This window comes from Mesocricetus auratus, unplaced genomic scaffold, assembly GCF_017639785.1.
Source record: "Mesocricetus auratus isolate SY011 unplaced genomic scaffold, BCM_Maur_2.0 Super-Scaffold_100010, whole genome shotgun sequence".
NCBI lineage: Eukaryota > Metazoa > Chordata > Mammalia > Rodentia > Cricetidae > Mesocricetus > Mesocricetus auratus.
The window spans coordinates 58,862,484-58,934,572 of NW_024429194.1; the positions used below are offsets into that span (position 1 = coordinate 58,862,484).

The 72,089-nt window shown below is 43.1% G+C and overlaps 1 protein-coding gene across 4 annotated transcripts; it reads right to left on the reverse strand.

Moving 5' to 3' along the window:
* Positions 1–6,984: 6,984 nt before the first annotated feature.
* On the reverse strand, positions 6,985–50,824 carry Nab1 (NGFI-A binding protein 1). Of its 4 annotated transcripts, none has more exons than XM_040752669.1 (8): positions 50,662–50,824; positions 40,747–41,581; positions 29,212–29,345; positions 27,843–27,894; positions 18,133–18,222; positions 16,143–16,299; positions 13,538–13,654; positions 6,985–10,225 (listed from the first exon to the last, which is right to left on the reverse strand). In XM_040752669.1, the coding sequence occupies exons 2-8, from the start codon at positions 41,560–41,562 to the stop codon at positions 10,137–10,139; spliced, it is 1,455 nt and encodes a 484-aa protein (XP_040608603.1). In that variant the 5' UTR covers positions 41,563–41,581; positions 50,662–50,824; the 3' UTR covers positions 6,985–10,136.
* Between the last annotated feature and the right edge of the window lie 21,265 nt (positions 50,825–72,089).

The window sequence follows — 72,089 nt, forward strand, 5'->3', positions numbered from 1 at the left end:
AGATGTGTGCTACTGCATACAGCTTTTCATTGAGGTTCCAGGGTCTGTGTGGGTATCAGGCTTGTGTGGCTAGAGCTCTTATCCAATGGGGCATCTCCCTACCTTGAAGAGAATTTTAAAAGCCATTTTTGTTAAGTTAAAATGCTTCTTTAATTCAGAATTACTTATCAAAGTGCTTTGGCTCATGAATAATAAGTTGTAGGTTTGTATAGTCTTAGAGGTCTTGTGTTTCCAGGCTCTCTTCTTCCCTGGCTTGTGGTTGAACACACTTCATCTAGGTTGGTCATGTGCACACTTGTTCTTGGACACTCTCAGTCTAGGCTGGTCAGTCATGTGCACACTTGTGCTTGGACACACTCAGTCTAGGCTGGTCATGGGCACACTGCTCTTTAGTAACAGAAGCTACAGGTAGAGGCTGCAAGTTTACTTTCATGGAATTAAATTAATCAAAATTAATCAAATTAATCATTCTTAAAGATCAGGATGAATATTTTGGTTGGCTTTAAATTCAACACATAGTAGAGGTCAGCCTTGAACTCTGATCCCCCTGTCTCCACCTTCCAAATGCTGGGATTGTAAACATTGTACCCACTGATCTACTCAGCTACGGCTTAGTTTTGAAATTATAACAACACAGATAAGCAATAGTAGAAGTTTCAAATAAAAGAAACAAGGTTCTTAGGAACATCCAAATGTTTACAAGGGTAGCCTGGGACTTGGGTCAAGAATCATTAGTATTTTGCAGTTTAAAAGTCATTCTACTGAAGGCAGAAAAAACAGAAATGCAAAACATGTTTTCTATTACATGAATCTGCTCAACTATAAAGTTTAGGGGTTGCCCAATCTGTCATTCTGTGGGTTTCCTTCTACCTTTTGAGATACAGGTTGTGATAGGGCCTGGAATGAGGGGGAATTAAGGGTTCTAGGTGCCCTGAATTCTGACGTGTATAAAGTATTCATATTTGACAGATAGTTCTAAGTGACTTTCTAGCCTGCGAATGAAGTCAGGATGAGGTGTACAATGGCTAGTCTTATGTTTTATTTTATGTATGTTTTACCTGCATGTGTAAATGTGTGTCACATGCTTGCCTGGTGCCCCTGGAAGTTGGGAAAGGGCTGTCAGGTCTTCTATATGGGATTGGAGTTACAGATGGTTGTTGAGCCTTCTGCAAAGGCAGATGAAACATCTCTCCAGCTCCAATGGTTAGTTTTAAAATAATATCAACTTCACAGCTTAGAATCAACTGGGGCGAGCCTGAGTTGAGTAATTGTCTATCATGTTGGCAGGTGGGCATGTTTGTGGCACAATTGCCTTGATTGTCAATTGATACACTGAGGCTCCAAAGGACGCTGTAACGATAAGCGACACACTTACTGAAAGTAAAACTAAGTATTTATTGTAGAAATTACTCACAAGATACCGAACAAGTAACCCAGATGAGCCAAGTAGTTTTCCACTGCCAAACCGGAAGCCGAACTCCGGGGAAAAAAGAGACGGAGACTTCCTGTATGCTGTCTTTTATGCCTTCCCCCGTAACGCCCCCTAGCCATGCCTGGCTAGTGATGTAGTTCACCGCCTACATACGTATACGTCTTTACGTCCGGCTGTATACGTCTTTAGTCATGCCTAAAGTGGGTGTGGTTAGCAGTGTGGTAAACTGCCCTTTTATTACCTCATCTGTATGCGCCTCTAGTAAGTCACATGGTTAATGGCGGCATACAGACTTCCTCCTACAATACATGAACACCCAGCCCACTGTGGGTAACACCATTCCCTGGGCAGGGGGTCCTGAATTACTTAAGACCTGAGAAAGGGAGATGAGAGCCAGATATAGCAAGCAGGTGGCATGGTGCATTTGATTTCTCTCTGCTCTTGACTACAGGTGTGATGTGACTAACTGCTTGAGTCCTCACCGACTTCCCCTCAAACACAAACTGTAACCTGCAACTTAAACAAATCCTTTCTTGCCTAAGTTGCTTTTTGTCAGGGTGCTTTATCACAGATTTGAAGCCAGGCAGGATATTATCAGAGAATCAATAACTCTCAGATATGAAAAGATACCTTATATGGAGCCCATCACCAAGGTTTATAGTTTACTTTTTATCAAAGTTGTAATTTTTACTTGAGTATATTACATTAAGCAATTCCAATATTTATTCTTCCCAATTATTCTGATAGGTACCACTCTCCAGATTTTTATATAGACCTCCTTAAGTCAATTCATCCTACTTGACTCATATTACTGATGGCCTTCATTCTGTGGCTTCTTCCTGCACGGCTCCCAGAATGCCCCGCTCCTTAGTTGTCCTCTCACCTGGCTTCTTCGTTCTCTGATGCCTATTGTCATTCTACCCCCATATGAGCTAGGATTTCCAAGTTTTATCCATACCCACCTTCTTCATTGCCCGTATTCTCATTAGATGCCATGGCTTCAAATGCTCTTCTAAAACACAGATGGCTCACAACAAGGATAAGAATTGTTTGATCTGAGCACCAGGCTTTTGTTTCTAAACAATCCTAACTAGCTCTAAGATGACTGGTCATTCAGTATGTTCCAAACAGAGCTTAGTTCCACTGCTCTGGAAGATGGCCAAGATGACCTCCAGTGTTTCCCATTTTCCATGAATCAAGTCAAAGAACATGCCTGTGCACTGGGTATAGTTTGTAATTCTTGCTTATTCCCAGGATTTTTCATGATGCTTTCTGTATTCGATTATAAAAATTTCTGGTCCTAGAGTCACTCCTTTTCTTGTTCTTATTGGGTGTTCCTGAAAAGCTTAGACAATGGTTTCTTGTACTTGAGGAGCCTTTGAGGTTTTTATTTTTGTTGTTGTTTTTCAAGACAGGGTCTCGCTGTCTAACTCTGGTTGTCCTGGAACTATTTAGACCAGGCTAGCATTGATCTCATAGAGATTCGTCTGCCTCTGCCTCCCAAGCACTGGGATTAAAGGTGTGGGCCACTATACCTGGCCTGAATTTGAATTTAAAAACATATATATTAATTTTTCATCTTAAAGACCCTCAATGAGTGTAACCAATAAGAAATGATATTTCCATTTGGGCTTGAAGTTATCTCAAGTTACCTACTGCTTCTTCTCAGCTCTGCAAATGAAGGACACAGGTGCACTCACACTGGCCAGCAGGTAGGAGGAGGGGCTGGAGGAGCAACCTACATGGTTAAGCAGTCTGTGTTTCCCTCATTACAGAAAGTAACCAGGACAGGAGCAACACACGGCATGAAAATTAATTCCTTCTCTCAGTATCAGTGAGTTCTGGAATTGGTAGTTTTTCCTCTTCTAACATGAGGATGCCAGTACCAGATTGCAAACTGGATTATTTAGGCCACAACTGTATGATGTTAACCTTGTAAGCTTTATGTAAACGCTTTTTTTGTAAAAACTTCTCACTGGGGGCAGGAAAGGAGAACAGAGTTCAGGGCAGTAAAATTAACTCTTCCCCGTTGTAATTTACAGATGCAAACGAGGTTACAATGAACCAAAGTCTGAAATAGAGCTAACTCACTGCCTCTTTTGAACCTGGCTTCCCTCACATTCCATATAGAACACACACAAAACACACCTCAACCACTAATCACAGGGTTCTCTGAGCATGCACACGTGCACGTGTGTGTGTGTGTGTGTGTGTGTGTGTGTGTGTGTGTGTGGACTGGAAGGCAACATCCTGTGTTGTTATTCCTACACGTTACTTTTTTTCTTTTTTCTTTCTTTTTTTTTTTTTTTGAGATAGGGTCTCTCACTAGCCACCAAGTGGGCTACAAGCATGAGCCACCATGTCTGGCTTTTTACATACGTTTTAGGGTCAAACTCAGATCAAGTCCTTAACTCTAGGTTAGAACTTACACTGACTTTGTCTTTTCTTTTCCAATCTCCTATCACCAATGCTAGAAATTGGATCTAGGGCCTCACCTATGCTAAGCGAACACTCCTATTTCCAGCCTATTCCATTATTTGATGCCTTCAGGGTAGCTCTTCTCACATATACCGACAACTCCAGAACAATCCCAAAATACTGAGTAACAAACTCTCCTTCATAAATTTCCCTTTGGCAAGCCTCTCTGTTTCCAAGGGTCACAAGCTAGACATTTTTTTTGTTTGTTTTTTTACGAGACAAGGTTTCTCTGTATTGTTTTTGCGATACATAGAGATTCGCCTGCCTTTGCCTCCCGAGTGCTGGGATTAAAGGCATGCGCCACCACCGCCCAGCACAAGCTAGACATTTAAGTCACTCCTCCTAGATGGAGGTGTCCCTGAAGGCGTCTTTACTTCCTAACCTAGTGTGTGCCTAGATGTCTTTAGGCAAATGTCTTAACAAATGTTTGCTGAACGAATTGTCAACTGGCCGCACGTCCTTTACTCCTTACTCGGTACATTCAGTTTGAGCTGTGGTTGTACAACTCCAACAGCACCCTGATACTTCTTGCCTGAGCCAGAGGCCCAGTCAAACCCTGTGGAGCTTCTTGGTACACTCAGGCATCGAGTTTGTATTATTTTGGGATATTTCCTTTTTTTTTTGTACTGTTTCGCTTCTTTTCTTAAAATGCTCTGATTGCTTCTCAAATAAATCCATGTGCAGTTTTTAGGGGTTGGATTCAGGCGGCACTGACCTTGATGTTTCATCTCCAATCTGAGACTCTCCACCTCGTCCCTGTGAGTACGTGCCTGTGCCTGTTTCACACCCCACCTTGGTGGTTCAGTTCCAACACAGTTGGTGCATTTTGCTTCTGGCTTTCAGCCTTGGCAATTCAGTGTGTCGGTTTCCTTCAGGGAGCCTCTGCTGCAATCTTGGCACTTCGTTCCCTTGTTCACACCGTTATCAACATGATCATCCTATCCATGGCTGGTGTTTCTTCATACGTGAGTACTAATGTGTTTACTAAGCAGTGTTCATGCTCCTGGGCTTAAGGATATCTGCTATGGTGTGGACAGGTGTGTAGCAACCATTACTACATCTTAGGGGTGTGGCCTCTCATCTGCATAGTTAGGGTGGCAACACTTGCCTACAGAGATTGCAGATTAAATGTAAAGCTCTTGGCCCTGTGCCGGGAAACTGTGGACTTGTGACACCCCAGGGTTGCAATTAGGACTAGTCTAAGAAGATTAACATGTTCTAGTTCATCTGCCTCATTAAGCAGGACTAGTCTTGTCTTTTAATATGGGACCTAAGGAAAAAATGACTTTTTTCCCTTGTAAACTATCACACACACATTAATCTCATAGAAGGAAACCCCTTTCCCATTTAAAACATTGCAGTATAAGGATTTATTTGAAAAAATGAGGTGATCTCTATTTACTTCACCTTTAGTGTTAAATGGAAACTGCCATAGACTACCCTAAGAATTGGAATTAAGGGCTTAGCTGTTGCTATGAAAGCCCAGTGTCACCATACACACTACCTTGTATTTTATCAGTCAAATCAAAGAACCTGAGTTAGCTGATGAACCCATATGCACACACACATACAGACACAAGCTGAACCAGTACAATGAATACACAGATGTGTCTGGCAACAGAAAGACTGGCTGGAAGGGCAAGGATGGCTTTATCAGCATCACGCTGCATGAGTCAGGAGCCGAGAGAAGGCACAGACGTTGGAGGGAAATAAAAACCAAGATGGTGAGATGCAGCAGACCTTTGTGTAAGGGCATCTTCACAAAGAAGCCCCTTTGTCTGGGGAGGACAAGGGCGAGTCCAGTGCTAGACCACAGATAACAGGTGACGACAGCAGTCAGCCTAGAAAATCACCAACTGCCTCTGCTGAGCTGGTTCCTGGCAGGACTCCGCCCACACAGGCACTACTTAGCATCTTCCTACACACTGAAGCCTCAGTGACCGGCAAGATAATGCCTAAGACAGTTACAAGAGCATGGCCCATGATGCTGTGTGGGTGCTAAACACGGCCCTTTAGACATAAATTTATGAGGTGAAAACTCTTAATACAAAGATGACTCATAAGGTTTCAGAATGTGTAAATATGAAGCACCGTCTAATTTATAATGTCATGGGTTCTCACCCACAGCAAGCCCTGTGGGTTGAGTACAAAATTGTTTGGACTACCAGCAAACTTCAAAATTTGACACTCTGAAGTTGATGGAGAAGAAAGCCTCTCAGGTCCTTTTTAGCCTCGTAGCATTTCCATCTTGAGCCGACGTTACATACTTGCCTGCAGTTTGAAGCATTAGGCGCAGCCTGCCAGTGTCATCATGAAGCCCTGACCACAGCATCAGGCCCTGGCAGCAGCATCCACTAAGAACACTTCTGTGGGGTTCTGAAGAAGCAAGCTGATTCTTTGGAGCTAGCATGAGAAACTTAAATAGATGGCAATTATAAAGATTAGAAAATGGACTAAGACATAGCTTGGTGACAGTGCTGACCTTGGATGCAAGAGGCTCTAGGTTCAACTCTAGGACCACAAAAAAAAAAAAATGGATTAAAGTTCTGGGGTCTAAAATTATATGTCTTTCTCAATTTCTATCAATGTAAAATTGTTTTGTGCTGCAATGTTGAATGAACAGTTCAAAAACACCCTAGTAAAAGTTTAGCAAAGGCAAGGAAACTGCCTGAAAGTGGTGACAGTCACACACACAATCAGGGGCACTTTCCCACTGAGGTGTCTTGATTTGTCTGTGGTAATCAGCATGTACTGTATACAGAAATTAAATGAGCAGGGCTGTTGAGGTGGCTCATAGTAAAGGTGTCACACAAGCCTAGCCACCTGGGTTCAATCCCGTGCCAAGAGGAAAGCCAGCTCCACCAAGCTGTCCTGTGCCCCACATGCACACGGCACCTATGTCACAGACACATAGACACACACACACACACAATTCCCCACGTGTACACGGCACCTATGTCACTCCCACACACACACACAATTCCCCACGTGTACATGTGCCATGGCACCTATGTCACTCACATCATATGCACACACAAGAGGCACATTTTCAAAAAAATTAGATGATCATTCTGTACACTTGAATATATACAATTTTTATTTACTAATTAATGTTTTTCCTTTTGAGACAGTCTTCCTGTGTATGCCAATCTCAAACTCACAGTGATCCCCCCTCAACCTGCAGGGACTGACTGAAGGCTGGCATTACACTGGCCCAATCAAATATTTTAAAATTAAAAAAGGAAAAATAATAGTAGCCAATATTTTACATGAATGCTGAGAAAAACCCTAAGATTAGTGTTTTGTGGATTATTTCAAATGTTTCTTTTTTGAAGGTCATACTGCATTACTACTAATACATTAAAACATTTTCTTTGGCAGAAACTGGGCCCTTATTGTCTTTATGGTGACACTTGGACATAGGTGGAGCTATCAGAAGCACAATCAGAGAATCAGACTTGCAGGGGGCCAGAATTCAAAAGGACACTATTGCAGTGGCCAAGGATTATGTGGCCTAACAAATTTACAATAAAGCCAGCTCCTATTTGTCATTCTTTTAAAAACCATGGTAAAAATTTGCTAAACAGACAGCAGAGCATCTGTAAACAGAATGTAAAACTTAAAAAAAATTAAGAATTTAAACCTCTGATGCACGTTTTCTGCCTAAGAAACAGTGATTGCTTTTCTTCATTTTCAAAAGTCAGTAGAACCAGAAACCATGGAAGTTTTGAAGATTTGGCCATCACACATTCAGAAACAAAAATGCTACCACCAGTGTTGGCTTTTGATCACTTAGGTATCACAAAAGTTTGTTTTCCAGGGTCACTATGGAAATAGCTATCATCACGGTTTTGAGATTAATCTGTGTTTTCAATAGCAATGCCAGGACACTTTGTTAACTTGAAGTCCACTGGAGAACCTCACTTGTGAGGATGGCCACAGTTAACAGCAAGTAAGCAGGCTTGTATCTCCTGGAGCAACACTTGGACACTGCCGCATCAGAAATGGGTTTTAATGAAATATTTGCTACCGTATTTCCTCACGTCCTACAAGAGACCAATACCGGCTCCTGCTCACTGTGGTGACAACCTGTTTGGCTTTCTTTTCAAGATTCAGAGCAGCAACAAACTCACAAACAAAATGGTGCTGTGCCAACAGCACTTGGCCATTTGAGGTGTGTAATGTGTGGATCACACACTAGCAAAGGCCCCCAAGGAGACCGCAACCTCTCTGGTCCAGAGTGAATTCAAGGTCAGCTCGGGCAAGACAATAACCCTGTCTCAGAATAAAAATGTAAAAGGAGTGCTGGGGCTGTCACTCAGTAGTAGAGCCCTGATCCATGGCGAGGCCGCTGTGTTCAGCCCTCATGTCACCCTGTCCCCTGACACGCTGTGAGGGAGGCGAGTGGGCAAGCGTCACAGCTGTGGGAATGCTCTAAGCATTGATCCACGAGGCACAGGAACTCTTTATTGCCACAGGAAGCAAGTGCACTCATCTCCTCAACAGTACTAAGAATCACAAGAATGTAGAAGCCACACAATAAAGAATAACACAGACGTGGGGAGAAATGGCCCCTTGGATTATATTGGCTGTAACACTGAGGTAACCAATTGACCTTGTTCAGTGAAAATATCTTAAACAAAATGAAAGAAAATTTACTAGTTATAACATCCAATTTATATACACCATCCAAATAAAAATATATATTATTTGCTTTAATGTATAGCAAGTTTTAATACATTAGTGTTTACAAAATAAAAACTGTATTCTACTGACTTTTTTTGTGCTTCTTTATCTCTAAGCTTGAAAGTCAGAATAGTATGCTACTTAAGGAAACTTACTTCTAGATTTAAAGATGCAGGTTCTAGGTCCGGGAGGGACAGACAAACACCAGGGGCAAGATTACTGCATCTTTTAGAACTTGCATGTTAAAATCTACAAACTTGAATTGTAAGACACAGTTTTTAAAAAAAGGACCACACAATTTTCTCAAAATAGATTACAGAATACAGGAAACAGTTGGTGAAAGTAGGGGGACACTAACCAGTGCTGTGGCCAATCCAAAACTGAATGTTCTATGCAAATGGCGCCACACTAGCTCTATACACAGTGGACTGTGAAACCACAATAGTCAGCATCAAGATCTGCAGAGGCCAAGGTCCATGAGACACTTCTCCAGTGGGCAGACGCCATTCAGGAAGGGGAAAACGCCTTTCAGTGGTAGAAAAGCTTATTGGTGTTTCTACTGTAGCGCTCTTCTCCTCGTCAGAAGGAAAAGTGACCACAGAGCAGTGATTAGAGACCGAGGGGCGGACATCTCACAGAACAGACTAGGAACCGATATTTATTACAGCCATGATTCAAAGCAGGACTAAAAACAAAACACAGCCTCCATGTCAATTCTCCCACGGCATCTTTATCTTAAACATTCAGGGTTAATTTACTCTGCCTTAATTTACTTGACATCCTCTGAAATACCAATGTTTAAGTCAAGGCTCTTACACGTTAGCCTGCTTACTTCAAGTCTTCTGTCTCACATCTTGAGCAGCTGTCATAAATGTAGCCTACCTCATCTCGGAAATATTATTCCAATTTTTAATTCGTGCATGGATTAAACCAATGAAAGCGGCATTATTTAGTGACGGCTACACATTTCCTATTAACCAAAATCAATTTTAATCAAGTATTAAGTACACAGTCTTTTCCTTGGTGTAAACTGAGTATTTGCCTTCCATTTCTCTCCAGCCACTGTCACCTTGCCAATAACTACATTGCTAAGCTTTCTTTTTACGACTCAAAAGTCCTAAATGTTGATGAGTAACATTTACCGTAAATACACTTAAAGTAGACAACAAAATTTCAAGTAAAAAGAATGGTCTCCACATCTATTAGACCAAAAGGTCTTAACACCTAGATTTGCTTCTATAAATTACACAGACACATTGTACATTCTTAAATAGTGAATGCCTACAATATTGAGCCTTTCCATACAAACAACTTACACAGGAAGGTAATGGTCAGTGTTTGTTACATTGCAGCACTCTCTCGATTTCTTCTTCTGTGGCTGTTGCTTTGTCCTGGTTTCCACAGACTACTGTGAGTTCTTATGCTTTGGCTATGGTCTGTTTGAGCAGAATGAGGCAACACTGGTTATTAAGGCTTATTCTATGATGGAGCATTATCCTTGAATCTGGTGCCATTTTCAGAGACAGTGGGAGAATCTAGGCTATCTTGAGTCTTCAGGCTCTGTTTTAATAACTTTCTTTTCCAAGGTAAAAGCAGAGTGAGGGTAGTCTTTTAAAATCCCGAGGTTCTCTGCATAAGACAAAACCAGAAAGAGTTTGGTATTTGAAATCAGTGGACTACAAACTCAAGTTACTAAGCCCCCAACTTCACAGCAAATATTATTAACTATTCATAATTGTGAAACTCCATGTGAAATTTTATTTACAGACTTGTGGCTAAAAGCATGGATTTTGGCTGAACATGGCAGTGATGTATTCCAAGGACTCAGGAGGCTGAGATACGAAGATTGCTTCAAGTTCCAGGTCAGCCTGGGGTACGTGGAGAGTACCTAGCTATCCAGGACCACACAGCAAGACCCTGACTCATGAAACAAACAAACAAAAACAAAAACAAGCCACAGCTACATTTCAATCTCAACTACATTAATTGCTAACTATAAATTAATGTGAGCTGACTGGGCAGTGGTGGCGCACGCCTTTAATCCCAGCACTCGGGAGGCAGAGGCAGGCAGATCTCTGTGAGTTTGAGGCTGGGCTGGATGGACAGCCTCCAAAACAATACAGAGAAACCCTGTCTCGTAAAAACCAAAAAAAAAAAAAAAATTAATGTGAGCTAAACCACCTATAAATGAGGAAAATATCTACAGAGTAGGATGAGGGGTAAACATGAAATGTACATGAATAAACAGACCTTTTTAAAAAGGCTTGGTGCACTGTAGTACGTACTGAGAATCAAACATGCCATTCACATACAAATGTTAACAGCTGCCGGGCGGTGGTGGCGCACGCCTTTAATCCCAGCACTCGGGAGGCTGAGGCAGGCGGATCTCTGTGAGTTCGAGGCTGGGCTGGACCGACAGCCTCCAAAACAATACAGAGAAACCCTGTCTCATAAAAAACCAAAAAAAAAAAAAAAAAACAAATGTTAACAGCTAAAATACTATAAAATTGTGATTGAAATGCATCTTCAATTTTAAATATGAAACTATGTCTAAAAGTTCCATGGCATTCTAAACTGATGTAAGTGGGAATAAAGAATGAAAAGTTTACTTTCATAAGTAAAGGTTCCATGGAGTTTTATTAATAGTTATTTCAACAATGTAGACTACTAAATGTAAAATGTAATCCTTACATAATGTACTAATACTTGGAGATATGTACACAGATATACATTACATACATGCAAATATGTGGGCTAATGCACACACATACATAAAACACACACACACATCCCTACCTTGAAAGGGAATCAACATGTCTATCTACTTATCTGAACATAGGTAGACAGCTCACTGTATGTAGGCAACCTCTCTATACAGAAAGGAATTCAAATTGAACTTAGGAGTAAGAAAAACAGTCACAATACTTTCATTTTTTCCAGCTGTACAGCTCACACTCTCTTGTCTATGGCTTATAATGAATGGCCCTGTGGAGTATCTACTTTACAGATGAATTCATGAGAAGCAGAAAGAACAAACCCCAGGTCACCTGGTCTTACTGCATCGAGTCTGTGCCATCTCTATGCATTTCTTTAAAGAAAATATTCTCCAATGGATTAACAATGGTCCATACCAATCACACAGGAATCAGACTCCAAGGGGTTTTTGTTCTGTGAGTGTGTGGGGGTGGAGGTGGGCTTTCGTTTTGTTTTTTCTTTTTGAACATGAAATTGGGTGAGTAGTGAGGCAGGCAGGATCTGAGAGAAACTGTGGGAGGGGAAGGAATGATCAAAATATATTGTATGAAATTCTCAAAAAACTAAAGAAGTTTAAATGCTAAAATTGAATCTAAAAAAAAGAAACAAAAACTCTTCCTTAGGTATTCCTTTGTTCTGTTCCATGTAAAATCCCAGTTTAACTAAATCTCCATGTTGCAGAGATACCAAGTGTGTCTCCACGGGAGACAAATATGGTCACTGTAACTTCAGTGTTTTTTATGTAGGGTCTTCAAAGCAATATGAGTTGTAGAAAGCATGTTAGTTTGTTAAGAGCTTGAAGGAAGAGCTTGTTTTTTTATATCGATGAAAATAGGAGACCAAATTGGTGTCATTTTAGGATAGTTTCATTTGTCAACCTCTGTGACAGTCCATGTGAAACAGTGGACTAAAGGCCACAAGCACAGGACATTATTTCCCACATCAGTATTTTAGCATCTGCTCCTGGAAACATGAACAGAAAGACACACACTCTCTTGACAAAACTTCCTAGTTAATCCTCAATCCACGGTCAGCTGCAAAGTCATGTTCCTACTGACATAACAAACAAATACAGTAAACTGTCCAATTTGGTCTCCGCTTCCCCATCTCTAAAATCTGTGACTGTCATCAAATGATTCCTAAAATTTCTTTTATTCAAAGACTGAATGATACCAGACTCTCCCGAGTGGTGCTGGCATTTACTAACCAATGCTGTGTGATTCATTTCATTTGAGTTAATACCAGAAAACTTCACCAAAAGACAAACATGAACCTTCATCCAGTGACTGATGGAAGCAGAGGCAAACACCCACAGTTAAACACTGAACTAAACCCATGGAACCCAGTGACAGAGAGAGAGGAGCGATGAGCAAATTGGCAAAGAATGGACTGGCGAAACCAACAGAGACAGCCCATCTGAACAAGGAGGAGCTCTTGGACCCCAGACTGATAGCTGGGAGGCCAGCATGGGACTGATCCAGATTCCCTGAGTGTGAGAGTCAGTGAGGAGGCCTGGGCAACCTATGGGGTCCTGAGCAGTAGATCAGTGTTTATCCCTGGCATACAAATGAACTTCGTGTGTCCATAACACAAAGAGGAATCCTCTCTCAGCCTGGACTCTTAGGGGAGTGCCTGGAGCCTGCCCTAAGTGAAATGACAGACTCTAGATATCCGCTATGTGGAAAGAAATGGGGATAGGGTGGGAGGCTGGGGGGATGGTGGGAGGGGTGCGGGAGGAGGGGAGGGAGAGGGAACAGGGATTGACATGTGAAGCAAGCTATTTAAAATTAAAGTAATTAAAAAAAAACTTCACCCTAAAATGCGTCTGCATGAAAAGTCAGGTTGAGGTGCACAAGGCTTCCTCAGCACGAGAAGAGATGCAGAGCACACCTGCATCATACCACAGTAGTGTCAGCAAAGGAATGCCCGCCCAACTCATCAGAGCCATTTATTACTCAGCTTGAGCTATATACAAGCGGCCATCCATGCAATGGCTAGTCCAAGCATCTTAACCTCCATTACTCTTCCTTGTCATTCTCAAACAGGCTAGCTGATATTTTGGTAATCTGTAATTTCCAAGGGGAACTGACAAGTGACACTGTTCAGTGGGGACAGGAAGGGAAGAGCAGAACTCAGAGCTGAGGGAATGTTACCCGGGTTTTCTCTGATCACAGACTGCATTCTCACCTGATGAGTGGGACTTCGCCTCACTGGAGTAAAGTCTGCTTAGCTCCCCATCGGCCACAAAATGATGGGGCTGTCTGTTCTGTACATTAGGCATTCGGAGATTCAAAGGTCTTTCTCCTTTGAAAGAAAAACAAAACACAAAGTAACATTTAAAACATTCCCAGTGTTTTTTGTTATTTGTTTATGTTTGATTTTGTAGATAAATGTTCACAAATTGCCGGAACACACCTTCTGAGAATGGGAAGGGTCAAGAAGCAGTGACGCATGTATAATAACTGAGAAAAGACATTTAAGATAACAACTTAGAAGGGAAGTCTCTAACACTAGCACCTCGAGTGTACAAACTGCTGGGGTCTGTACAGCTAAGAGGAACCAAACAAGAGACAAACATTTCTAGATGCACTGAATTAACACAGATCCTCTGTACAACGTCTTCCTTAGCATTGCAACTATGCAGTAAGTGCGCCCTTACCTAGTCACACGCTTGAGAGCAGAGGCAGCGATGGCTTCAGACCAATTATAGTTTTGTTTTTAAGCACAATCCATGAAAATATTAGTACAGATATAGCAAAATGCTTTATACATGATGCTATATTATCCATTACATTAGCCATCCCGCAGTAAGTTACACTAGTGTCATAAGTTAAGCTCCATTAAACCTTAACATAATTGTGTTTGCTTAACTGTTCATTCTTAGTTACTAAGAAAGGTCAGAGAAGTTAAAGACCTCAACTGAAATGTTTTTGTCATGTTTTAGAAAGAAAACCTTCCTTTTACTCTTGTGTCATGGTCTCAGGCAATATTTCATTCCACTGCTAGAGAATGCTTGCTAACATGCTATTCTTATTTGGGCGGGGGAAAAAAATCTTTGGCAATACACACCATACAAGGGGTTAAGATCCAGGACATATAAAGGAGTGCAGAAGTTAATCACCAAAACCTCTAACCTTGCAAGTAGCTGCACTAATGAAAAAAAAGGGGGGGAATATACATGCTCTCCAAATATTTGAAAATCTGCTCAACAGATTCTGCCTCACCCTTGTTAGAATGGCTACCATTGAGAAAACAGACGCCAGAGAGGATGCAGGGCAAGAAGACCCCTATTCAGTGCTGATGAGAGCATGCATTGGTGCTGCCAAACTACGGGAAATCAGCGTGGAGGGGCCTCAAGAAGCTAAAGACAGAACTGCCATATAAGCCAGCTCGACCACTTCTGTGTGCATGCCTGCAGGATGCCAGAAAGCATCCCACTGAGATATGCACACACTTGCTTATTGCTGCACGGTTCACAACAGCTAAGACATCAACCAGGTCCAGATGTCCACCAGCAGATGAACGATAAGGAACACGAGGCACAGATGCACAAGATACGCAGGGGAGTTTTATTCAGCCGTAAAGAAAAGTGAAATGATAGCACTTCCAGGAAAGCAGATGGGAATCATGATGTATTAAGTCAAGTGAAATAAGCCAAATTCACAAAGACAAACACCACATTTCCTTTTGTATGTTGAACCTAGATGTGTGTGTGTGTGTGTGTGTGTGTGTGTGTGTGTGTGTGTGTGTTGAAACTAGAAAGGGACACAATAATCTGGGAAGAAGGGATTTTAGGGAGGGCAAGGTCAAAAAGAGGGTAACCCGGTACGTGTGAGATGAAAGGGGCTATTGGAGGAGGACGGTCCTGGGGGAGGAGGATACTAAGAGCAAAGTCTGCAGGAAAAGCCACATCAAAACCTGCTGCTTTGTATGAACTGAAAGCATTTTTAAAAAGATGGGGTCTCACTTGGAAAGAGGGGTTACCAACCGTGGGATTCACCTGCTAGAAAGTGAATAGTACATAAAATAAGACAATATGAAAACACTGTTTTCCCTTGGCATACTGTTTAGTGACATTTGAAACTGCAGGTTTCATGGCATATCTCTCTGCTTGGAGCTAAGCTGTACACGAACAAGGATGGGTTTTGAATTGTCATGCCTTCTGGGCTTAGAGGCATGCCTAGCATATAGAAAACACTTCAAAAAAAGCCTCTGAATAAGTGGATAACAATGACTTGGGATTTTCTTCATGCTGAAGACATGACAAAAGTAAAAGAATTTTCATATCAAAAATACTCATGAGTCACTGAGCTTTCTAACATGGAGTTGTGTTCTGTGTGTCTTAGAAATAGCCACCACATTCTCTTAGGAAACAGATGTTATACATTTTGAACAAATTGGTTTTGAAATTTAAAGAAAGATGTTTTGATCATTTTGAAAAGGTCCTGGGTTCGATGCCTGGCAAAACAAGGAAACAGATTCCATCTAAGAAGTGTCTTTGATAGACTCTGTTTCCTTGGGAACTGGCCTATATGCTCACATCTCCATCCTGACCAAGCCTCTACAAGACACATGTGCAAACTAAAGTAAAGGAATAATAAAATTTAGGATATCAGAAATGAAAATATACAAGATGAATACTTTCCTTTGAAAGGAACTAGTTAAAAACAGACTTTCACAGAGATAAAATAATCCCTTCAAAATACTGATTTAAATCTGGTCTGTTCTCCCCATTTCTCTTTGAAAGGTACACGGTGCTGGCTCTAGAGGCTGGGTCACTGCAGAGGCATACCTTGTCCATCTGAGCCATCAGAGGGCAGGCCATCCGGGCTGTGTTCCCCGGAGCTCTGCCTGTAGAGCCCCGCCGTCAGCCTCCTCTCCTGCTGCAGCCTCTCATAGCTGGCCTGGGCACACAGGAGCTCCATCTGCTTTGCCATCCCCTTTTCAGTCTGCTAGAAAGTAAAGCAAAGATAAAACCAATAACTACAGCAGTCTAGATTTCTTAAGAGCCTAAAGATGCCAATTTGAGACTCCAGCAAATGTATTTAGTATTTATTAAAATGAGCTCACACTTCCTATGGTATGCTTGCCTCCACAAATATGACTAAATGTCTGTGTCATGTGAGTTTGCTCAGGTTTACTTCAGTCCCATAAAGAGACTCCCATGTAAGCTCAAGAACAGCATAACCTTCACTTTGTTTTCCAAGGTCCTGGGTCTTTTAAAGGATTTCCCTTCTTTCTTAAAATAAATAAATAAAAATAAAGATCCCAAGAGCACCAGCTACATCTGCTGTCAACTACTTGGAACACAGGGTGAAATCCTGGCATTTTATTTTAGGATTTGGCGCTGCCCAGACTCTGCTATGATGACAGCCTGCTTGGAGGAGAAAAGGTGTAAAACGGCTGTCTAGAAGAACAAGACAAACACACCTCCCACCAAAATTAAACAATGCAAATTATGCAGAGAAGCATCCGTGCCAGCAAGGATCTCTGCCTCCGCCCCAGAGAGAAGCGGCATTTCCCCACCAACATAAACGGACATGTTTAAAATACAAGGCTGGTGTGTGACATACAAAGTCATCTCCGTGTGCATTTCAGAGGCTCCTTTCATACTCAATGTTCTAAATTACTTGCGTGTGATATTCAAAGCAGTGCATCTACAACATTTGCCAAGGAAGTAATAGTCAAAATGCAGATATGATTCATTACCATGTTATATAAAAGTACTATAAGAATTCTTCTATATAAAATTGGTTACAAAAGGCATGATTCATAATTTTAAAAATCAATAGATGGAACGCATAAAGAATTAAATAACAAGGAAGCATGCCCATACTACTTTTCTAAATGTGCACAAACCAAAGCAAAGGTAACAATGACTTCATTTCACGTGAAATTTCAACCAATTAACCGATGACATTTCAGCCAGCCGTTCCGAGATGGTAGCAGTATTACTCTCTTTCTCTCCGGTCACCAGGTTTGGGCAATACTAAATGTGAATGCAAACAGGTCTGCAGCGCTGTCTAAAAGGGACATTCACACACGGACTTTGGAAATGTCCATTTCTGAGCACATACATAGTTAAAAATTTACTAAAATGTGTGTGTGGGGGGTAGCACTGGCTGTACAAGCCTGAGAAGCCACATTCAAATCCCTGAACCCACACAAAGAACTGAGCATGGAGATGCATTGTGATCCCAGCACTGGGGAGGCAGGCAGAGGTGGATCCCTGGGACTTAGCAGCAACACAAACAAGATCAAGCCCAACAAGATCCAAAAACCAAGATGGGATGGCTCCCGAGCAATGACATGCATGGCTTTCCTCCGGCTCTACAGACAGGTGCACACACCCCTGCACCCCTGTGCAGTCACACAAACACGCACTCCTCACATATATACAGAAATGAATAGAGTTATCCAAGCTACACTAATTTAGCAATTCTTCAATGAGGCTTTAAGTGAGATATGAGTTACAATGCTGACAATATGTTACTGAGATCTCATGCTATTTTACCTAAGAACTATGTTGTACATAGCCATAATGAGAATGACTGCTTTCCCCCCAATACTAAAATACTAATACTTCCTATAGTTAAGATTTTGTTCAAGAACCAAATGAAACCACGTTGTTCCTGCCACCATACTGATATAGCTGTGGGGCAGACATTTTAACAATAACCAGAAACAAACTTGATCCTCAGAACCCTCGATCTGCAACTGGCTGAAGCAGCCCCCTATTTCCAGCCTAAGGCTATCTCCTTGAGTCGTCCCCTGCAGGTTACCTGTGAACTGAGGGCTGCGAGCTCCTCACTCTTGGCTCTGGCCTGCTGGAAGAGTGTTTGCACAGGTTCCTGGAAGTCTGGAAATCCGTCCTGTGGGCAGAAAACAGGGCCTGGATATTTAGACTGTTAAAACATAAAGCAAAGACAACACTTCATCTTCAGTAGTAAATGATTTGCTGAGGTTGTAGAGTACATCAGTCTTAAGCTACCTACCACGCCTTGTTTTCTACAGTAAGGCCACAAATGAACAAGATGGGAAATGTAATCACCACCATCATAAGCCAGCAGGGGCAAGTGAACTCTGTGACCACATAGATTGACAACAAACATCTCAGCCAGCATCCGACTAACCACCTGCTCACAGTGGACACTTCAGAGTGTCCTAACTTTTCCTAATTTCTGGTTTCATGAAAAGCCCTGTGATACACTTCCAGGGAAATAGCATTTTCCTACAGTTTCAACATTCAGAAGAAAAACATCGAGGAAGAACCCTCCACCAGGACATCATCTTCCCTGTCCTCCATCACTGTTTGCAGTGGTCCTCAACTTCCCTAATGCTGTGACCCTGTAAGGCAGTTCCTTGTGTTGTGACGACCCTACCATAAAATTGTCATTGCCACTTTGTAACTGTAATTTTACTGCTATGAATCATAATGCTAACATCTGTTTTCCTGTGGTCTTAGAGACCCCTGTGGAAAGGTTATTGAACTCTCAGAGGCATTATGACTCACAGGTTGAGAACCACTGGTTAAAGTCCTTCATTGGTTTATCTGTCTTAACCAGTATGGCTTTCCCTGCTGGCCCTGGGTACTGCTGGACCTTTAAAAATGTTTTCTTGTCAATTTATTTTTGTCTTGACATCCAAAAAATTAATGTACACATTACCATTGTATAAGTTTCTGTGTTACTGTGACTTCGACTGCACTAAAGTTCAAAAGACAGTTTTAGAAAATCAGTAAATAAGACCAGGATGTGGTGTCACACGACTTTAATGCCAGCACTTGGGAGGCAGTGGCAGGTGGATCTCTGTGAGTTTGAGACCAGCCTGGGAGGGTGAAGACAAGAGAATCTACTAGAGCAGCTGAGAGGACCAAATGGGAAGAGACGATGGATCACACCCTTAGCACATGGGACCTGCTAAGCAAAAACAGCAACCTAGTTCACACTTTATGGACTAGGGTCTTTTTGCAGGGCATTCATTCTATGCCTAGGCAACCCTTCAGCGACAGCGGTTCAGGTTGTGTGTCTGGGTGAACCCACCCACCATGTCAGGTCCTGTGTGTCTGGGTGAACCCACCCACCATTTCTTTCAAGTTTCTTTTAGCTGTTTGCTGTTCTGCATGAATATAAAACCTATGGGCAACCACGATGACTTTAGTAAAATTAAGGAAGGCCACTAACGGTCTCCTTACAGAAACTGTTATTACCAATGCAGCTTCCCCTTGGTTGGATAAGCTACATACTTCTAACACAGGGTTAACAATTAAAAACCAAATTTGTTACAATAACTGAGTAGAAAACTATGTGGTGTTGTAATAAAAATATTTTACTTTATTTGAGATACAAGATGGTGGCTGAAAACAGTCTCCCATGGTGGTCTTTATGTGCCACGCTTTCAAATATTTAATCTACCAAATTAATTTCCTAAGTAACACCTAATTATCTGTTTTTAATTTTAAAATGACCCAGAGCTCACAATGTAGCTCAGACTAGCCTTGAACTTATAACCTTTCTGCCTTGGCTCCTGAAGGCTGGGATTACAGGCACCACAACCACAATGAGCGAATCATCAGTTTGTTTCTTTGAAGTCAGACTGGTAGTAAAGAGTGAATAATTGACACTGAGAACAGCTTTATGCACCTTCCCATCCAACAGTACTTCTTTTTTTTTCTTTTATTTTCCAGTTTAAATTTAGATAAGAAACAAGGTTGCTTCACAAGTCAGTTCCAGGTCCCTCTCCCATTCCCTCCCCTCCTCCCGTGCCCTCCCCCCAACCCCCCCCCCTGTTATCCCCTCATTCCCCCAGGGAGGGTGAGGCCCTCCATGGGGGTGTCCATAGTCTGTCATTTCATATAGGGCAGGGCCTAGACCCTTCCCCAAGAGTTCAGGGTGAGAGTGGCACCTCACATTGTTCGATGGGAGTCCAACAGTACTTCTTGAGTACTGAAGATGCTGCCCCGTAGGAATGTACAGACTATAATCAGTAGGTGAGCTACAGTTAACTTCACGTAAGAGTATACAGCAGTACATTTTTCTTCTAAGAATTTTTTTTTTTTTGCTCCTAGAACTCCAGCCTCAACTTGAGCAAACCTTCCTTTAAGCTCAAGCTAGAGGACTTAGAACAAACATTAGGGAGTCCGCAGCAACAGCCCTGCTGGCTGACAGGAGCCCCAACTGCACTGGTTCCCACTTCACGGGCATTTTCTTCTTAGCTCTCACCAACGACACTCAGCTTCCCACAGTCTATAGCTATTGACACTAGCTCTGAGCCTGGGCTCGTACATTCCTGATGTGAAGACACCTCTGAAACATGACCGGGAAGAAGGGTTGTCACAGCTGGTTTTCCTGAGAACTGACTTCCGCTCTATGATTTGTGCTGGGTTTGAAATCTAATCCCATTGCTGTTTCTGGTGTGCAGAGCAGACTATTCTGCCCCGGGGGTATTGTCCCATCTGAGGAGGGACACTGTAGCAGTCATGAGGCTACTTTATACAATCATTTAGAGAGGAACAAAAATGTATAGAAAACACTTAGCTCAGTACTTGGCACATAGGAGTTACACATGGAAAATGTTTCCGCCATTTAGACAGATTAGCCAAAAAAACCACCAGGCTTAATCAAAGTAAAACAAGCCAGTGTAGGTAACTTACCGTTCTTGATATATATATGGTGTTAGGGATATTTACACAGTATAGCTATCTGAGCATGAGTGGGGACTCCATACTTAAAACAATAACCAGCAAGAAAACTCTGGATATATTGGTAGGGGGCTACACTGGTGAAAACCACAGGGGAACACCAGAAGCACCTGAGGGCACAACAGACAAGCAGGCCACAGAGGGCATCGGCAGAGCCCCAGACACTTAGGAGGCTCCCAGAGGGCATGGCGCTTAAAGGAGAGAGTTCTTCAGGAAAAGGCGCAGCTTATACGAAGGCCTGCAGGCAAAAGCAACAGCCTGCACAGCACTTTATTATAGCCACTGTCAGAAATGCCGCAAGGGAGAGTGGCAGCGAAGTTAGAGACGCATGGCCAGATTCTGTGGGCCCCACACACTGCTGCACCATCTGAATCTCATCCTAAGCAGATGGGGTAAATACTCTCTTCAGGATAGAGAAGCCACTGACATTCTCGGAAGACCTGGGTTTAGAAAGGTCACACTAAACACAGCTGAGACTAGTTAGTGCCTGTGGCGAAGACAGAACAGAGGCCTGGAAGTGCGGTGGGGACATTGGCTTCAATACAGGCTGCAGGGCCACGCATGGCTTAGCAGGGGAACTAGAAGATGGATGGATTCAGTCGGAGGCAAGGACTTCGCTGCACACAAAGCAGGTAAGAGGTGTAGTGAGTGTAGACAAAGGGATTGGAGCTGGAGACTCAGAGCATTTACCAGCTCAGGGACAGGCTTTGGCTAGAGCTGCCGGTGCCCCAGATGCTCCAGTCTCTCAAGCACTGCTTGAAGAGGCTTCTGAAGGAGGAAGAAGCTAGCCAGTCTGCTCAAGTTAGGACCAGATGTGTGGTCTCAGAAAGCCAACCTCATTATTCACAATGTTCCCAATTTTTCCGCAGAGATTACATCACCTGCTTTAGGGGCCCAGGGGAGATCTGTGGGCATTAAATGAACTAATACAGATGGCAAATCTTGTCACAGAGTGCCTTCATGGTCAGGACGATTCAGCCATGAGAATACTGCACAGCTGGGGAGGGGACCTCCAAACCCTGCACGTGAAAGCTTTCTGGGAAGTGCGCAGTGCTACATCGTTAACAAGGAGAAACAAGCTATCTGGAATGTATGACAGAGAACAAAAGGGAGGACATCCCCAAGACACTGGTAGAGGAATAGCCTGGTCTCCTTCACTGTGTTTGGCACAGGACTTATTCTGGGTCTCTGTAGCTTTCTTTCTAGGCACCAGCTGTACCATGCTATGAGCAATTTATCTCCATGTCACACTGATGGCTGCTGCCATTAATCACAGTGTTCCCTTGGTGATGAAACTCGGGGTCTCGGCACTGAGAAAATAAGATATATGTTTGGAGGCCGTGCATGACCTAATTAGTCTCACCCCTTTGGTCTCCCACCCTCGCTGCTTTCTCTCTTTCCCACCGAGTGCCAGCGAGCTGTTTTAAACGCTGCCCAGCTGTCTTGAAGTGATGTGTAGCAGCAGATGTTCTTAACCCCACATGTGCATTTTCCCTTTTCTCTCTTCACGCTTTCTGTATGAATAGCAGATTGGACGGCTTCTGCTTTTTTGATCCAGGGAGAAGAGCCCACATCAGACTCACCAGCTTTCTTTTCACAAGCTTAGTCACGGTGTAGGTGGATATGCTGACCCCGCCCCGCCCTGCCCCTCTGGAACAGCTGGCAGATGTTTCCTCTTGTTCAAACCTAGTTCTTTGACTTCCTGGGCTCCATTAACACATTCATTTCTTCCACTCAGTTGTTTCTGTACTCCACAGCCTCTCACTCCTGTCCTGTTTCTAGCAATGCTGGAGAAGGAAAACTCACAAGGAAAAGACACACAGCAGACAGCCAGGATTGGGCTCCACCTCTCTTTCTTAGAAGCTTCTATGACACTGTCATTACTAGAGATAATGACCGTTTGTTCAAGGAACCCTGTATGTTCTAAACCAGTTACCAACTGACTCTACTTTTAACCATCATTTTACATTTTTAAGCGGAGACACGGCAGCCAGGGATTCTGGCTCCTGACTCTTCACGTTCTATGATTAGTTTGTCAAGCCATCTTAGCCTGTTACAGGTAGAGTATAAACACATCAACTAACTTGTATGGGTACCCTCTATCTTCCCTACCTTCTACACTCATTCTAAACAGGAAGCACACCACACAGTACTCCCTTTCATGTAAATATATTTTGTAATTACCACTGTTAAATTTTCTACTGAAGACTTAGTTGTTTAATCAGGCAGTCATCCTTGGATTAGAAAATAATCGCCATTCCTCTTCTTCAGAGGCCACCAGTCCCGTATGCACATTTACAAACACAGACTGGGAGGTTCTAAGCCCAGCGGTGCCTTTCCATGTCTGTGAGGTGTTTTGTGAACACCCATTAGCACCCAGAAAAGCACTGCTTGAAGTTCAGGTGTAAGACATAGGCTGGAAACCTGACTCTTCCCCTAGATAAGCAACATGGCAACTCTGAGTCTGCGGTGGCTGTCAAATGGACATCATAGAACACACCCAAGAGGGTTTGTGATAAATGTCGAGAGGGGACTAGCATATCATAGCCTGAATTAGAAAACAAGCACTGTTATGACTGTCCCACAGCTGGATGCTTTGGGGGCCCTAGTGAAAAGCAAGAATGTCAACACAGAATTCATTGTCGTTCAGCCAAAGGTGGGCTTACTGCAGTGTTACCGAGCCTGACTTTCTAACACGCAGGGCTTGGAGAAGGGCTCTCCCTGGAGGCCCAAGTCCACTTGGGGCCTTCCCCAAGGCTCACCCAAGCGGGAAGGGTTTCTCTCTATGGTTATCATTTAATCTCCAAATTGAAGAAATAATGCTAAAAATCTCTACATAGTTTAGCGTCTAACAGTCTAACATACCTTGTAAAGTGGTTACACCATTTAAGGAGAGAAGAGATATTTCTATACAGTGTATGTTGACGTGTGAGAGAATCTAATTACAGCTATTGTTATGGGAGAACGGTATGTTCTCAGGGGAGAAAAGCCAGGCAGGTGTTTTACGATTCGCCCCACCGAACCCTTCAGGTGCAGATCAGGACACAGTGGTCAGCAATGGAAAGAGATCTTCTGCCCTGGACACAGACAACATTGCTTTACATACATCCAAGCACCGATAGCGGCAGGCAAAACTGTCTCCTTCCTTAACATGTCAAATTACTCTGACATCACTTTTGTCTCCCCCGGCTTTTCATTTTTTTTTGTTGTTGTTCATTGCAAACAAAGCCACTCTGTTACACATGGAAACAAATGAACAACTTGTGTGTGTGCTTCCTGGCAGCTGGGAGAGATTTTGGAGCAAAGGTGGAGAAGCAGTTGTTGCGTTGATTTTGGCCTAGACGACTGGGAGTCTGTCCCAGGTTTATTTTTATGTTACTATCTTCAGATAAGGAAAAAACTGGGAAGCACAAAAAAGTTTCCTAAAGGGAGAGTAAAGCAGGTTCATAGGGTTCTCTAAAATGTCCCTGGCTTCAGGTTTCATTATGAGGTTCTCTGCACCAGGCACATCTCTAGACAAGTTTTTCTACCTATCGTTTTTTGTAAACATGATTAGTATTTTGTTGTCTTTGTCTTCCCCTCAGTCGATCTTTACAATACCATCCTGAATGCCCACTGGCATTCCTACCTTCTTTAAAACCCAGCTCAGACGATACCTCCCCAACGGAGCCCCCACTCACATGCCACAGTCTCCCTCTCAGAATTGCCTCATGGAAGACAGGCATTCGCAAGGCACTACTACTTGGTGACACGTATTCCAGGAAACAGACCCCAGACAGCCAATACTATCTGCTCCAGGATCAGTTTCCAGAAGCACATGGGCAGCTCCAACACCCAAACATGACTCAGAACACAGCCAGGTTTGGCCTATGCCAGGTCACAGACTGTGAAACGTGTCACAACACATACTGCATACAGGACACACTTGGAAGTAACTGACAGCAATTCCTAGGTGCCTTTACAAAACTAAGCAAAACAAACAACAAAACAATACAAAGGGAATCACTGTCCTAAATTCAAGCTAAGGTTTCCTCTTATTTCTAGGAACAAGTTAGGCGTCTAGGATGTACATGAGTTGTAAAAAGACTTGTAATGATAGTTATGATTTATTAAAGCTTGTCTGAGGATTCAGAAAGCAAAGTCAGCCACAAGCCATAGAAGCTGGGCACACACCTTTAATCCCAGCAGCCAGAAGCTAGGAGATAGTGGTACACACCTTTAATCCTAGGACTCGGGATTAAGAGGCAGATGGATCTCTATGAGTTCAAGGCCACCCAGGAATACACGAGATTGAGTCAGTCTAAAAGAATAAAGATCACATGCCTTTAATTCCAGCACTAGAGGGTTATAAAAGATAGAAGCAGGGTCTTCAGTATGCGGTATAAGGCATTCATTCTCCAGTCACGCTGAGGACCCTCCAGTCATGCTGAGGAGAGGTAGCAGGATCAGCCCATTCAGCCTGAGACAGCAGTAAGAGCTAGTGGCCCGCTACTTGCTTTTCTGAGTTTCACCTTGAAGTTTGAGCCCCGACATCAGTCTCTGGGTCTTTTACTTTTTTGTGTTACAGAAACTTGAGTGAATTAGTCACTGGCTTTCTTGGGAAAGATTAGAACTTTTACAGGAAAAGGCAAAACTGATCGTTTTAATTCTGAATCAAAAACTATTCAAGTGGCTTTGTGACCCTAATAAAATGATGAGCCAATCATACAGAACTATTTAAATTATCCCAGTGAGATGTGTTTCAAGGAATTAAAAATTCACAGATAATGTAATAGCCCCAAATACTGCAGACAGAACTTAAGCTGCAGCTCAGGACCACTGAGACGGTCAAGAAACGCTGGCAGCTCCAATCAGCCACGACCACACATTTCCATGTGGAGCAGCTGGGCTTACATGAAGAGCAGACCGAGTCATAACCACACTGAGATCCAGTGCTGAAAAAGGGCAGGTAGGCTTTTGCCCGGCAGCAGTCATCGTTTGGTTAGATCCGAACCTTCTCTTCTTCAAATGCTCCAGCACAAGCAGACTGGGCAGTGGCTGCATCACTTGTACTCTGGCAGTGGTGGCAGCCATGATCTTGGTGTGCAGTATGATTAACTGTCTCACCATCTTTCCACATAGCCTGTTAGACAATGTCAGCAAACCTCCTGAGTGGTATCTGAGACTGACCCGTCTCAAACAGTACCTTTACAGCGAGTATCGGGGCAAGATGACGAACAGGGACACAACTTAAAAGAGAACTGTCTCTTGGGAACAAAATACTTCCTTGAGCATTCTTACGTGAGGATAACGTTTTTTAAGGGATCACAAATACTCATTCACAGCTATTCACGGTTTTATCCAACAGCTGTTATCCGTGCCTGTTCAAAGCAAACCCATGCTATCAACTCGTCATGCAGTCGAAGGCACACAGGTTAGATCCCTTTCTTCGCCAGCAGGGCAGACCAACAATAAACACAAACGTTCAGGAATTCCAAGTAGTCACATGTGGTTTGAAACACGCTGAACCACAGCCAGAGGTTGATTTGGGGGACACGAGCCCCATGCCCTGAACTGGAGGCGAGGGAGTAAAAGCTCAGGCATAAAACAGGGGCGGTGGTAAATGCGGTACACACTGAGCTTGGTCAGTCTCTGCGGGTGGGAACAGCCGTGCAAAGCAGCAAAGAGAAGCAAGCTGGAGCTGACTACAGGTTAGGTTTCCTCACAGGGACAGAAAGCCACTGAGGGCTTACGCAAGATAAAAATCTGCTTTTACAAGGTAATTCTGACTCGGTACCAATAAAGGACTCTGCCACACAGACACTAGGCAAGGATAACGTGGTGATGGGAATTTGGAGTTGTTAACCACAGCTTATCTGTTGGAACCTGGAATTAAATAATGGGATGGACCACAGAGCACGAGCCCATGTCCCCACCTAAAGGAGGAGGAAGGAAGAGGAGCTGCCCAGTTATAACTTCCACCCGGCTGCAGACTAGCCTCAGAAAAGGCATGCCACCCAAACTGAAGAACGGCAGTTCTGAAACCACTCTCAACTTAGAGGAATCCTAAAAGAAGCACTGTGTTTCTCCCTCAGTTTTCACCGTACCACTAGCAAGTGAAAATCACAGTAACAGTCTCAACCAGGGTTCCCCGAGGGACGTTTTAAGGGCAGTGATGTTTCTGCAACTGTCACTTCCCTTGGAGAACTCAAAGCACCACAAGCCAGCTCCTGAGTGCCCTGAGGCTAATGAGACGGCTGACCAGTGGAGACTCAAGTCTGTAAGACACTGATCTGTAAATCAACCTTCAATAAACTCGCTATCAATCTAGTCAATACACTTTCACTTTAAGAATCTCCTGGGGAAGCAGGGGAGACAGGAGAGATGGCTCAGTGGTTAAGCACACTGGCTGCTCTTCCAAAGGACTTGGGTTCAATTCCCAGTACCCACATGACAGCTCACAACTGGATGGATCTCCAGGTCTAGAGATCCAATGCCCTTTTATGACCTGCATGGGACACTTCACATATGTGATGCACAAACATATATGCAGGCAAAATACCACATACATAAAAATAATAAAATCTAAAATGCATCCTTAGAAAACCATCTCTTTGGTTTGTTCACTGGAATTACTACAGATACTTCAGGATAACAACATTCTATACTGATTTTAAGAGTATATATATATATATTTTACTAAATTGCAGGTCATTCTTTTTTGCCTACACTAAGTATATTTTACATTAGTCTTGGTGATCTTATAAATGGAGCAAACTTATTAGCATACAAACATATAACATGCATCCATACCTCCACTTTAATTCTCTTTGGAGACAATTCATCTCTTTCACCACATTTTAACCTAAAGGGAAGGGAGAAAGAAAACACTTGAGAAGATAACAAATTTTATTACAGAGTGATATCAGTCTGAAATGTTCCCTTGGAATATTTAATTTTGAAACCACAACAGGAAAAATGACATACAGTAACCATTTACATAATTTAGGAAGAGACTGTCTCATCATTTCCAAGTTAATATCAGGGGATATGTAGGCAATATTACATACTTTTTAAAGCCTCTAACTCAAAGACCTCTACCAGAGAAAGCAGTATTTCATAACAAAAAAAGAAAAGAAAGAAATAGGTATCAAGGAATGTGTCTCTTTAAGAGTTCAGCAGGAACCATTTCAGATAAAATGATTAAAATTGTCATTTGACACGAATGCATACGGTCATGTTAAATAAGATGTGTTGTGCCTATCTCCCAACAATTCAGACAGTCTGACCTGGCTATGCCAGAGCCACACTACACACCTATGACATGGCACCTGTCAGTACTAGGACATCCATTCTTTAAGTCACCACCTTGATAAATTCTTGTCAACTAAATTATGAGAAGTCAATCCAATTTACATGTCATTGTAAAAAGACACTAAAATGTAGAAATTATATCTTGGAATGGACAAAACACAATTTTATTTATTGTGGCATTATTTTCAATAACCAAAGACTACAACCAAGAATCCACCCAAAAAGGGACTGTGCCAGTGAGATCTTGTTTTCTTAGACAACCTGCAAAGGAACCAGCTTCCTCACAGCTATCACCAATTCCAGATGTTAGTGAGTGTGTACATGTGTCTGGAAGGCTGTAGAGACCTCAGTGTCACAGTCAAAGTCAAGATCCGTGTGACAGAATGTCTACACCACAGCCAGAGCACTACAGCCCTAGAGACTGCATCTTTCAAAAGTTGGGACATAGAGGAGGATTACACAAAAACAAAAACCACTGTTAGGGTCAGACGGCCCAGTAGCCACGACATAGTAGTGCTGTGGATAGACTATATACAGTTTATTTATTTCAACTCTCAGAGAAAGGCTTTGGGATGTCTTCACTAAGAACACATGATAAATGCTTGAACAACCGATTTCAACATCATACAATGTATACAGGTATTCAAATACCAAATGGTACCTATTGATGCATTGTTTAATGTTTGTAAGAGCCAGTTAAAATAATTTAACTTAAAAAATCTCTTAGAGCAATGTTTCAAAAAGTCACTGCAGTGTTTAATTCTGTATTTGGTTATGTTACCTTTTCTGAGACACTCACAGTCTATCCATGAACGATGCTTCAAACTCTGCCCCTACCCAACGTGCAAATGCACTGCTCCCGACTTACCTGGTGGTCCTGTAAGTGTACTTGTAGGTGACTTCTCGAGAAACCTGCCTGGCCAGGGCAAAAAGTTCATCTCTTCTCGTCAGCAAGGCATTGTCTTTCACACAGAGCTGAGCGGCTGCTTCATTAACAGTGAGCTAAGCATCCAAAAACAAAAGGTTCACAAAAATTAGATAATAGAATGTTTCACTTACTGTGAAAAACTCACATCATATAGGAAGGAATAAATCATAAAATCCCCCGTTACCTCTCCTGTCAGGCTGCAGGGACGGGTAGCTGACTCACTGTCTTCTGGAGCACAAACAATTCGAAATAATTGCCTTGCTTCTACCTACTTTATTCTTTATTCTGCATTTTTGACTAGGTAGGGGGAGTTATGACTGATAAAGAAATAGTCTGCATCTCATTTCTGTTATGGAAAAAAATCCAAAAAATCAGGTTTTTGAAATGCTGACAACCTTGTTAGCTAAACACGATCATACACAGCTGGCAGCATGTCTCACCCGAACTGACGTGAAAATTCCTAATGCATCCCTGATCAGAAGACTTAAGCAGCAAAGTAGTGACAAGTCAGAGTGGCACTGGAAAGGTGACATCTCAGCGACTAACATTTTATATTTACTCCATTCAATAACTCTTAAAAGACCGCCAACATTACAACTGGCTGATCAGACGCCTGTACTAGAACTTAACACAGCAAATCACACAGGAGCTCCCTAACAAGTCAGTGTGCTCCCTACAGTTCTGCCAAGCAGATGCCGGAACTACTGGTGGGTAAACCAGACTTCTTTTAGAGAGTAAGAAATGTCCTGCATCACAGTGTGGGCAGTGGCGGGAAGAGGGCTGGGTACTGACAGACCCAGGTAAATTCTGTTCCTCCACTCAGTCACGGGTGTGTGAGTCTGGACGAACAAAAGGCTCGGTCTCCAAGCCTTTGTGTGTGCAGCAGGAAGACAGCACCGCCTCAGAAGCTCTCGCAGGAGAAAAGTGAGAAGCCACACCTGGCGGAAAGCCACTACTGATGTTTCCTTCTTGTTTAGCTTTAATTAGAAAGTTCAGACATTGACCTTTTCTTCTCTCTACCCAGGCATCTCACCTTTACTGCTAATAACTTCTCTTATTTCTCTACACTAAGGACTTCCAAGTCCCTTTTAATTTACATAATAATGTACCTTTTATTTTCTTACCATGGTTTATGACAGAAACTTGATACAATTACATCAGCACCTGATATGGGCTCAAAGCACAGTAAATATCATTGACTGATCAGTGAATTTTAAAATCCTTTCTAATGTCATTTTTGTTATACATATTAAAGAGCAGGAAAGAGCAATACACTATTGAACTCAACCTCACCCAGATAATGCCCATTCTTCAAGTGTTACAAGCAGAAAAGGATATTCACAAGTAGGCATCTTTCTTTGCATGCATATCTAATTATTTATTTGGCATAAGCTCTAACAAATGGACTTGTTAGATCATAGAACACACTAAATTTTAATAAGACTTTTTAAGATCAATTTTTATTTATATGTATCCATCTTGAGTGCATGTCCCATGTGTGCAGAGGGTATAAGGTCCCCTGAAGTTGTACTCACAGGCAACTAAGAGCTGCCTGACATGGGTGCTGGGAACTGAACTCAGGTTCTCTAAGAGCAGCAAGCCATTCTCGGACATTAAGCCACATTGTCAGCCCCTACTAACTTTTTATGCCCTAACACAATTTCCCTTTTTAGAAACTTCTCTAAATAATACCATGGACACTCACAGGGAGACTGTTCCTAGAACCCTGCCTCATGTTGCTTCCCATCTTTTAAAAACTTTACCTACTTCATATATGGCATTGATCAACTAGAAATCAATCCTTTCACATATCTGAGTTATTTCTAAAATCTACTGCTAGTGGCATGCCGAGCTGAGCTTTCACTTTGTATCATATGTGATGCCAGTCCCTTTTTTTACATTTTTCAATAGCCTTATAGCTCTTCCTTTGGATACTGTCTTAGTCACTGTTGTGTTGCTGTGAAGAGAGGCCATGCCCAAGGCAACACTTACAAAACAAAGTATTTAACTGCTTACAGTTTCAGAGGGTGTCTTAGTCAGGGTTATTACTGCTGTGACGAGACACCATGACCAAGGTGACTTAGGGTGGAAAGGCTTTATTTCACTCACATTTCCACATAACAGTTCACCAGTGATGGAAGTCAGGAACTCACACAGGGTAGGAACCCCAGGGCAGGAGCTGATGCAGAGACCATGGAGGGGTGCTGCTTCCTGGCTCTGCTCAGCCTGCTTTCATATAGAACCCATGACCACAGCCCAGGGGTGGTTTTACCTACACAATGGGCTGGGCCCTCCCCCATCAATCACTAATGAAGAAAAGGCTCTACAATCTTGCCTACAGCCCAGTCTTATGGAGGCATGGGGGTTCCATCCTCTCAAATGACTCTAGCCTGTGCCAAGCTGACATAAAACTAGCCAGCACAGAGGTTTAGCCCATTATTATCATGGCACTGGAGCAGTAGCTAAGAGCTATATCCTGATCAAAGGGCAGGGGTGGGGGGGGCCCGAGAGCAAGCACCTGGGCCTGAGGCCTGGCATGGACTTTTGAAACCTGAAAGCTCACCCCAGTGACATACATCTTCCATCAAGGCCACACCAGTATGAGCCTATGGGAGCCACTTTTATTCAAAGCACTACAGATGCCATGAATTGTGCTCTTCCTTCTCTAGAAACAGGTTCCTTTATTTAAGTCAACCTCACATTTCCCATTTAGCATTTAATCCACCCAGAAGAGGTCATGGGATGTAGTATGACACAAGTGTCTAACATCATGCTTAATGCCATGTAGCATGACACAAGTGCCTGACGACATGCGTTATGGTGTGTGGTATGCCACGAGTGCCTGACACCACACTTAATGATATGTAGCATAACACAAGTGCCTGACATCATGTGTTATGGCATGTAGTATGACATAAACTCCTAACATTAAGTGCTTTGGAGCACTTAATTTCCAACTGCACTGGAGCACATGTCCTGAGGGTTCTTATTACTACTGACAGCAAGGCTGTAAGCCTGGGATTCCACGGTAAGCTCTCAACTGAACTAAGCGCCCAGCAGGAAGACGAACAGCCTTCCTCCTTTCCCCTAAAGCATCAGCAAGGACCAGATTCATCCTTAAGGGTTTTCTTTTTTCCTTGTCATTGTCTTCTGTCTTGCTTTTGAGGTGGGGTTTTATGTAGCCCAGGCTGGCCTCAAACTCTATGTAGCAGAGGATGGCCCTGAACTCCTGATCCTCCTTCTCCACTTACCAGCACTGGATTACAGGCATGTGCCACCACGCCTGGTCCCTGCTTTTGGAGGGATACAATGTTACTGAGATGAAAAGGGAAACATAGTTCACAGAATGATGCCTCCTGAACTGCAGGCTCTGCATGCCTGCTGCTACAGTGTCCAAGAGGATCCTTCTCAAAATGCTTTCTAAGTAGCCATTTTTATACTCACAAATGTAAATTTCTATGGGAATTCCTGGATTACCAGTGAGATACCTCAATTACCCACACTTCAGGTGCAATCACAGAAAATAGTTTTTCAACATAAACTGAAAACTGTTTTATGTATCTTCTGAAAACTTACTGACAAGCAGTGAAAACAACGTAACACATTCACTGTCATGGGATTTCAACTCTAACAGACTGGAAAAGTAGGAGGAACTTTCCCTGCTCTACAGGACCCTCCTGTCAGAAAACTAAGACTGGATCGAGATCCCTGGCTCACTCCCAAGTGTAGTAAGATGCTAAATTACAGAGTCCCTCCCTCCAACCCGTCTGTCAGTTATAACACGATTAAATAAATTCCCCAAAGACTGATACTGGGGTTCAAACTTCAAGCTGAATATCAGAAAAGCAAGGCAGCTGGCCACTAGCCTTTTACATCTACCTCAGGCTGAATCTTGCCTTCAAGAGCTCTCACCAAGCCTCAGATGGCTGGAGAATGAATACTTCTATCTTCAGTGTGGCTGGAGAATGAATGCTGAAGACCCTGCTTCTATCTTTTATACCCCTCTAGTGCTGGGATTAAAGATGTGTGAGCTGTTACTCCTTTAGACTGATTGAATCTCATGTATTCCAGGGTGGCCTTGAACTCAGAGAGATCTATCTACTTCTTAATCCTGACTCCTAGGATTAAGACCTCCTAGCTTCTGGCTGCTAGAATTAAAGGTGTGTGCCTGGCTTCTATGGCTTGTGGCTAACTTTGCTTTCTGAATCCTCAGGAAAGCTTTAATAAATCATAAATAATATATCACCACAGTCAGTGATATATTTCATGGCCTCTACCTGACAATAATTAGCAAATCAGTGACTAATACACTTTTAAAGAAAGATGCAGTTGCTACCTCTGACACCGCTAGCTTTTGCTGAATGCCACTACTGCAATTTTGTCAAAGTAAAAAGTAATTCGCTTATGCATTTCTCCTAATTTCTATTTTCATAACCCCAAATAGTAAGAGTCCATTTTTATCATCATGTTGAAGATTCACTCTCATTTATGGCTGAGCTTCAACTTTAACTCAGTTATCTTTGTCTTCAGAAAAAGGTGGCTAACTGATTCTGTGACAGTTTCTTTCACTGTGGTTAACATGCTCATCTTTAGTGACCAAATTACTGTAACTGTCAATGAAGAATGGTTGACATAAAAACACTTGGCAAATGCTGGATGACAGAGAGGCTCAAAAGGCACCTGAACTTTGTCTTTTGACATTAAAGAGGACAAAGACCATGATTGCCCTTCCCCAAAGCAAAACAAAATGTGATGGTTAATTTCAATAGTCAGCATGATGAGACCTGGGAAATAGGCCTCCGGGTGTGTCTACCACTGGACTAGTTGGGGTAGGAAGACATATTCACTGTGGGCAACACCATTCCCTGAGCTGAGAGCCTAGATTAGCAGTTCTCAACCTGTGGGTCATGACCCCTATGGCAAACCTCTATCTCCAAAAATATTTACCCTACAATTCATAACAGTAGCAAAATTACAGTTATGAAGTAGCAATGAAATAATTTTATAGCTGGGAGTCACCACATGAGGAGCTGTGTTAGCGCCGTGGCACTGGGAAGGATGGGAACCACTGTCTTAGATGGGACAGAAAGGAACTGGTCTTGAGCACCCACTGCTCTGATCTTCCTGACTGTGACCGGCTGCTTCCTGTGCCGCTGCCTGGACTTCCTCCCGCCAGTGATGAACCATGCTCCAATTAAACTCTTCCTTCCTGAAGTTGCTTTTGTCAGGATGTTTTAAGAACAGAAAAATTACAATAAAAGCTAAACCCAAAACAAACAAACAAACAAAAATGCTGAGTAAAACAAGCAGAGAGGGGAGGCAGGAAGGCAGGGACATTCCCTGACATGCTTCTTAGGCCAGAAAAAGAGTAACTCGTGAGCAAAAACAAAGATGGCAGAGCCTCAGAGAGCAAGGATGCAGTGTCCAAACCAGATGAAAAGTTTCCATCTTCACAAGGCTGGAAAGTAGGGGAAAGGGCCAAGGAGCAAAGTTTGGTGCTCCCCAGGGTGCTAAGCTGGGCTCTTCCATACAGCTCCAAGCATTGGCATTAGAAAATCAGCTGTTACCCAGGGGCATACAGGGAAAATGACCTGCCTTGAGCCTCCAAGCTATGTGGAAGACAGCAGACACAAGCCTCTTGGTCCTCACCCATAATTCACTCACAATAATTGAGTTGAAAACTTATCCCCATGTTTTTGTATCCCTGTTAACTCAGAGAAGCAAAAGCAGATAACTGCTAAGGAAAGCTACTTCCTTTGGGGGGGCTTTTAAACATATAAAATGTGAGTTCAGTCAAAGAAATCAGATACCAAAAACAGGGCCAGCGAGCTGGTCCAGTGGGTAAGGGAACTTGCCACCAAGCCTACTTGTCAGCACTCTCATGGCACCGAGAACCAACCACCATGTAATTCAGACAGAAATCATTAGAAAAAATAACAGTGGTGGGGGAATTCATTCCAGTTTAGAAACAACAACAACAAAAATTCTAAAAATTTCATGAGTCAGAAATCATAAAAAGAAAATAATAATATCAAACTTCAAGAATAATAACGGAGCTATGCCCAGTGAAAACTCAGAGTTCTAACAGCTTAAATCAGAAATGTAAGACTGATGAACATCAATGAACCCAACACCCAATTTAATTTAGAAGAGACCATAGACACGACACAACCAAAAACCTCAATGAAGATAGCAAGTACTTCAAATAGAACGAGCTCTTTCTGTAAACCAGAGAGACATTTTAGGTAGGATTCACAGGCCAGACAGGCTGGGTGTCTACCTCTGCCACTGTAGCTTAAAAGCAACCACTGACATTACATAAAAAGGCATGGGCTTTTGCAATAGTTTATCCACAAAAAACAGGAGGCAGGCCAGTCCAGGCCTGCTGACCCTTGTTTGTGCAGTGCTCAAAGAAAAACTGTTGAATTTCTGGGCAAGGGTGGGAGAGAGACCATATAGATTAGGTTAGGTAATAAAAAACTATAAATAACTTCGTGCCAGTGTTTGAAGACAAATTTACTCGACATGTTTAGAAAAATGTAAACTTACCAGGTGATTCCAGAAGAAACAGACTACCTTAACAGCCCTACAATGTATTTCTTAAAGCCATCCAAAGAAAACCTCTTTTCAAGTGCTAGGAGCCGAAAAGCACCTGCTCTGCGTGTTCTTGTTTGGGAGAGTCCCAGATCCAGTGTTTCTTCTCTGGAAACCCAAACTGCTGGAATCTTCTGCAACATCTCATCTCTGGATTCTTAGACTGAATCGGCAGCAGACTGTTTCATGGGCCTGGGGCTTTATCTTGGTGACTTCTTAGCAGCCGAGTGCCCACAGTTTTGGTGGAACTATAATTGCCATGTTTTTCCAGAGTCCCTTGATCAGCTGACAGATACTGTGCAGTGCAAACCGCTGATGTGCTTATGTTTCTGCACGCTAAGTCCCTGCGGTTTCCAGTTTTCAGTTTATTTCTTATCATCCATGGACTCAAGATCCGCAGCACACCGCCTGCCTTCGTCACCACCTTATCTCCTACTGCACGTGTGGACAGGTGAGATCTCTGCCTGCTGAAATCCCTAGTACCACACCTGGGGTTGTCCCTGGCCCTTCAGCACCTGCCCCACACCAAGAGTGTGAGTGGTTCTAAGCTTTGGCATTGCCCGGCACTATGTGTGTGTGGTGTATGTGCACACCAATAATCTACTCTTTAACTTTGAACGCACAGAACAATGTTCTATTGTGTAGTTCTTTACTGTAGAGGATTTAATGCTTTGGGGAACAAATACAAAAATGTTTACAAGAAAAAAAAAAACCTATGGACTTGTTGGAGTTGACTTTTCCCAGCCTGGTGTCAGAGATGCCACTACAAAACACTACTAACTACAGACAACACTTGGCTATGAAAGATTTAAAGAAAAGCATCAAAGGTTTTTATAAAAACGAAAAACAACAATAACAAAAAACCTCTCAGAACAGTTAGATGGAGCTAAGGAAGTCACATATTTCCTTATTTGGAAGCTGAAGATAAACTGGTAACATTGTTTCTTCTTAAATATTTATAAATATTAAAAAGTCTTTCTCTGATTTACATAGTTAATATTTTCATAATGCCTGAAAGGTCACAGCAGCATTTCTACCTTTTATTCTCTCATAATTTCAGACTCTCACTGTTCTCCAGGCTCTGAGAGAGTCTGAGAGTTGGAGAAAGCTGGGTTCATTAACTTCTGTTCCCATCCACGTTGTTTTGACAGATTCACACACTTGAGCCCCAAGTAACAAGAGCTGTCCAAGAGAAGATCCGAAGATGACTTTCCCAGAGCTCTGCCCTTACCTACCAGCACCCAGCACTTGGCTTTCCAAAAGCCCTGCCCTCACCCAATCCTCCCAGTCCTGCCCTCGCCTCCCAGTGCTGCCCCGCCTCCCAGCAGCCAGCACCCATTTTATGCTGGTCATTCAGAGACTTAGGACAGCCCCATGAGAGTTAAACACCATCTATACCTATTTAGCAAAGAGCCCTGCAGCAAAGGCCTGGCATAAAAACAATTCCCTTAAATTGTTTAATTTAAGGATGTTTTTCATAGTGAAATTGATTAGGGATATTAATCATGTAAAAATCACTTTTACTTTGATAAAAAAGTGGGTTCTTTTACTCAACTTTGTGCTTCATGTGCAAAACTTTAAGTTATATTAAAAATAGGTTAAAACATAAAACTAAAATCACCAACACATTTCACCCCCTTCATATGAATTACAGTTTTCTTGCTGGATACCCTTATTCATTTATAGGTAATAAAAGAACATCCAAACGCTCAGGTGCACGAGTTCCTGTGAAACAGGGCACATGCTGACACCCAATAACTACGTGTGCTAATCCCAAAAGAGACCGGCCCATTCAGATCAGTCATTCTTGCTACACAATTCTGTGGTCATAAACTTCAGCCTTCATATCCAAAACCTTTTTTAAAAGGCCAGCTGGTGAAATTGCTGAAAACCAACTAGTGACAGTCATTAAAAGGGCAGTGAGGGAAGAAAATTCTCACATCCTTTCATATCTACTCATACCTTTAAAGCAGAGAAAAAATTAAATATATATTAATATAGACATTCAACATATACAGAATTTAACCAAATAAGAAATGTACAAAATATATGTGAATAAAAGAATTACAAAATTAATTACTGAGGAAGGTAAAAGGTCTAAATAGGGAAAACCATTTTCCGTACTCCCATATAGGTCCCATTATTATAAATATGCCAACTATTACCAAGTTAACCTACACGGTAAAACATTTCTAACTAAAATAGCACACCTTTTAGAAACTTGATAAATGTATCTAGAATTTTATTTGGATAGGAAGAGTATATAAAATTAACAAAACAAAGCCCAGAAAAGTTGTAACGTGCGAGTACAGAAGTACTTGTTCCTCTATGTGGCCGACGGTATCATAACACTGCCGGGTTTATACAGTCTATGCTGGAGAGGGACACAAAACCCAGCTGCACCAAACAGGATCAGATCAACAAATACAACTAAGTAAAACAGTGAAACGTCAGAGGAAGAATGATCATGTGGAGAAACAGTATTATATAAGACAAGGTTCATGTCCATAAAATATAAGAAGTTCTCACCAATCTTCGTTTTGTTTGGTCTTTTGGTTTTGATTTTTTGTTTTTGTTTTTGAGACAGGATCTCACTATATAACCCTAGCTGTCCTGGAACTCACTATGTATTTCACACTGGTCTCAAACTCAGAGATCAGACTGTCTCTGCCTCCTGAGTGCTGGGACTAAAGGTGTGTGCCACTTGGCCCAGAACCAATCAATTTTTAAAAGGACAACTGCACTACTAGGAGAGTTTTATGAACAGAAACTCATCGCTCTAGCAAGGAAATGAAAATCTGAGCTTTAAGTTTTTAATCAGTTAACACTGGCAAAGGTTACAATGTAAAACTCATTACTAGCAAGTTGCGGATAAACAGACACTCTCATAGCAATGATGGAAGCACAATGTTTCCTGCCTTTAAGGATGTGATTTAGCAGCAATTAGCAGTAGATTGAAACATCACATCTGCATACTCCCTGATCCCACAGTTTAAATGTCGGGATCCATCCCACAGAAGATACATACAAGATTGTAAAAAGGGTGTGGGTAATTGGGGCTGGAGATGGATCAATGGTTAGGAGTGCATACTGTTCTTGCAGAGGACCCTAGCTCAATTCCCAGCACCCATGTCAGGTGGCTTACAGCTGCCTATAACTCCAGCTCAAGGAGATCTGACACAGGTGGCCTCCATGGGCACCAACACATATACCTATACAAGAGACCCATAGATTTAATTAAAAATAATAAATACTTCTAAGTGTATGCCATAATGTTCACATACTAGTATATGTAAATGTTTTAAACTGACTACAACCAAAATGACCCTGCGAAACGAAGAGTTAAGGTGAACGCTGGCCCATAATTCATCCCACAGTGAACTAACTGGGCAGCTCTCTGTGGAAGCATGGTGTTTCACCACCAACAAGGGAATTTGGAAAAACGGTTTGTGGAACATGACCTCATGTCTGTACACGTAAAGATAACTCTTTGGAAGTGTACAAGTAAGTAATTTACATCCTTCTGTATCAGAATACCTTCATAAAGAATGTATGTACCTTTTGATATTAAAGGGCAAGACTAGGGGAAAGAACACAATACTGAATTAAATACTACATTCAACCTAAATTTTTTCCTGAGGGGTTATTCCTCAGAATGTGTTTATTTTAAAAAAATCTCACCAACAAAAGTCTTTTTTTTTTCACTTCTGAAATGCATCATTTTCTAAGCACTCACTGGATACATTAGGATCTAGGGGTAAAAAGTAGAAAAGCCATTAGGCAGCAAGGGATGGACCAGGGTACAAACACTACAACAGAGTGTTCTAGAGCCACCGTGGCAAAGGTGGACACAGGATGAAAAGGAAATGGATACGCCATTCTGCTTGGAAGAAAAGATCACAGCAAAGACAAGCTTACATGTGCACTGAATTTTCAAGATCGATGTAGCCAGATAACAAGAGGAAGCAAGAAAGTACCAAGATATATGCACATACACAAAGGAGGTAACATTCAACATATGTGTGTATATATACATGCACATATGCACGCTTAAACAGAACTGCTGGAGAAAGTGCTGTGGAGATAAAACAATGAGACCTTTGTATACCAGGCATCTAACCAAAGCAAAATTCAAAACTATAATCGCACCTCCAACATTCATCTACCACAACTCTGTTTTCCACACTAGCTGGAAACTGCCTTATGTTCTGGTCATTTTATGTCGTTTTTGTTGTTGTTTTCTTAAAAAGGTTTGCCAAAAAAGTATTTAGAAAGTATTCCACTTTCAAAATCCTATTTTATTTCTTAACTAAAAGACAAAACACCTTGCAAATACAAAGTTTATGCTTCACTGCTTGAATTCTGACAGTTTTCAAAAGCTACCTTACACCGCAAATTTAAAACTCAAATGAGTTTGAGTTCAACACAAGACGACCCTAGGGCAACCTGCTCACAAGAGAGCTGGCACACTTCAGTATTTTTAGGGATGTTCCTCCCCGGCAAGCCATCGGCAAACTCTCTGCAGGGAACAGCATGTACACACACAGACACACACACACACAGACACACAAACACACACACACACACACGGACACACACGGACACACACACACACACACACAGGTTAGCTATCAGCAAACTATCTGCAGGGAACAGCGTACACACACACACACACACACACACACACACACACACACACACGTTCCTTACCTCATGCAATGTGAGGTGTTTGCCATCCTTTCCATCGGCAAACTCTCTGCAGGGAACAGCATGTACACACACAGACACACAGACACACAGACACACACAGGTTAGCCATCAGCAAACTATCTGCAGGGAACAGCGTACACATACACACACACACACACACACGTTCCTTACCTCATGCAATGTGAGGTGTTTGCCATCCTTTCTCTTGGAGTCGAATCGCCCATAGATGGCGCTGTACTTTCGAATCTCCTCTTCTTTGTGTGGGTCTTCGTCACTCATCTCGAAGATGTGACCGATCATTTTGGCCAACTTCTTATTGTTCTTGAGCAGCTCTTTCACTTCATTCAAGTCACTTTTGGGCAGTGTGGAGGCCATCCGCTCCACGCACTCAGCCACAGAGAGCGCGGCGGCAGCATCCAGGGCCTCGCTGCTCTCCTTTGGCGAGGCCGGGGAGCCCAGGTCTGCTGGGGAGAGGCTGTGCTCACTCTCGGTGGCATGGTGCCCTTGCCAGAGTCTGGATTCACTGACACTCTGTAGTGCCAAACTCCCCACCTCTGACTTGCCCTGACCCAAGCTCTGCACACACGTGGTGGCGGCACACTTAGGGATTTTTAAATGTGGTTCCCGCGCACTGCTATTCCTTTCGTAACTATTGCAGGATATTCCCAACCACGTTGGCGATCCCTCTGGTAACTTATAGATGGGTATGCTACTGACGGGAAGGGAAGTCAGCGGCTGGTTGAAAAGGCCAGGGTTTGTAACCCAGTCTCTCAAAGCCTTCTGTAGCCTTCTAACGTGAAGGGGCTTGCTTGCCATGCCCACGAGTGCCATGATTTCCAAAAATTCCTCTTCACCAGCTTCACAAAGCTGCTGGACATCATCACCACCTTGTTGAATGAAGGCATCAAAGTAAGAAAGCAGGTTGGCTTTCTGCAATATTCTATACAGCTGCAGCTCCCCCAGGGTTCTGGGTAAGGCTGTGGCCATTACTGTGGATGGGCTTAACCTACAAACAGAAGAGAGAAAAGACTCACCACACTTGCGCCAAGCTTCATAAGTGGGTTGAGACATTGCAAGATTTAGACAGGCAACACAGGCAGAACAAGACACCACGCATCTGCAGAGCAATTGATAGGTAATCACGCTCTCTCCCAACACACATATTTTATCCGAGTCTGTACTCAAAGTCAGTCGCTAAACTGACCTATGTTTTCAAAGGAGAACAGCCACTAAACACGGATTGGGAACCGAGACCAATGCTCTCAGAGTTTATCCCACATTGTCAGCTTTACATTTTCTTCCCTTCACGGTGTGGACATGGTGATAAAGAGGAATAAAAATTAATAGGAAGAAAGAAACCATTACAATACCATTCACTGAACTCTTGTTTGTGCCCGGCAACATGATAAACACTATCATATTATGTCTAATCTTCATGTAAGCCCCCTGAGAAACACTACGCACCTCAATGTATAATTTAGCCAGTGAAGAGACTTCAATATGAATTGAAGGTAAGAAAATAGGTAGCATAGTTAGAGATGGGTGGGGTGAGGGAAGGAGCTGTGAAATGTGTGATCACTCAGACATATGGGATAAGGAAGGGGCAGTTGTCATTTATCAACAATTCCCACGAGCTCAGGAAAGGAAGGAGAGGTGGCAAGTACCCCACTAAACAAAGCAACCTTATGACCAACACACCCATAAATTGAAAGGGGGCAACACCCTCACACCACGGGGGGGGGCAACTCTACTGCAGAGGGCAGATGCCTGGAGGCAGCAGAAGCAGAGTGCTTGGAGCACACTGGAAGACAGAAAGTCACCATGTTCTGACCTGTTTTCAAAAGGTACCAACTAGAATGCTACAGAAATGACAATTTCGTCCCCCACCCCCACTACGTAAGGAGTCTATTACCTAAGAACTGCCTGCTCAGCACTATCTCCCGGGACCCCTGAAACCCACATTCCGATCAACTACCAACCTCCTCCAACTCCATGGCTCTCTATTTACATGCACTAGGCATGGTCTCATGAATTTTCAACAGACTGAAAAGCTATTAAGGATTGCCCGGTGGCTTCTGCTGACACCTGAAAAGGAAACACATCCAGTGTGCTTTTGTCCCTCAGCTTCATTGTGTGAGACTCTGGATTTGGCAAATGATGCGAACTTACAAGAAGATTCTCAGTCTATACATCTACAAAAAACTGCACGCTCTCTGAGGCCTCAGAACCTCAGGTCTACCACTGTTGTCCAACCATCTCGCTCCTCCGAGCAAAAGCCTCTGTCTTCTAAGTCACCTCAGTGAGGACCCATCTAGGCAGGGTCTACCACAGAATTGGACACTAGCCCCCAAAACCCAGCCTTGAGAGTACCTGCATGTTTAAGCGTGCATTGAAGCACACCGTAGCAAACAGAAGGACTGCAGGAGTATGTCTGGGGCGGAAGCAAAAAAAAGAAACCAACCAAACAAAAAAAAAAAACCTTACCTATTGCAGCTGCTCTGCATGCTCTGACACTAGTACAGAGAAAACAAATCCACGTGAAAAAAAGTATGTATATGCAGTCTTTTCTGGAAGAGGACTGCAACCTTGCAGGACCAAAGGCTACACTAACTCACCGTATTTTTCCCAGATCATGGACTATAGGAAACAGTTCCCGATAACATTTAGGTTAACTGAACCTTTCAGTCATTTTATAACAATGAGAGAAAAAGAGTATTTATTAGACAAATATACAAATATTAAAGGATCTTAGGACCCAAAAGACTTGAACTTAGATTGTAGTCTTCTGAGGCAATGGTTTTACAAAATTGCAGTTTTCAAGTCTTATCCCTTCTCTTGTACTTTACCAAACCTCCTAGTTCTTGAGAGCAAGTCCTTGCAGACTTGGGAAAACAGCTAACTATGTAAAGAATGGTGGGAACAGGTGTACACTTCCAAAACCAAAATAACAAGCAAAAGATGGACATACTACTCAGAACCCCAGGAGGCTTTCTGAAGACCCCCACCTGCAGCACCTGCAGCACTGCACGGTGGGGAGTGGAGGTCTCTCCCCAAGCTTTCCTGCTGAGACTGCACAGTCTCCTCCAAAGCCCGCTGCGATCATTTAAACACCCACCGCTTCATACATTAGCTTGATTCGATTTAAAACTCCTATGAGATTTTCTGTTTCCACAAAACCTGGGAGCATTCATGCGTCAATATGAAGGTCACATTAGCTGAAAAGAAGCTGTGCCTGAGTCTCTCTGAGCCGGGCATCAAGGGGTCCCAACACACTGACACATGCGGGTAGCTGATGATTCAATAAATCCACTAAGCGAAAAGTGACCGTGCCTGGCTGCCCCACTACACTAATGGAGCACCAAGTCGAGCCTGGCCTTTTCACAAAACCCATGGTTTAAAGAAACCATTGACTCATCCTTGCTGTTTCCCAAAGGTAACCCAGGCCCTGCTGCCCCTGTAAAGCATGCAATCCTTACAAGAAGAACCACAGCATTAGAAAGACGAATTTAAAACCACAAGAAAAAATTAAATAAGAATTAGTTCTAGACTGCTTATTGTTCACTAAATGGTAACCTCACACGATGATCCTAAACCTCACACAATGTTTCTCACAGCAGCTCAGTGAGTAGCATCAGTCACCTGCCTGGTTCAGGCTGTGCTAAGTGGAATGAACAGCTGTCTGGTCACAGCTCATCTCTTACTTTGCTAGGGGAACAGAATGTTCCAGGGCTGGGGCTGAAGATTCAGGGTAAGACACAGGGGGGCTTTCACGGTCATCAAGCCTGCTGTATCAGGACCCACTGGGCTATCCAAAATCTCAGGGGACTACAGAGTTTTCATCAGGGCTCTCCTACAATCTCCCTGCCATCTGCCGTGCCCTAAGACATTGTCATTTGACTCTGGTAAGGGCACTCTCATTTCCTTCCCTCATTATATTCTAAGTTCAGGCACTCTTTGAAGATGTTGTTAGCATGGAAAGGAATTTACTATGATGGCTGGACTAGTCTTAGGTGGTCCTCTGCCACAGCCTCCTTCGTTAGTGCTGAGATTTCAGTACAGGTGTGGAACACTACCAACATCTCCGCTAGTTTTGAACTTCATCTCTTTTCTCGTCTGTCGCATTATTCTTTCATGGTCTCTCCTACACCCAAGGGTCAACTGTTATTGCAGTCAGTCACCAAATCTGTGTCTGTGGCTTTGGCCAGGATTTCTTCAACTTGTTCTACGTGTGTGTGTGTGTGTGTGTGTGTGTGTATGTGTGTGTGTGTGACTACAAGCCAAACATTTACTGACAATAAACCATAAGGAAGTCTTTTTCAAAAACAATTCTTTAAGTAAACATGTAATTTTACATTTAGTAAAGATGAAAGCAAATTTACATACTGAGGAGGTGGAGTGCCTGTCTTTATAGAAAGAGTGAATCTTGTTTGAGTTTATGAAGCTGCAGGACACACAGCACCTGCACTGATTTTCAGAGCTGATCAATATTCTTATGTTATAATCGTCCATGCTTCACATAAATATGTAAAACAAAATGGCAGCAGTGTGTTTAGGGCCATTTCAGAAACGGTTAGTAATTCTGTCCCAATCTTAAGCCAAAATTTATTTAATAAATTTGTGTATGTACAAAACTTGTCAGCAACTCAAAACAGCAATTTTTAAAATCAAACATCCTAATATAATCAATCCACAGACATGCTAATTAGATACTAACCCGCTACAGAAGGATGGCAGAAAAACAGTCTTTGTTTTCTGCATCTAAAATATTAGTTTCTATAAAAGCAGAAAGCTTTGCATGTACAGTAAAAACAATGTAATTCATAAACTGTAACAGTCTCAAATGTGAGTCAACAGGTTTCTAGTTGCTCTTGTGGATATTCTGTGGAGCGAAGGCTATACGGTTCAAAGGTGCGTGTGTGTGTGTGTGTGTGTGTGTGAGTGTGTGTGTGAGTGTGTGTGTGAGTGTGTGTGAGTGTGTGTGAGTGTGTGTGTGTGTTCAGAACCAAGGCCTCAGTAAAGAAGCGTCTCAGCATCATTACACCTGTAATTTTAAATCTTTTATTTATTTTTCTGATTCTTGTTGAGTTCATAAACCTTTTACTATTGCCAAAATCTACAACGCCACACACACTGAATTACATGATCCTGCATGGGGTCATGACCTGTATTTTAAGAACCTGTGGCTTGGTGGGGGTAATTCATGGGCAGAATATGGAGTCACTACAAAGAGATCTCAAAGCAAAAATGAAGTTTTCATTACGAATTATTAAGAACACTTTTCTAACTTCATAAGATACAAAGTGAACTAAAGTGTAACTAAATCAGTTACTAGGAGAACATTCCATGTATTCTCAATGAACAATGTTCAAGTAAAGTAATCCTGAGTATTCACAGGATTTTGTTTGAAAAGGTGATTCTCAGACCTGAAATACTTGAGAATGATGAGCCTGAATTGTTCTTCTGGATTGTAATTTGGCATCACCCAAGGGACTGCCAAACCCGAGGACCACCACATCGTGCTCGGTGAGCCCCAAAACGAGGCATGGTCTCTTCTTCCTCCTGTCTTCCAATTCCCAGACCTGCAACCCCTCCCATCCTTCTCATTGCACCAATTTTCCTATTTCTCTGATTAATAAAATGTTTCATCTTTGTTTCCTCCAATTCTTTTTCTAAATCTGCATGTACTTAGGCTGCATCATCAGCCTCGTTCTCTCTTTTCCCAAAGCACCCCATTCTGGTTCTCATTGCTCCACCCCCTCCCCGCCCCGCCCCCACTTCAATGAAGACATGGCTTTTCACTCTTCTCCGCAAGCTCCCCCCACTGTTTAACACAAGTGATCTAAACTACTCATACTGGCATCCTCCACCTAAACCTGCCTTTCAAACCTGTCCTGGGCATTCCCCTGTAGCCTTTCCCATAAAAATGTTCATACACAGCCTGGCTATAGATTTTCTCTCGATTTTCAGACTTGCCCACAGTAATGTTTTCCTCCCTTTCTGCCCAACACCCTTTCCAGTTATTTCTTACTTATTCCAACTTGTGAAGCTCTGAGGCAGGTCTAGGGACACAGAGAAAAGAGTCCTTCATGAAGAGCCAGTTATGCAGAAGCCCATGTTTTCAGTACTGCGATAACCACTACACGAAAGGGGCTACAGAATGAAGGACTTAACCCAGCTCTGAAAACAAGGTGCTGTTTGGTTACAGGCACGCTGCGGATACAAATGAGGTGTCATTAATCTTTACCTCCCCTTCATTCTCAGCAGTGTTCTAAGTGGAATACTATTTCTATAGACTTCGGTACCGTGAAACCCAATGTGTGAGTCAGTCAGCAGCCTCCTTTCGTATCTCGAAAGGGATACCTCAGTCAATGGCTGCCCCAGTAAACTTCCAATCCAGCCACACCTCTATCTACTATCCTCTCTCTCTTATCTGAAATGCTTCACTTTCACAAAGGACTATGGTACAGACTCTCCTGACAGGCTATGTATCCAGTAAGGAACTGAACGTGGTCAGAAGAGTAACATGTATTGTGCATGAAGTCATCCCCTTAAATCAGCATTTTTTAAGAATTTAGTTGGATCATGAGAGGTCCTGGATCATTTTTGCCTGTCTTCCTAAAAATCCAATACAGTGTGTCTCAAAGAAACAGAAAGCATCTCCTAAATCATCATTACCTTTAACAGATTCGTGTCTGTTCTTACATATTTTCCCTCAATGCTGTGACAATGATTGTCACACACACATTGAGAACCTCAGCATATATCTTCTACATGCTTTCGGGAAGTCTGTGGCAGTCCAGAATACTCGAGGACTAGCGAGGAACCAAGCGGAAAAAATCTTGGTAAGGCATGACTTATGCAACATAGCCTGAGTTTTCACTTCAAGGTTTCAGAGTTAATAACAACCTCTTAGAAAGCATTATGTTAAATCTTAGTGAAGATGGCATGCATCGCTTACAGATAAAGGGGAATTAATTTCATTAGACTGTTTATCTGTTAGCATCTAAGTGAGGTCTGCTGCCCTTAACAAGTGAAACTTTAAATATGAAGAGCGCATTGGCCTTAAGGCCTCTGACATGCCAGCAGTAACCACGGCAAATGATGAGACTCAAAGTAGGAAAGGAGGAGCCTGTAGGAGATGGCATTTTCTCATTTCTAATACTAGAATCCAGAACTCAAAGCTAAAAACATCTACATGTGGCTCAGCTATGGTTCAGACGTGTCCCATGGGTTAAGACTGCAGCCTTCTCCTGGATACTTATCAGTTACTGTGTGTTCCAAGTTCCAAAAGACACCCCTAGACACACTCACTGGAAAGCATAGGGTGATGTCCATCCTGTTTGGGATTTTGTTGATGCTCACACTCTACCATGAGCTACACCCTCGAGCCCACAGTGGTAAGTATTAACTCAAGGCAATCTCAAGTCTTCTTTCTCACACAGCTATGGATTACACCCTTGGCTTCTAATGAATTCATGCTAATTTGGGAAAACTGAAGTGCTCTTCCCTATGGATTCTTCCCTCAATTCTGAATGAAACTGGGAACAGCTTTTTGAGAGACCACTTTTAATTCAGTCCAAAGAATCAAAGGGAAAGTCAAAACATGTTTATTAAAATTAGAGAGAGACAAATCACACAGCTACACATTATTATCCACAAACACTAGCATCTCACATGACGGTTGGGTCTGCTTCCGCCAATAGGAAAGGCATCTGACAGGCATTAAGAGCATCTGGATAGACTGCAGGCAAAAAGTATACTCGTATAAACCTGATGGTCTTCAGAAGTTCCTCTGTGAGAAGTGTTAACACACCATGTAAATGAATACACAGCCCTTAAATACAGTGTGTTGAAAAATGACATACTATTTGAAAGTTTAATGATATGTTTTAGCTGTGAGAATTCTCAAGATGAGGATTAATGCTTTTTCCCCAGCATCAACTTCTGAAATTTCCCTCTTGTTCCATTACCAAGATGAGAGAGTATATTCTACTGTTTTATGAGTTATTGAACATGTCAGATCAGAAAGGAAATCTGCACTTACTATAATAACCACACTATTCTTCTACCACTCAAGGGATCAAAAGAAGCAAGTGAGACCCAAGCAAAGCAGCTAGCAACCTTACACTACACTCGAGTTGCCGTTTTTTATTCTGCAATACATCTGATAAAATCCACAATGAAATATGCACACACACAGGAGGTGAATATTAGTAAGATCTTAAACTGTTCATAAAATGGTCACTTTCATGAAAGTCATAATATATATGATGGCCCTGTGATATCCAGAACAGCTTCACATTATGATAAATACAGAGCTTTTCTCTAAAAACAGACGCAACAAAAAAACAGGTGTATTACAATGAAAGTTAAGGCCTAACTCTAGCACAGATTCTAAGTCACCAAACACAAAAATCTAACACCCTTGTTTCCACCCAACCAATTTTTCCTCTAAAATGTGTTCATCAAACAGATTCTTCAAAGCTCTGCCTCACTTCACAATTTTGTCTTTCAAAGCAACTACAGTACAAATTTTAATAAATTATGGCCTTAAAGGTGAAGGAAAAATGAAATGCTTTAGCTACAGGCTAGGTTTTCTATAGGGCAGTGGTTGCTGCTAACCGAAACACAAAAGGAAAACTTGTAGCTTGGTTAAGATTATACAATTACATTCATTTACTTATGATGTAATTTATTAGACATAACAGCTCATTAAAATTTCCTGTCTCCGCCATATCGATATTAAGAATTGGTCATCTGAAATATAGTCACATCCAAGGGACAGAATGAGATAAAAACATCCAATGCCTCAGTGTTTTATTTACGGTTGCTACTGGTACAGCCCCACAGAACAGTAGTGCAAAGATGTTCACGTCAAAAAAGTACAAACAAAAATTGCCCTAAGGTTCCTTGAGATTATTTTCTCTCCATATCTGAACTGGAAACGGGGATGAAGAAAGCCGACCTTGATGGCCATCTACAAATTCTCAACAACATCCTTACTAATCTGCTTACGCTTAATGAAAGGACAGAACTAAACGTCTCAAATGATGCAAGGTGGAGGAAGGATCCTTCAATCAAAGTCGCTTGTACTGGCACATAAGCAGAGAGTGAGGCAGCTCTTTCAACCTCGGGAAGATAGCCCCCACCCAGAGCAGCCTATGCATCCTTTCCAATATCTCTTCTCAAAGCCGGAACAGGAATTATAAATATCATAACATATTCCACAAAGAAAGAAATTTCAAAAAAGTGAATACTTAAAAAGGGTAATTTGCTGCGTGTACAAAACAGCGAAGCATTTCGGATGTGACTAATCTATTTCAAATCCGGCTCCTCTGCAATCTAATATTACCTATTAAAACTGCCAAAATATTTTTAAACGAGATCCCAGAATCTCCCTCAGAGAGTCTGATCTTTGCACTCCCTTAAAGTTGGCAGGCACGTCACTGGCAAACCAATCAGTAGTGACAAGTTACTCCAAAACCAGCTCTTTCGGATCAAACTGTAAATTAACAGGCGCTCCAAAATTTCCCAAGCCTCCCTGAGCCAGGACATGGTTCCTCCTGGTCGGCCGCTGCAAAACTTGGTCTGCGCAACCTACAAACGCACATTCCAGCTCTACCCCCAGGAGCCTCTTTGCAGATCTCCGGCTGGACCGTACTTCGGCGTTTGTCCCCCGTAAGGTCACACACACACCTGCATCCAAAGCTTCTACGTCCTACACGTGTCTGCACACTCCCCACTCAGCCTCAGAGGCTCGGCGATCTAGCTTCCCTGCACCTGGGTGCCAAGTTTCTGCGAGCCACTTCCAAGCAAAAACTCTCCTTCCGCTTTGAAAACAGAACTACAGTAGGAAGGGGCGGATAACAGGAAGAAAACCGAGACTGAGCGGCACTTTTAGGAAGTCCCCGATCGCGGCGGCGCTGGCTCCCCACGCGGGCGAGCGGGCGGGCGGGCGGGCGGGCGCCCCCACCCCCACCCCGGCCCGCGCCCCCCGCCCGGGAGGACACGGCAGCCCCGCGGAGCCACGCGCCCGCCCGCGGCCCCCCACCCCCTGCTCCAGCCCCAGGCCCGCCCGGTACCTACGCGGCCCGCGGCTGCGGCGCGCTCCGCGACGACGGCTCAGCCCGGCTCCTGCGGCGGCTGCAGCGACCGGGACGCCCCCGCGCCCATCGAGGGGGGCAGGGACGCGGTGGGCGCGCGCTCCGTCCCCCGCCCGCCCCGACGGCGCTCGCTCGGCCGCGCGGGCGGAGGCTCAGGCGGAGGCGGGCGGCGGCGGCCCGGGGCGCCCTCCCTCGGCCTCTCCCGCCGCCCCTCCCTCCCCTTCTCCCTCCCCCGCCACCTCCGCCGCCCCCGCCCCCGCCCCGCGCGCTGTCACATCGGGAGATTCCGCTCTTGCTCCATTCGCCGCTCCGGCTCCCGCCCACGCGCGGCCGAGTGACGCAGATCCCGGCGTGGGCGGCCGCGGGGCGGGGGTGGGGGCCGGCGGGGCTGAGGCTCGGCGCGGTCCCGGGGGCGGCCCATTCCCACGGCAGCTGGGAGCGCGCGGGTGGGCGCGCGGGGACGCGGCCCGGGGAGGATGCGGCCGTGGTGCCGCAGACATAGCTGCCTGCCAAGCCCCGCGCCCGCCAGCCCGGGTACGGGGCGGGAGGGACAAGGGGGGACAGCGGGGGGACTGAGAGCCGAACGTGCCCGGGCCGCCCCACCCGCGCTGGGCAAGCTGGCCGCGCACTGAGCTGGCCCACAGGTGCCGCGGGGCTCCACCTCGCCCACCCCGCCCTGTCCCCACCCTCGCCTGGGCCTGGGTTGAGAAGGGAGGAAAGGGAACCCTCTGGCCTGGTAACTTTCACCCTCTGAAAAACCTATGGCTGGTCCCTGTTGGCTTCCTGTAAGCAAATGACACCACCGGTGCTGTCCTGGAGTGTGTCAAAATAGAGTTCTTAAGGCACGCACGCTGTAGAAATTTTGAGCTTGCTTTGCATAAACTTTTCTAGTCGAAGAAAGCATTAAAGCACCTTCAAAATTGAAGCGATTGCCAGAAATTAGAAAAATAAATATTAAATATATTTTTGCCTTCCTTTGCAAAATAAAAAAAGAAGTACTCAAGTTTTAATGGTATGCCCTTCTGTAATACAGGTAGAATCCTGTTTTAGTGTACATATAAAAATCTAGTTTTATATAGGAGGCTGTTCCCACTTCCTGGCTGGCCTCCCAGAGTGTGCCTACTTGGTTGAAGGGGATACAAGGCATTCTTTGAGAAGAGAAATTCTTCAACCACATCTTTATGTTGCAACAATGGACGGGATGATAATATTGAAAGAAAAAGACCTTATTAAATAAACCTTTTCTTGTTTTTGTAAAAACATGTTCTATAAATGAGTGATGTCAACGGAATAAATATTACTTAAATATATAAACATAACTACGTTGTTAAATGCATATATGTACATTTAAACTGAAATATCTTCCCTGTTACTGACAAGGTCTATCTGGAATAGTTGGTATTTTAAATAAATATGCTTAGTTCCTCCAATTTTTCAGGAAAAAAATCACTACTGGCAGTTTTTCTCCACCACTCTAATTTTCAGGGTGTATGCAGCTGTGGCCCAGCTCTCCAAAGGGAAAGCTAATTTGGGTGGTTGCAGTGAAGTCCAGACTGCTGAGACAGTTTCTTGGCTGGTGTGGAAAGGTAGAGGTTAATGGGTAGTTGAGCAATGAAATCCACAAAATTCTTCTAATTCTTCACAGGAACCCTGATGGCTTGCAAACATTGTTGGTTTTGAAAAACTGGGGTGGGGGTGGGGAGCACTTTACGGGACATAGCTATTGGTTTTCACCTGCACTGCATAACCTTCCCTGGAATGACCGCATTCGATGCTCTACAGACCGTGGACCTGCCGTGCTGAAGGTGATACAGATAAGGAAATGTGACCAGAGATTGACTGGTAGCTGGTATTTCTACAGCTAAACACTCAAGTCCTTCCTTGTTTGTTTTCTGGGCACATTAGATAGTGTGTTCTTCCCACAGTAAGAATGGCATTCTAGGCCCACTTTGATTTGCTTAAATGCCCTATGGTGCTGGGGGAGTTGGTGGGAGGAAAGAAAATGAAAGAGAAAAATTTAAGCTTCTAGGCATCCAGTTCTGCATGAGGACACTGGGGTCAACGACTGCTGGGAAAGAACTGAGGTACTCACCTGGATGTGAGACAACTCGGAGGAGCCAGCACCAACTCCTGTCACATGCCTCACCCTCTGGTCCCTGAACACCCACTGCCTCCCTGGCCTCAGTGCAGCAGGGTCTTCAACCACCCCCTGGTGCCCTAGTGCTTGGTTAACGGTAGGAAAAGGGATCCACTCTGCAAGGTAGCAGCTATGGAGTTGGATTTTTCTCTGAAGGTCCTCTGGGAGAGATTACACAGTTTCAGAATTTCTTGGAGGCAGTCCCAGGCAGTTCTGAGAGAACATGGCAACACAAACGGTTCCTCTTGAGACCATTTGGGTATCTTTTGTTAAAGGATCCCTGCAATGACTTTTTTTTTATGTTTTGATTTTGCCATAAATACCTGTATGCCAAAGTTACTCATTTTTTTTCTACTAAGTACTAATCAAGTACCGAGTTTAAGGTTAAGTTCTTGGACCACAAATAACCAATTTAAATCATGGGTCTACTCCCAGAACTTTTCTCTAAAACAGCAAAAAATAAGGAGATAAAAGGAAAGCCAAAAAGCCAAGGAACATGATTTGTTTCTTTTTCGTGTTTTATTTCCTATATACTCTCACATATGCATGGACTAGCAATAGGACCATCCTCATGGACACTCCTTCAAACACAAGTCACAGTGAAATTCAACTCAAGTTCTTTAAAATGGAAACATCCTGTCTCAGCCCATACTCCAGAAAGAGCCTGGAGTTTACTGGGATGTCATCTGCCATCTCTAATTGGCAGATGTTTCTGTGTCTTGGTCTTTTGTTTACGGCTCCTCTCCTCTCTCTCTCTCTCTCTCTCTCTCTCTCTCTCTCTCTCTCTCTCTCTCTCTCTCTCTCTCTCTCTCTCTCTCTCTCTCTGTGTGTGTGTGTGTGTACCAAACAATGGCTGACACATACTAGTAAATAAATACTTGTTGAGTAACTAAATGAAAGAGAAAAGAGGAACTTACTAGCAAATAACTTCTTGTGTGCTTTGTAGATGTTCTTAGTATGAATTTCATTTCCTAAAAGAAGAATCTAAAATGTATGCTATCTACTTCTGAGCAAATGTGTAACTCATTCCATAAAATACTGAGGGTAAGGATATGTTTACAATAAGTTACAATACAATAAGTTCCAAAATAGTGTCTGACTGTTGGAATAATTCATATTATATTTTCAGGCACAAATTTCTTTTCTTTAAACAAATTGCAAAGGTGGTTAAATACAACGTATTCTGAGCTCAGATTTAGTAGTTTGGAAAGTAGCCTAGGAAGTATTGTCCATCATCCCTTATTAGCTCATGTTTATTCTTGGGAACACCATCTGCAGGCATCCCAGGGTTACTCCTTATCTCCAAAGGCAGGGGTAGGCAGAACTATTTTTCCTGACTTAAATCTAGATGGTTCTAAGTTTTGAAAACACTTTTAAGAAATCTGAAAGCCCACTTCTGGGCTATTGTCTTAGCTTCTATCATTCCCTGATAAAGATGGATTCAGGAGCTATTTTTTTTCTCTTCTACTGCTAATTTTAACCAATGTGAAATGTGTCATATCACATAGCCAAATCTAATATTTATTCTGAAAGAAGCCAAATTTTCTCTTCAGAGTATAGAAATTATAATTTTTGGATGGGAATTCAAAATGATAAAAGGATGTAATGTATGCCATCAAAAAGTCCCAATGGGCACAAACAGCGCACCTTTGAAAACAGGTTGGCTTGTAGCAAATGAGTTCTGCCCCTTCCCTGCCTTCTAATGGCTTCCGGAGCATGGGAAACTGGCCCAGAAGAATCAAGATTGTGGTGGATGGTGGCGTCAGATAGCAGCAAATTACATGCTGAGAAAATGATCCCCTTTACACTTCTCCTTCTGTCCTCTGAAGGGAGAAATCCAAGTTGGTGCAGTCTGCCTCTAATCCTCTTACACTTACTAAATTCTGCCTTAAAAAAGAACGAGAGAGAAAGAGATACCAGGTTTCCTTCAGAGCCTCTGGCAGGCCTTAGTCTGTAGCTAGAATTTGAAAACATTGTTTCCCTTTCGAGGTTGTCCTCTACTGAGGCAAGTGAAATTCACTGAAATAAAGATATCAAAATATCTTTTATATAAATGTACTTAAGTAAAGTAAACCCAAATGTATAAAAAGAAAACAGCTAAGGAAAGCAAATTGTGAAATTTGTAATTAAGAAAGGTAAATGATGAAAAGCTATATAAAGTTTCCTTAAAATTCAAAAATAGAATTGCCAAATCATATGTCAATTATCAATTATCAATATATGTTACTGGCAATGTACTGAGAGGACATGAAATCAATGTCAGACAGATGTGTTTGACAGCCAAGGTATGGAATCACTACAGTTTCTTATCGGTGGATGAGCAAAGAAAATGTGGTATATGCACAATAAAATACTGTTCAGTCTTTATAAGAGGTACAAACTCCTGTCCATTTGCAACACTGTTTGTGAACCTGGAACACTGTGTTAAACAAAATAAGTCAGGCACAGAAAGACAAATACCTTAAAGTCTCATTCATGTGGCATCTCAGAAAGCTGATCTTCTAGGAGAAAAAGCACAATGATAGCTAATAGTTGCTGGGATGGCTGGAGGTGAGTGGGAAGAGGTTGGCTAAAGGATATACCAGTTAGGAAAGAAGAGTAAATCTAGGAGATTTGCTGTACAACTTGACGACAGAATTAGTAATATGATATAATCTTCAAAATATTTTCATCACAAAAAATAGCGACTGCTAAGTAGTAGGTATGTTGCTTAGCTAGATTTGACCATCCTGTAGTGTGTATGTATCAAAACGTGTTGTAGGGGCTAAGGAGGTGGCTTAATAGATAAAGTATTTGCTGTGCATACACATTCCTTCCCTGTTTCTGCGACAAAGTATCCAGACAAAAGCAACTTAAAGGACAAAGGGTTGTGGTGGTTTGAAAGAAAATGGCTCCCAGAGAGAGTGGCACTATTAGGAGGTGTGGCCTTGTTGGAGGAAGTATAGGACCGTGGGGGTGGGCTCTGAGTCTTCTATGTTCAAGCTATCCTCAGTGAAGAACACAGTTCACTTCTGATGTGGAATAATATTCTTGTTCACTGTAAAGATTTGTCACTCATAGTGGTTTAATAAAATGCTGATTGACCAGTAGCCAGGCAGGAATTATAGGCAGGACTACCAGATGAGAAGTCTGGGAAGAGGAAAGGCAGAGATGAAAATGCCTTACTGAGAAAAGGTACCAAGCCACATGGCCTAACATAGATAAGAATTATGGGTTAATTTAAGTTGTAGAGCTAGGTAGTAGTAAGCCTGAGCAATAGGTCAAACAGTTTATAATTAATGTAAGCCTTTGTGTGTTTATTTGGGACTAAATGGCTGTGGGACTGGGCAGGACAGAAACTTCCATTAATACTCTTCCTCCTGCTTATAGATCAAGATGTAGAATTCTCAACTCCTTAAACACTGTCTCCTGCATGCTGCCGGGTTCTTCCATGATGATAATGGACAAAACCTTTGAAACTGTAAGCCACCCTAATTCAATGTTTTCTTTTATAAGAGTTGCTGTGGTCATGGTTTCTCTTTACAGCAATAGAAACCCTAAGTAACACAAGTTGGTATGAGAAGTGGGGTATTGTTGTGATAGGCCCGATCACTGTTTTATTTGCAGGAATATGAACTTTGGGACTATGGATTAGAAAAGTAGTTGAATGCTTTAAGTGGGTCTTAATGGGCCACCCTAGTAGGAACATGGGAGGCAGTGGTGCTGAGGGAGATTTGAACTGTGGGGACCTGGCTCAAGAGGTTTCAGAGGAGAATTTAGTATGTTGTCTAGAGATCATTCTTATGATATTTTGGTAAAGTGTGAGTATTTTTTGCCCTTGTCTGAGACTAATATGAAGAAATTTGAATTAATTCTGTTAGCAGAGGAAATCTCAAAACAAAATAATCTGTCTTAGTGTTGTCTCTAATGAAGATTTATAGTGAAAAGGAGCAAACTGAGCAAAGAAAAATAGAAAGTTTACATTGAGGAGAAAAGGAGCTCCAGGAAGTAGAATGGAGTTAAGTCCTGTGTTCAAAGAGATAAACAGATTAAAAAATGGAAAAAGGGAGTGATGACCTCAGGGCAAGACCTCACCCATCTTAGTTTCCAACTTGTGAAAAGTAATTAAAGGAAATCTTAGAGCCAGGTGTGATGGTGCACGGCTTTAATCCCAGAACTCTAGAGGCAGAGGCAAAAGGATCTCTGAGTTTGAGGCCAGCCTGGTCTACAGATCCAGTTGTAGGACAGCCTAGTTTAGGCAATGAAGGAAACCACTGAAAACAGAAGGCTGGTGAAGATGTAAATGAATGAGGGGGCCATGTTCCAGTCCAGCAACTGGCAGAACTTGGCAACTTCAGCCATGTGGTTCTGGTTTTAGAGGCAAAGATAGAAGGAGGCTTTGGAATCTTCCTCCTTGACTAAGGAAAGCCATTGAGGCCAGACATGTGTCAGGGGTGTCCCTGAATGGAAGCCCAGAGAGGCCATTGCATGAAGCTGTGAAGGAGAAGCTTGGATTGCCTTGGAGACCCTAAGGTGCCAGAGATGCCAGAGTCGTGGCATACCTGTGGAGAAGAGCTGCTAACAGGGAGTGGAAACAGCCCAAAAGAAAGAAGTGTGTTGTAGTCAACAAAGCTGAATGAATTGGAGATATGAAGAGAGGAGATTTTGACATCAGACATGGAGATGGAGAATTTGGAGTTTGCCCAGATTGTTTTCCGTCTTGCTTTGGTCCAGTATTTCCTTACTATCCTCCTTTTGTTTTGGAATGGTAATATATATATATATATATATATACATATATATATATATATCCTGTGCCGATATATGTTGAAAGTATATGATCTGCTTTTTTACTTTGATTTTGTAGGGGATTACAGTTAAGAGATTGCATGAATCTCAGAAGAGACATGCAACTTTAGACTTATAAATAAGTTTGAGACTATTATAGACTATGGGGACTTTTGAGGTTGAACTGAATGTATGTTTCTCATGATGATATGGCTACCATCCTATGGAGGCCAGGAGTGAAATGTGGTGGTTTGAAAGAAAATGTTCCCAAAAGGAAGTGGGACTATTAGGAGGTTTGGCCTTGTTGGAGGAAGTGCGTCACTGTGAGGATGGCTCTGGGATCTCCTATGCTCAATCTATACCCAGTGTAGAACACAGTTCACTTCCTGTTGTGTGTGGATCAAGATGTAGAATCCTCAGCCCTTTCTCCAGTACTGTGTCTGCCTGCAGGCTTCCATGTCCAACCATGAGGATAATGGACTGAACCTCTGAAACTAAGCCACCAAATTAAATGTTTTCCTTTATAAGAGTTGCTATGTTCATGGTGTCTCATCACAGCAATAGAAATCTTGACTAACAGTGGTTTTCTGGCTCATAGTTCAAGGATAGAGTCCATTGTAGCCAGGAAGTCAGATTTCCTGGAGCTTGAAACAGTTGGTCATACCATATCCACAACCAGGATGCCGAAAATAATGAATGTGCTCATCTCACTTTCTCCATTTTTTTTTGTACAGTTCAGGGCCCAAACCTTTCTTTCTTTGTTTTTCCAGACAGTTTCTCTATGTAGCCCTGGCTGTCCTGGAACTAGCTTTGTAGATCAAGCTGGCTTCGAACTCAGAGATCCTCCTGCCTGTGACTCCTGAGTGCTGGAATTAAAGGTGTGCACCATTACCACTGCCTGACTGAGGCTAGCCCTTCTTACATCAGTTAAGCTAATCAAGAGAATCCTCCCAGGCAAGCCCAGAGGCTAACCCAGAAAATCCCTCACAGGTATGTCTAGATTCTTTTAACTTGAATAACAGCAACTATTACATTGGGCAACTATGAGGGCCTGATTTTGAACCCCAAGATCTCATATAAAGTTGGGTACTGTAGCACTCACTTGTAAATCTAGGGTTCCTACAGCCATGTAGGAGATCTGGACTAGAGATTCTGGAAGTTCATGGGCCTAAGCTGCTTGTGCAAACAGAGATCCTTCCTCAAGCAAGGTGGAAGGGGAGGACACCTGAAGGTGTCCTTGGATATCTACACTCATGGCTTCAGCATTAATGTGGCCTCAACATTAATAATGACTGATAGTTGGAGCCAGCCCAGTACCATCAGGGAGAACTACACACACACACACTCATGCGCACACATGCATGCACTCACACATATACACAAAGAGGGAATTAAAATTAAAATGCAGACTACTAAAATACTAAGTCCCATAAAAAAAGCTAGACAACAAAGCCAAGAATCAGATCCCAAAGCCCATGTCTCTATTGTTATGCCATGGGGCCCTTAAATATCAAGCCATTGCCAGTGATTTCCGAAATGCCAGCTTACATGTTTCTGTCCTCCTTGAAGGTCAAGATGTACCATCCTTACATGGCCAGCACAGTTCACTACAACTTCGGCATCCCTGAAAGTTGCTCTGGACCACAGGCAAGGCTCACGGTTTTTTCTGCACCTTTAGTTGTTGCATTGGTACTCAGCTTCCTAAAAGATGCACAGTGGGATAGCCCCTGGGAAGAGGACCTGTGCTGTGACTTGTAGAGTGGGATAGCCCCTGGGAAGAGGACCTGTGCTGTGACTTGTAGAGTGGGATAGCCCCTGGGAAGAGGACCTGTGCTGTGACTTGTAGAGTGGGATAGCCCCTGGAAAGAGGACCTGTCCTGTGTCATGTACATTGGGATAGCCCCTGGGAAGAGGACCTGTGTTGTGACTTGTAGAGTGAGATAGCCCCTGGGAAGAGGACCTGTTGCTTTTAATTATTAAAACATTTTGGTGATTCCTGCACTTTCAAAACCAAGGGGCTCAGCAGTTAAGAACACACTGGCTGCTCTTCCAGAGAACCCAGATTTGAGCCCAGCACCCACAGGGTAGCGCACAACTGTTTGTAACTCCAGTTCCAGGGGATCCAACACCCTCCCACAGATACGCAGGCAAAGCACCAATACTCATAAAGTAAAATAAAATAAAAATTTAAGATCTATATTGTTTACGTCTACAACCATTTTTAAAGAAAAATGTAGAGAAGGTGGTGGCTCTGGCACCAGAGCGGGAATTGTACTGAAAGAACACTGATTTGTTACTTTAGGGAGATTTCTTTAAAATGCTTCAGTGACTCAAAACAAAGAAAGCATCATGGACCTTGAAGGAGAGAGAGTGACATTAGGGCTGATGACCCACAAGACCTAAGGTCAGTATAATTCTATTATCCTCCATTACTGCCTCATAGCAGCTCTGTACTTAATGAATTTTCCACTCTGTGTGCTGGTGATCTTGCAATTAACTGAGTCATGTTCAGCAGTCATATGATCAGAAGTGTAATTCAAATTTCCCCTATTTTACCTTGAAAGTATGTTGAGGATTAAACAGATTTTTTTGAAAACTTAAATCTCTTGAAGCATATGAAGGATATAAAAAGTTAAATTAAAAGATTTATTATCTTTAACAAATTAAAGAAAAATACAATAATTGATGAGTTTAAGAGTCATGAATTAAGAAACAGCTTCTTTGCAAACAAAACCAAACAAATTAGCATGCATTGAATTTTATTCAAGGTGCTGTAGAATTTTAAAGGGTGAAGGATTATAAAGTTCTCCTACTTCAACCTCCTTTGGATATTTAAAGTGTATTTAAATACCTTGCAGAAAGTAAGTATTAAAATAATTTTGGCTTCCTGTGGTTTCTTTGTAAATCGGTAGTATTGAGCTCTCAATGCAATGCCAGGTGGAATGCAAACAAGTGGATTGGTTGGATTCTTAAGACGGACTACAAAGGCTTGTAACACTCATGGGAAGGTATTCTGTTACAGTGTTTTGGGGAACTAGACAGGATCTTAGAAGTCATCTAATCCCCATCGGTAAGGAAATGTACAGCATACATTGCCAATCTAAAGGACTGAACACAGAATATTAGATGGGAATTATAGCAAATGTTTAACTGAACAAATCTAGTCTCTGAGATTTATTCAAACATCTTTCGCTTGCCCTTTAGTCTTAGGCCTGTTGTGCCTCACTGTTCCAGGTTGCTCCTCTTTGCTGGATTTGCTGAGATTATCACCCTCTGCCCTCTTTCCCTGATGGGTCTCAAGCCAACGTCATCAGTAGGTTAACACTTAGCAGGAAAGGACACAGTTACCCGGTTAGGAGCTCCGTGTAAGGATAGGGAGAAATTCTATTTCTTCCCTTGACAAAAGGTGTGTGACTCAGCAGTCAAAATAAGGCCCTTTTCCTGCCTTATAAAAGGAACAAAGGGGTGAGAGGAGAGAGATGAAGAGAGGCTTTTATGAAGCAAGTGGGCAGGATTTGGAGGAAGGTGAGGGGAGCAGGGATAGACAAAGATATCTGTGTGCTTACAAGCTGCCTGAATGGGACATAGCTGTCATGGAAGAGTGAAAAATCAAAGAAAAACTACTCCCGTGACAAAGACTGCAGAACAGACTGAGACTGAATTCTGTTAACACCAGTTTCCTCTGCGAGAGTCACAGAATTGTGCTCCTGGTCTGGGCAGAGACGAGACAAGGGTGGAGCCAAGACAGTGAATAACCGAGGACGAATAGGGTAATGGGAGACACACAGAAAGAGGGATCTCTGTGTTTTCACTGGACTGGAAGAAGTCGTGTATCAAGCACAGGTGTATAACAAGCAAACGGAGAGTTGAGAGGCAGCTCAGGCGGTAAGGTCCCTGTTGTGAAAGCATAACGCCTGAGTTCAGAGCCCCAGGACCCCCACATGTAACCCCACTCTGGGAAAGCAGAAACAGGACAACCCTGGGATGGCCAGTCAGTCTAGTGAGCTCCCCATCCAAGCAGAGACCTTATCTCAAAGACGAAGGTGGAGAGTGCTGTTGTCCTCTGGTCTCTCCCCTCAGAGAGGTGCACACCCACACGTACATACACTCAGGGAAGCAGAAGGGGTTCAAGCCCTAGCTGGATGCACTGAGTGCTTTGACTACACTAGCTTAGCATCTGTGTTGCCTGAACATCCAACCAGTACCAAAAAATCGAGTGCTCATGCTGGTGAGTCAGGTTAACTGTCACAACAAATTAGGAGGCGACACTTTAAAAAGGACGGTGCACAGTGAACATATTCTACATAGACCTGAAACTACTAAAAAAAGGAGCACCGAGGGTGGCTCTAGTCACATATCATTGCAGCTACCTTCTTAGAGTTTGTACTTACCTGATCTTACCTAATAATAATAAGTGCCAATAGTGAGTTAGTGTGTGTGTGTGTGTATGTGTTTGTGCGTGTATATATATATGTGTGTGTGTATGTATGTATGTATGTATGTGGGGGGGGTTGTGGTGTGTGTGTGTGTTGAGATAGGGTCTAGGTAGGCCTACCTGATCTCCAGTTTGTGCTGACCCTCCTGTCCTTGCCTCCTGAGTGCTGGGTCTATAGTGGCCACCACCATACCTGCCAAGTAGTAAAAATGTTAAGGATTCTGATTTTTGTCATTCTCTATGTATCGCTATGTTTTTCTTTCTACTGTATCAAAATCTCCAATAAGACAAATACATTCTTTAAGTAAGATATCATAGGTACCTTGGACAGCCTGGGGACTTCAATGACTGATTAAAAAGTAAGCACCCTTTAGAAGGGCAATTTGGCAAGTTGAAATACTGTTTTAAAGTGTTCATAAGATTTGATCCAACATGTTAACTTCTAGAATGTTATCCCAACTTAATATTTAAAATAGAATATTTATCACCACATTATAAAATGGGAAAACAAAAATATACAAACATTGAGTTCGTTAAATCAGTTATGTCACTATATATAATTGAATGTAACTATTCAATTGACATGTATTGTTATTCTATTAAATGCTCAGAATGTCAAATGATCCAGTCAAGAAAATCCTTCACAGGGAAGCCAGCTGCTTGGGTTTAGCATAATAATAATAATAGCGTAGGCAAGCTTGTAGGACATTTTTTTTAAATTAGTGATTGATGGGGGAGGACCTAACCCATTGTGGGTGGTGCCATTCTTGGGTTGGTGGTCCTGGGTTCTATAAGTAAAGCTGGCCGTGCAAGCCATCAGGAGGAAGCCAGGAAGCATCACCCCCTATGGTCTCTGCATCAGCTCCTGCCTCCAGGTCCTGTTTATTTCGAATTCCTGCATTGGCTTCCTTCCCTCCATAGACCATGACTGAGGATATATAAACCAAACAAACCCTTGCTTTTCACAGTGATGTTTCTTCACAGCAAAAGAACCCTAACTACAACATTAGGATTCTTTCAGTTTTCCAATGTCTTAACAATAAGCATACATTACTTTAAAAAACAATGAATTTTTTGTTTTTTATTTAAATTAGAAGCAAACTTCTTTTACATGTCAATCCTAGTTCCCTCTCCTTCCCCTCCTCCCCTGCACCCCACTGACCGCCTATCCCATCCCCTTCCTACTCCCCAGGGAGGGTGTGGCCTTCCATGGGGGATCTTCAAAGTCTGTCATATCATTTGGAGCAGGGCCTAGACCCTACCCTATGTGTCTAGGCTGAGCGAATATCCCCCTATGTGGAGTGGGCTCCCAAAGTCCATTCGTGTACTAGGGATAAATACTGATCCACTACCAGAGGCCTCATAGATTAACCAGACCTCCAAACTGACATCCTCATTCAGGGGGCCTGGAACAGTCCTATGCTGGTTTCCCAGATATCAGTCTGGGGTCCATGAGCAAGCCCTTGTTCAGGTCAGCTGTTTCTATGTGTTTCTCCAGCCTGGTCTTGACTCCTTTGCTCATCATTCCTCCCTCTCTGCACCTGGACTCCAGAGTTCAGCTCAATGTTTAACTGTGGGTGTCTGCTTCTGCTGCCATCAGTTACTGTATGAAGGTTCTAGGATGGTATATAAGGTAGTCATCAATGTCATCAGGGAAGGGCTTTTAAGGTAGCCTCTCAGACTAGTGCTTAGATTGTTAGTTGGGGTCCACCATGTAGATCTCTGGACATTTCCCTGGTGCCAGATTTCTTTTTAAATATATAATGACTCCCTCTATTATGGTATCTTTTCTTGCTCTCCTCTATTCTTTCCCTGACCTGATCTTCCTGCTCTCTCCTGTCCTCCTCTCCCCTCCTCCTTTCCCCTTCTCTTTCTTCTAACTCCCTCTCCCCTCCCCCATACTCCCAATTATCTCAGGAGATCTTGTTCCTTCTCCAGGGGAACATGTATGTCTCTCTTAGGGTCCTCCTTGTTTCCTGGCTTCTCTGGTGGTGTGGATTGTAGGCTGCTACTCCTTTACTCTAGGTATAAAATGCATATATGAGTGAGTACATGCCACTTTTGTCTTTTTGTGACTGGGTTACCTCACTCAGGATGGTTGCTTCAAATTCGTAGGCAAATGGATGGAACAACAAAAATTTTAAACTATGATCCAGTTTCAAAAGCAGTTTACAGTGAAAATTGTATATGTTCATGAGCTGTTTGAGGGAGCAACAAAAGCCAGGAGTTTCTCCAGCAACTGTACACTGAGCACTTAATAGGTACAAATGTGCACTGAGCACTTACTTAGTAGGTACAAATGTGCATTAAGCACTTAGTAGGTAGTCAGTCCCACAGAAAGATTGTCTTGAAAGTGTACCCACACACACGCTCACACACATTAACACACACTCATACACATTCACACACATACTCATGCACACTCACACACACTCAAGCACACTTGTACACACTCACACACCTTAACACACACTCATACACATTCATTCATACACTCTCACACACTCTCTCTCACACACAAAATCTGCTAGCTTGAACAGCTTTAATTTGATGCCACAAGCCCCCCCTTTCTTGGATTAATCATTCTCCTGTGTCTCCCACTGTGTCTCCTAAGACTCACATATTCTCCAGGCTTTTGTGTTCCACAAAGACAACAGAGGAGCAACCAAAGTGAACTCTGGGCACTTGAGTGGCCCTTTACCTGCAGAAAGTCAGACAAAGGATACTGGTCATGCTCCACAAGGACCTAGCCACAGACCACTGTGGTTCTTGGGGACACAGGAGAGCCAATCCCTTTGAGGCTGTAGCTTTCAGTCTCCGCAGCTCCTTAATTTTATGTCAAGCATCTCCTACCAGTGCCAGCTCTGAGGCCGGTGTAGTAGCACATGACTTTAGTTCATGCACTTGATAGAAGTCAGTGGATCTTTGTGAATTTCAGGCCAGCCTGGTCTACAGAGTGAATTTCAGGACAGACAGGGTTACACAGTAAAACCCTATCTCGAAACCACCCCCCAAATGTGCCAGCTCTGGTCCACCCCTGATTGGCAGATCTTAAGCTAGTTAGCCCACACCCCGCCCTGGAGTCTAACCAGCAGCAGTGGCCTTCAGACATGGGCTGTAGAAGTGTGTGAATTCACTGACTAGTGGGTGATGTAGTCTCCTTCCTGACTTCAGTCTGTTCTGAGTTTCCTTGGTGTCAGAGCTGAGGATGGTGCTGCGAAGTTTCCCATGGCAGGCTGCCCAGATGCTTGTGGCCCTGATCCTAGGAGCACCGCTGCAGCACAAGACTCTCAGTACGTGCACTGTCACCCTCCACTCCTACTCACACATACTACGAATGGGTAGGGGTTTCGATGTTAGCATCAAGAAACAGGCAGGTGACTGGCTTATGAGGAACTGTTCCTAGGCAAGAAGAAATATTCAGACAAGCAGAAACACGTGAGGACAATTAAGGCAGGACAGCATGTAGACAGCAGAATGCCCCAGGCTTCCCACACAGCTTGGGAGTCTGCAAACGCGAGTCCTCTCTAGGCAAGGAGGGAGGGCACAGAGCTGCCAGGACACTCCCATTGGTCCTTAGTCTGTTGGGCTCTGACAGGACTCTGGGCACCAGCAGCAGCTCTCTCCTCCCTTGTCTGCTCTGATTGCTTCAACCCCTTCACTAGCTTCTTCCTCTCAGGCACCTGGCTGGCTCCTGATGGCCCAAGTTTGTTTCCTACCAAGGAAGAGCCTGATCGTATCTAAACATGCCTGGAGGTGTTAAGGTTGCTGTGTGCTGTCTTCCAAAGGTGTTTCTGCCTGCAGCTTATTCACTTTTCAGCGTTTGATCATCAGTCAAGGGACACACTACAACACCAAAACACAAAATAAAATAAAGCCTCCTGTAATTCCTGGTCTCCAGGTGGAGTAGACAAGCAAGTAAACGGTTGCATGGATCAAAGAGGGATGGCTCTGACTTGGATGTGGCAGAGTGCTGATGTCATCCAAAAGTCACAGGCTTGAAGGATGGACTTAAGAGATGCGGGAAGTGTCCCTGCTCCTCAGCAGCTATAGGAGCAGAGGCAGGGGAGGACATGAGCAGTGAGTTAGGGAAATAACTGCAAAATGAAATGTGCCTTGTTCTAGAGGACTTGAGAATGAGGTGTAAAGAGGGGGGGTTGCTACCACGGTTGTGGAATCTGAATTATTTTAAACAGTAGCCTTAGAGCAGTGGTTCTCAACCTGTGGGTCATAACCCCCTTGGAAACCCTCTGTATCTCCGAATTTATTTACATTACAGTTCATAACAATAGCAAAACTACAGATATGAAGTAGCAATGAAAATTATTTTGTGGTTGGGGGTCCCCACAACATGAGGAACTGTATTAAGGGGTGGCAGCATTAGGAAGGTTGAGAACCACTGCTTTGGAGGATGTAGAGAGGGGTCTCCTAGCCCACACTGTGAGAACACTGCTGGGGCTATTGGGAGCCACCGGAAATGTGCAAACAAGATGTTTGCACTTTCTGAATATGCAGATTAGGAGAGGAGAAGGGAGCACTGCCTTGATTAGGAGAGGAGAAGGGAGCACTGCCTTGATTAGGAGAGGAGACAGGGAACACTGCCTTGATCTTACCCCTGTTAGAACCAACATATTTTCATCCCATTCCCTTTGTGCTCTCAAAAAGATGATTGTGGCACTTATGATGCAAAATACCGACTTTAATTTTATCCTACTTGCATTTTGGAATTTTCTTAAATATGAAAGTACTTTGCCCTGACACATTAATTTCCAGTGCTTGAATTTAGGCAAGGAAACAGCCCCTCGGGTGGATATGCCATGACACCAAGCAGCTTTCTAGAATTCGTTTTTAGGTGGGTGCATTCTCAGCCTGTAAGACTCCCTTTCCAATGAGTCGCAGTCCCCAGGCCATGTGCTCAGGATGATTGACTTGCCTGTGCCACTGTTGTGTCCTAAAGTATCCAACATGGTGTTCTCCCAAACTACAATCCCTGTGGAGGAATTGACAAATGTGTTGTAAAGTTGCTTGTCCTCCGGTGACAGCATAAAAATAGCAAGGGGGAAACTATACTTGGCCTGAAATGGATGATAAAGTCCAATATTCTAATGTAAAGTCTGTAAAGAGTTTTTTTTCCTTAAAAGTGAAATACCTAATGAAAAGCCATGATGGGAGGTGGTGGCTCACACCTTTAACCCCCGCACTCTGGAGTCAGAGGCAGGCAGATCTCTGAGTTTGAGGCAGGCTGGTTTACAGAGCTAGTTCTAGAACAATCAGGACTACACAGAGAAATCCTATCTTGAAAAAAAAAGGAAAGAGGGAGGGAAGGAGGGAGGGAGGAATGAAGGAACAAAGGAAGGAATGAAGGAAGGAAGAATGGAAGGAAGGAAGAACTGAAGGAAGGAAGGAAGGAAGGAAGGAAGAGCGGAAGGAAGGAAGGAAGGAAGGAAGGAAGGAAGGAAAGAAGGAAGAGTTCCATGAGATTTTTTTCATTGTCACAATTAGAACTTTGGTGTTAGCCAAGTGTGTCCATCCACATATGGTCAGATAAAGACTACTAACTCCCAGCACTGTCTAGGGCAGGAACACGGGTTCTACAAACCCCTGGAAGGGTAAGTTTTATAGCACTGCTTTGGCACTATTTAGTTAAGTTGATTGTATATTTTTTGATAGTTTCTTTGATTCAGAAATGCCCTCATAAAATTATATTCTTTAAGAGGCTGCCTTAACATGTGTCCTTGGTAGCATGGATCAGAATATGCAAGGCTGCACCGAGAACAGCACTTCAAAACTGGAAGCGACTTGACTTCAACAGGAACATTCATGAATAAATTGTGAAACAGACACTGGGTGTAGCTATGAAAAGGAATGAAATTGAAGATGGCAAAATTATCACAGATAAAATACTGAATAAAAATGCCCAGTTGGAGTTGAGTGTGCAGGATATACTTATACTCACATTAAAAACTTGTAATGGCCATCGCATGAGAAACTACCTTGCTGCTGTGGTAGCCTGTAAACACACTAACTTGCAAGCCATTCTACAGATCATAGAACAGAAAGGCTCCTGAACCACAGCAAGATACTCAAAGCACACAGCAATTGAATCGATTAAAGCCCACCACGGAAGCACACTGAGCAAGTTAATACAGTTTAGATCTCCCATCAGCAGAATGGAAAAATGATCGCTCAGTCCTTGATTCTGTCTCCTTTCTCTCTACCTTCCTCACTGAGGGTGTGCTCACAGGGTCGGAATTGAACAAGTGCCTCCGCAGATGTGAGTGCCGAGGATTAAAAGTCACACTTGTCCTACTGTCTTAGTGTCGGGGCACTTGGCCAACCGAGCTTCCCAATCAGCCTCATGAGCAACCCTGACTAGTTATATGCCCACGCAGAGGTGTGAGGAGCCAGTAGCTAGCCAGGTGAAGATTTTGCAGATGGCATGCTTCCTGTACCTTGCATATCTCCAGTGCTTATGGACTCTGGATGATTCAGAGCCTCCCGCATATATCATGTGTCACAGTTGGGGGATACCTTTGTTTCTCTTCATCCCTGCTAATTATGCTCCCTTGCATAGAAATGGTGTGTGACACACCTGCATGCATAACTGACGTTCAATTAAGGTCGTTTAAGAATCTTGTGTATATAAGCTATACTAAATCTTAGTTCCATTATCTCCATTTGTGTTTCTCTTATTATCTATAGTAGAATTGAAGTCTTCACACACATTATAAATACCTGTGAAATACATTTACAATAAGATAAATGTTTGGAAAGATTTAGGATCTGGCTAACTGGTAGAAATGGAAGGGATAGGTTCCATATGAGAAACTGAAGACATCTAATTGTATGGGTGAAGTCATTTCTTTTTCCTTTCTTTTTTTTCCAGATAGGGTTTCTCTGTGTAGCCTTGGCTGTCCTAGAACTCACTCTGCAGACCAGGCTGACCTCAGACTCACAGAGATCCACCTGCCTTTGCCTCCCAAGTGCTGGGGATATGTCATTTCTTAATGTGGATGGTGAGTTTATGAATATGTGTTATATTAATTATGAATCAAATTCTAACTAACTATAAATGAAGTTTGAAATAACATAGTGCTTAGAATTTTTCATGTAATAGGCACTTGATTATAAGTAGCTAATTAACTTTAAGGCACATATTTTTGTGATCTTTGGAACAAAACCAACATTAGTAACAAAATACTCATATATGACGATTACATTAATCTTAGAAAACCACTTCTAACTGTGTCTGGTGTTGCCTAAATTAAGGTTTGTTTCCTGGACAAATGAACTTTGCTGTACTGTCAACACAGACAGTGTGGTCGAACATTCAACATGATCCCACGAATCCTGTAAGAGCCATTTCCACAGTGGAGTGAGTTAGGATGTGTGCTGGACCCGCTGTTTTCCAATCTGTCATCTTCTTGGATCTGTGAGTGTCTTGGAAGACTCTCTCTTCCCCCTCTAGAAAGGCGGCTCTCATCCAACATCTTCAAAAGAATTCATGCTCATCATTTGTTAAAAATTCTTGAGATTTTGTAGCTGATGGTCATGGTTGGCCTTGAATACCGAACAAACAGAATCTTCAGACTGGCTCATTTCTTAATACTGGAGTTTAAATGGAGAGCCGCACCAAAGGCGGCTCAGTCCTTTGACCCAGGGAACATTTGATGTGCCTAGGTTCCCCACCATATCAAGAGCACCCAGTGGGCAGGGCCTATGTTTACTGGCTTGGGAAGCTTCAGCTTCAGCATGTAAGATGACATTAGAATTCTTGTGTCTTTGGGCAGAGACAGGGTCAGGGGCAGCTCAGAAGAGTGCTGTGTACCACTGTGGAGCAGACTAGACTGTCATATCTCTATCTTGCTACTTAATTGTAGCTCAGATTCTTGATATTTAAAAGAGATTCAAATGCAGGGTTGTGACTATGCTGTGTTCCCTTGGGCCAGGGTAGAAGGGACGGAAGCGGCAAAGGGGAGCCTCGATCTTTCCCGGTATTGCTTTTCTCTCTGTAAAGCTATTTTACACTCTCCTCTTAGCTGCTAGCATGATCTGCAGACCTGTTTTCACTGCCCAGGGAATCCAGCCAAAAACATACTCAGTCAGGTGAGTACCCAACCTACCCCCCTCCCACTCCCGCTTGCGTGCTCACAGCTTCTGTTGAGAGAGCTGGGCCGAGTGCAGTATTCTTTGTGTAACATCTGGGAGGCCCTTCCAGGTTTGAGGTGCTGCAGCCCCTGATGGAGCATTCACAGTGGGTCTGTGACTTCTTGGTCTCAGGTTTACTTCCTGGAAGCCAAGATGCTGCTCTCTGGCCTCTAGTTCAAGAAGCCCGCGAGATAAGCAGCAGAGGAATCTGACCCCAGAGCCATTTCTGAGATAGCTTGGGAATCCAAAACGGGAAATCAGCAGATCCAGGCCAGAGTCACCAGGCCTCCAGACAGTGCCTTGGTGCTATGGTTGACAGCCAGGGCTTGGGCTGGTCAGATACAGAGGGACCAGGGACTTGAAACAGCAGGGTGCGAGGGCGGGGCTGGCCAGGTTCCCACAGTCTGCTGAGCCCTCATTAGGCTGGCACAGGGACTGAAAAATGTACGTTTCCATCTATTTCTGGCTTTTAAATGTGTGAAGGAAACAAATCTCTTTATTATTTTATTTTTGCAAAGTTGAAGACAGAGGCAGATGCCCCTAGAGCATGTGTGTGCTCGCTCTAAAAAGTCCCAGTGCTGCCGGCACATCTTTGAGAGGAGAAAACATCAAGGACAAATAGGTCATCCCCTCTAAATCTGCTGGAACAACATTGGCAAGGAAAGGAACTGTCAGCACTGGTAACTAATGGAGATGTGGGAAATAAAATCAGGAAAGATGTCCAAAAATGTGATTTAAGTAAAAAGAATAATTAAAACAATGACATCTTGTAGTAACATGGACGTTCATATGTATTAAATGTAAAGTGGTAATAGATATAAAAACCCTTTTAAAATTCAGTTAAGAAGTTTTCTGACAAGAGGTGTTTGAAAATCTGTTTGTGAATGTTCAATGAGAATAAATTAAAAATTGAAGAAATCTGGAAAGACAGAAAGATGGTAGCAACAACCAACTGTATTCCCTGAGTGGGGTTGTTATGATAAATTTAACTTCAGCTATAGAACCAGACAAGATCTTACACAACAAAATACCGTGACGTTCATTTACTCAGAAAATATTTCTGAGTGCACAATATGTACCAAGTACTGTGTTAGTCACACACTACAGGTGAGCAAACTGGATTCCGTGGCTGCACAGGCTCGCTACCCAAGCTCTGAGCTGAGCAGGCAAAATAGAATCAAATAAAAAAGGTGGACCCACCAAACAGATCTGTTAGTGTGAACATTTTTTCTTCCTTCATTTTGTGTGTGTGTGCCTCCACGTGGAGGCTGGAAGCCAACCTTGAGCACACTTCTGTGGGAGCCACCCCCCTGTCTTGACAGACTGGACCCCTCACTGGCCTGGACATCGCCAAGCAGGCCAGGCTAGCTAGCCATTGAAGCCCTGTGTGGCTGGGATCATAAGCTTGTGCCGTTCCCTTTCTACATGGATTCTGAATATCCAGGCTTTGGGCTGGGTTCTCACCAGCTCCTTTACATTTATTTCAGACTGAAGAAGCTGAGCCCGTACTGTTGTGTAAATAAAGCCAGTTTTCCCCTTGGCCTCTGGTTTTACTCTCTGAAAAAACTAACAATTTAAGATCCTCTTAAGTTCTCAAGTTGTATAACATAATGCATGCAGGCAGGAATCCATCTCAAAATGAATTTTGAAAATCCATTTTGAAAAATCTCAGAAATCCATCTCAGTGTCCCTGTGCTTTTCTGGAAATGAGGCAGGAAACCAAGTACAATTTTTTAAGAGCCGAGGTTCAGTTTTCAGTCTCTAATCCAGTTTTCTCAGGAAGTGTTAGCTGCGTGATTCCTATTACCATCCAAAACAGTTGTATTGTGTGATGCTGACCATCTGTGTGGGCTACGGCAGACTCACTGGGAAAACCCATGCTAACGGGAGCTCAGTTATTATCTGTCGGAAAGGTGATTGGTGG

Coding starts and splice junctions, on each gene's coding strand:
- Nab1 (XM_040752667.1), bottom strand. CDS start 41,562: ATGGCCACAGCCTTACCCAGAACCCTGGGGGAGCTGCAGCTGTATAGA. Junction 27,895..29,211: donor TACACTTACAGGACCACCAG/GTAAGTCGGGAG, acceptor CCTTCCCTTTAG/GTTAAAATGTGGTGAAAGAG. Junction 10,226..13,537: donor GGCGAAGTCCCACTCATCAG/GTGAGAATGCAG, acceptor TGTCTTATGCAG/AGAACCTCGGGATTTTAAAA.